General features: G+C 36.5%; 2 protein-coding genes and 2 pseudogenes across 3 annotated transcripts; 2 read left to right on the top strand and 2 right to left on the bottom strand.

Annotated features, from left to right (window-relative positions):
* Positions 1–9881: 9881 nt before the first annotated feature.
* Positions 9882–13459, top strand: LOC103926539 (probable serine/threonine-protein kinase PBL7). Of its 2 annotated transcripts, XM_009335342.3 has the most exons (6): positions 9882–10095; positions 10201–10351; positions 10840–11036; positions 11328–11517; positions 11626–12008; positions 12927–13459. In XM_009335342.3, exons 2-6 carry the CDS (start codon positions 10231–10233, stop codon positions 13212–13214), a joined length of 1179 nt encoding a protein of 392 aa, XP_009333617.2. In that variant the 5' UTR covers positions 9882–10095; positions 10201–10230; the 3' UTR covers positions 13215–13459. The 2 variants fall into 2 exon arrangements, with proteins under 2 accessions (XP_009333617.2, XP_018497872.2); XM_018642356.2 differs by lacking the exon at positions 9882–10095 and having other exon boundaries at positions 10102–10351; positions 11638–12008.
* An 828-nt stretch (positions 13460–14287) lies between these two features.
* Positions 14288–16264, top strand: LOC103930905. The gene has a single exon (XM_009340309.2). The coding sequence runs from the start codon at positions 14288–14290 to the stop codon at positions 16262–16264; it is 1977 nt and encodes a 658-aa protein (XP_009338584.2).
* Positions 16265–16386: 122 nt separating this feature from the next.
* On the bottom strand, positions 16387–52925 carry LOC103930885 (annotated as a pseudogene).
* On the bottom strand, positions 41825–44325 carry LOC103930906 (annotated as a pseudogene).
* Positions 52926–59774: the final 6849 nt, after the last annotated feature.

Genomic DNA, 59774 nt, shown 5'->3' with positions numbered 1-59774 from the left:
TGCAAGGATGCAGATTTTCAAGGAAGTTTAACAACCTCCAGGAGCAAACCAATCGTGAAACCCTAAAAACCAAAAACCCACAAATCTGCCCTCCCTGATTTCTAGACTTTGAGTAGAAACTGATAATAGCATGGGCTAATATTCAAGTACCACAAAAAAAAAAAAAAAAAAAAATGGTAAAGTACAAAAAACTACCTCAACTATTGGTGTCACGACACTTTCATACCTTATCTTTTAAAATTGAAAATGTCATACCTCATCTTTAGAATTCGTGTCAATGTTATACCTTCCGTTAGCTTGGCCATTTATTTCTCAGTTAAATGCTGAGATGGCTTGATTCGGAACCTATTTTTTATTAAAAAATTAATAAAATATTATTAAAAACAAAAAAAATCATTAATATTATTTTAATATTAAAATAATAAAAAAAAGTATATATAAAAAAATAAAAAATAAACCTCTCCTTTCGTCCCTCCCTCCTCTCTCTCTTCCCCATCTTCCTGCAACCTAGAAAGAAGGAGGAAGAAGAAGAGGAAGAAGAAGAAGAAGAGGAAAAAAACAAAAAAAAAAAAAAACCCAAACCAAACCCAGTTTGTCCCCCTCCCCCCACCACAAACCCAACCCCCTGCAACCCAGAAAGAAAGAGGAGGAAGAAGGAAAAAAAAAAAAAAAAAAAAAAAAAACCAACCCAAACCTAACCTGAAGAAGAAGAAGAAGAAGAAGAAGAAGAAGAAGAAGAAAAAAGAAGAAGAGGAAGAAGAAGAAGAAGAAGAAAAAAGAAGAAGAGGAAGAAGAAGAAGAAGGAAGAAAAAAAAATAATGGGAAACTCAGTTCGTCCCACCCACCATGCAAAAGAAAAACAAGAAGAAGAAGAGAGAAAGAAGAAAAAAAAAAAAAAAAAAAAAAAACCCCAGTTCGTCCGCCCCCCTCGCCCCGGACCCACCATCTTCCCTCCACACCCATTCCCCCCCATTTTCTTCCCGCCCAGGTTCTCAACCTTCGGAATTGGCCTGGCGAAGGTTTCCCGATTCCATCTCAACGGGATCTGGGTTTTTTTTTTTTGTTTTTTTAAATAACTTTTCTTTATTATTTTAATATTTAAAAAATATTAATGATTTTTTTTAGTTTTTAATAATTTTTTAATAGAAAATAGGTCCCGGATCAAGACACATCAACATTTAACTGAGAAATAAACGGCCAAGCTAATGGAAGGTATAACATTGACACAAATTCGTAAGATGAGGTACGACATTGTCAATTTTAAAAGATGAGATATGAAAGTGTCGTAACACCAATAGTTGAGGTAGTTTTTTGTACTTTACCCAAAAAAAAATTATCATAGGAAGCTTTTCGCTTCCCGCCAAACGAAGATATTATATGTTCACATATATATTCACAACCAAAAAAAATTATTCACCCACAGTAAAAACCGAAACTAAATTAAACCCAAAAATTAATCATGATCATACATATGTATTCCTGACAAATGTTTAGCCCTTTAATTAAAACACCAAAAAAGAAAAATTGCTCACCCATAGTAAAAAACACAAACATGCAAAGCAAAGCCCAAAAATTAATCATCACTATTCCTCTCTTTTTTTAAGTTTCAGGGAAAAATCAAAGCACAAACAATCAAAAAACCCAAACAAAAAAAAAAAAAAAAAACACCAAAGAGATAAATTATATACCTGACCTAGAAAAAGCTTGGAAGCTCACAGAATGAAACCCTAAAACTCGAAGAAGAATGCTTCCTGCAAACAAAATACAAAATCAGACTCTCTCTCTCTCTCTCTCTCTCTCTCTCTCTCTCTCAAAAAGAGAGAAGTTATCAAGTCATGTACTTGGTTATATTTGTTCAAGTTGGGAAAATTCGAGTACAGGGTTGGTACCTGGAGCTTGAGAAATCAAAGAGCTTGCCAGTTTGAGAAAAGATGATAACAGCAGCTTCAGATTCACACATAATCGATAGCTCTCCAGCTTTCTTGAAATCCCTCTTCTCATCTTTGAGAAGATCACCTGCCTTGCCGGCAAGTAATCGATCTTCCTGATCTTGATCTTCTCCCTCATCATTTTCTCCAATTCTTCCTAACCCCTTCAGAAACAATAATTCAAGTAAAATAAATTGGCCTAATCAACAATAATTTACTATAGGTATCAGGAATAATTTTATGTATATTTGAGACAAAGTTGAACATGTTTTTGAAAATTGGCTGAAACACATGTCGCTTAGCATTTTAACCTTTGCTCTTATAAATTGGCCTGATCACTGCATTTGAACCATTTATTCCCCTCATAAAGAAGTTAGGATTTTGCATTATTACCACCGCTGGCCTACGAATATGTTCAAAAGGTAAAAAATTAAAAATTAAAAAAAAAATCTTAGCGAAAAAAAATATTAAATAAAGCTCTGTTGCAATAAAAGTGGAAATTGATTTACTATATATATTACATTTTATTGTTAGAGGATTTAGAAGTTAAACACGGTCATGAATCACTATTAATGTAATGACTCCTTGTTAATATGAAACCGTACCTAGGCATCCAATATTTATTCCACTATGTTATAAATTGGGTTACACTTATATAATGGATATGTTGTCTTGGCTTGGTGCTCCCCAAGGAATAGCAAGTACATCACTATTAATAAAAAAACAAAACAACATTCTAAATAGATATCATAGCACCTCAACCAGAATATAAGTTGAAAAAGAAGTGGGAGCAAAATTAAAAATAGGTGATTGTTTTTCCACAACTACTAACATGCATAATGTTTTCTACAATAGTATGGTAGTTGAAAATTTGCTCATCATGAACTGTTCAGTGTGCCTGCACTGTGAAGCTAAGAATTGGGACCTCATTGATGCTACATAACCATATTTACTGTAAAACATGTACCATGTCCAAAATGTAAATAAAATATTCTAATCCTATGTGGACAAAAACATGAAATTTATATGTAACTCTTAAATAAAACATGCATTATTATACAATAATATACAACACAATTTATCAGTGATATAGTAACTCTTAGAAGATTGCATATTTGGGGCACAATTGAACCTGATTTAAAGTTTGTCCAAACTTACAGTGATGCCAATGGAACCAAGTCCAGAAAGAACAACTGAAGATCTTTTTTTCAGTTTTGTTGCATTTAAAGTGCCACTCAAACCTGATTTTGGAAAGAAAGTATTCAGCATCAATTGTATGCAAATGAAAGTATTATAACTGAATATAGACAGTATAATGAAAGGATTTCCTCACCATTTTAGTAAATACTAGAAAAAGCGTCTGCACTCCGCTGCAGATTTTGAACTCGTAACCCACAATTTAACTACCCATTTCTAAATTATTCAAAAATTAATCAGAGAAAGCTAAACTGATAAGAAAAATGAACTAAAATCCGTTCTCAATTTCAACAAAGATTGGCAAAACCATATTCTAATCCTATGTGGACAAAAACTGGAAATTTATAGGTAACTCTTAAATAAAACATGCATTATTATATAATAATATACAACACAATTTATCAGTGATATAGTAACTCTTAGAAGATTGCATATTTGGGGCACAATTGAACCTGATTTAAAGTTTGTCCAAACTTACAGTGATGCCAATGGAACCAAGTCCAGAAAGAACAACTGAAGATCTTTTTTTCAGTTTTGTTGCATTTAAAGTGCCACTCAAACCTGATTTTGGAAAGAAAGTATTCAGCATCAATTGTATGCAAATGAAAGTATTATAACTGAATATAGACAGTATAATGAAAGGATTTCCTCACCATTTTAGTAAATACTAGAAAAAGCGTCTGCACTCCGCTGCAGATTTTGAACTCGTAACCCACAATTTAACTACCCATTTCTAAATTATTCAAAAATTAATCAGAGAAAGCTAAACTGATAAGAAAAATGAACTAAAATCCGTTCTCAATTTCAACAAAGATTGGCAAAACCATATTCTAATCCTATGTGGACAAAAACTGGAAATTTATAGGTAACTCTTAAATAAAACATGCATTATTATATAATAATATACAACACAATTTATCAGTGATATAGTAACTCTTAGAAGATTGTGTATTTGAGGCACAACTGAACCTGATTTAGAGGATTGCATGTACACAACTTTGGGATTTGCTATCCTCTTGTCAACTTTGTCATTGGTCATCTCAGCAATAACCTGTTGATTTTACAAACCAAATTAATAAATTATAAGGTTGTATAAAAGTTGACTATCTATGTTAATATAAACGGCAACTTTCACTCCAAATTTCTGTTAAATCTAGAGAAATAATGTTGTAAGCATAAATCTATTTCTAATTTTTCCCATTAAATTACTTACATCTTTAGCAGCCTAGGCAAAGCATGTACAAGTATAAATAATAAATGATTCCGGATCAACAAAGTCTGTCCACACTTACAGCGATGTCAATGGAACCAAGTCCAAAAAGAACAATTGAAGATCCCTTTTTTTTTTCTTTTTTTTTTTTTTTTCCATTTTTGTTGCATTTAAAGTGCCACTCAACCCTGAACTTGGAAAGAAAGTATTCAGCATCACATGACTTCTGATACATAAATGAAGACTGTAATGTTTTGAGTGTTGAATTTACCCGATTGTTCACAATGAAGAAGAAATATCGCCAACCTTGGTACTGTATATTTCTGCCTAAAAAAAGTTTTACAAAAAATATAACAGGTAGGATAATTAGGTATTTGTGTGTTGAATCATTAGAATCATTTCTATGTCAACTAAAATTCTATGTGGGTTAGAATCAATTGTATGCAAATGAAAGTATTATAATTGAATATAGGCAGTATAATGGAAGGATTTCCTCACCATTTTAGTAAATACTAGAAAAAATGCCTGCGCTTCGCCATAGGTTTTGAAATCTTAAACCAAAATTTAAAATACCCATTTTTAAATTATTCAAAAATTAATCAGAGAAAACTTCAATTTCATGCAAGTTTTTTTGTTCTAATTTCAGGGCTTAATAATGCAAGATTGGAATTTGCATTTGGTTCAAAGAAGTAAGATAAACTGATAAGCAAAATGAACTAAAAAATAGAATCTATTCCAATTTGATTATCCATTCAGGTACAAAAAGACACAATATTTATGAAGTTCATCTACAATCAGTGTGACTAGAGTACGTCGTCGGGGCAATAGTAATGCTTTCTTTTGTAATCTGGAATAATAAGATTATAAAAATAACTCTCTATTATCTCATCTCTTCTTCCTCTATTTTCTCTATTCCTTCTGTTTCTCCTCTGCTGAGTCTTGTGTTGTGTGGGGGTGTGCTCTCCTCAATTTATAACAGAAACCAACTTATTTTGTTAATTAAAATAATTGGAGAAACTTGATGGCCAAGGTTGGAAGGCACTGAAACCAACTTGATTGATAGCTATCTTTATTCTTTTGGTTAAGTGGACATCCACTGATACAACACTCCCTTTGGATGGTCACAAGTCTTCGATTGACTCGTTAAATTTTTTGATCGGTTTTGGATGCTCCCCCTGATGAGTATCTCCCCCTAATCTCAGAAATTCTTTAGGCTGATGTGTATTGATGCCATATTTGAACTTTTGTGGGCTCATCGTTGATCATTCTGCTTCAATCTGTTACATAGTGGAAGTGATGCGCAACCTTTGCTTTTGCATGATCATTCAAAACATCACTTCTCAGTAACTCATCCATGCTTGGTAGTTTCAGTGTAAAGAGCCAACATCATATCAATTATTCTGAAGTATTTGCTGAGGAAATGAGTTGAGCATTTTGAATGACTTGGTTGAAGTGGTATTCTCGAAAAGGAAGAAAACTGAGTATTTCGAGATGCTTCGTTGAAAATGCACTCTCAGAAATGAGGAAGAGTTAGGCATTCTGACAGGTCTACCTTGCCATGGAAGACGGAGGTCAACATACATAGGGATAGCAAATAGGTGTTGTTAGGATAATTTCCTTTACGCTTATCAGCAACAGTGGTGCAATTAGAACTATAAAATTCATGCGTTTCAACTTTGTCAGAGATCTTTGACAAAGTTGCCCGTGGTATCCGAAAAGTTGACATTGCATCTGAAAAGTGTCAAGGAACTTTATTCAGGAAAATCTAGCTTTTGAAATTCGAAGAGCGGTGCCTCTTCAATTTTTGAACAAGTAACCATATTGCCTATTCTTTTATAAATGCATCAATTGTGTTCAAAATGCATGCTCCGAAAGCTGCTGCTGGTAGAAATTTCTCCTTTTTGCACTTCTGAGATTTCAATTTATCTAATCTCATTTTCCTTCATAATTTCTGAAAATGGCTTGCCCATCTAACCATGGTTTCAATTTGAATGTTGTGGAAAATGCAATCATGTCTCCTTAAGACAATATATGGCACCCATCTTTGTTATCCTCTAATGGACCTCACACAGTTGGGAACTCTGTGATGAAGAATGACATAATCCCTGAGTAAGAAATTGGTTGTTCAAGTCTCTCTGCCTTTTCGTGTTCAGTGTGTGAACTCTGTATCCAATATGGGCCAACATCTATTTGCTCAAACTCGCCAAGTTGAATCATTAATGGCTGAGGTGACAAGTCTTAAACAAGAAATCATAGGACTCAAGCACGAGAATAGAGAGTTAAACATGCTTGCAAATAATTACTCAACAAGCATGAAAAGAAAGCTTGACCAGTAGTAGGAATCCGATAATCGGATTCAAAGTGACCATCAAATGTTTATGGCCCTATTACAAAGGCACCCATTGCCTCCATTGTCTGGAGTTATACCAATATAGAGGCTTTAAATAATCAACCTCTAGTGCTTTTCCTTTCTGGAATTCCGCCAGGTACTGAGGCGTCACATGATCAATCTCCAGTGCCTCCCTCTTTTGGGATTCTGCCAAGTACTTGAGGCTTCACATAATTTGTCTCTAGTGCCTTTTCTTTCTGTGGTTCTGCCAAGTAATGTATATATAAAGATTTCCTCTCTTATGCCTGAAATTTTTTATTCTAGCTACCCATGAAAACTTTTGATTCCACAATCAATAAATAAATGAGGAAATGATGAAATATTCTAGTTCCAAGAATATGAATCTATGAAATATTCTAGTTCCAAGAATCTAAATCAATGAACCTATTAACGGATAAGAATAATGTTGTGCTAAATACAATAAAGCATATATTCTACTAAGATGTGGTACTTCTATACCAAATATCAATTTATTTTCATCCTCACGAAGATAAATGATCATTCTTAGTGACTAAATATTGGTTAATCATTTGAGTATTCAACTTATAATCTTCAATCCATATAGTTCTAATAGATGTACATAGATATATCTTATAATAAGTATAAGGGTTCATTCAGGAATGAAATTTTTTTTTTATTGTATGAACTCGTTTACAAGAGTATAATTTCATATTTCAATTAGTAACCTTGTGTCATATCATGTGAGTGTATTTAACTGTATTACAAATGCCTATATGTAACCTCCATGGTTCAACATCTTTTGGCTATTTGTATTATATCCATCTATATATAGGTCTATTTTTCACGTTCTTACAAAATTGTAATGGAATGACCTTTCTCCATTTTTGGCCAATAATTTTTCCTTTCATCGATGAAAAAAAGAATGAGACTCAATATTAACACATCTCATTGATGAATTTAGTAGCTACTTGTAAAAACCAAAATTACCATTAGTCATCATCAATCTGTGATTCCATATTCTCATGTGCATGCGCATGTATAAAAAACTTTTCATTTCTTTGGATATGCATTGTCTCTTCAAGAGCATTACACTATCTCTTCCAAGAAGTCATAGTTTAGATAATGCGAATCATAACCTCCTCTTGAGCGTTACAGAGCTTGGAAATCCAACATAAATTCCTAATCCGCGATAATGCCTCATTTTAGTACATTGTGGCAGTGCAATAGGTACATAGATAACATAACCCAAAACTTGTAAATGTGTAATGTTTAGTTGGTGCCCAAACACGAGTTGTACTAAGAAGTATTAATGGTTAACAACACGTCTCAACTGAACTAATATTGCATCATGTAAAATGACATGTCCCTATGTAGAAAACTTGGGAATTTCGTTTTCATGAGCAGAGCGTGGGTAATCTATTGCATCCGCTTAATAAATGCTTCTACTAAGCCATTTTGAGTATGGACATAAGGACCATGATGTTCAACATCAATGCTCAGTGACATGCAATAATCATAAAAAATCTGAGATGTAAACTCTTCAGCAAATATGCATGGATTATATCATCATTTACATGATTTAAGGAACTTCTAGTCCTTATTTAATAGTCTGTGAACTGAGACTCTTATGGCCTTACAATTAAGTTGTGGCACTTCAACATTTCAAGCTTAAGGTACTCATCAAGGAACTTCATGTTCGATCTTGAGGCTCAAAGGACTTCATGCCCGATCTTTTTGCAAGATGATGATCAAGGAAATTTATGTACAATCTTTTTTCATGATGGAACTTCGGGTCCAATCATTTTATATGATGAGGATCCATAAACTGCAGGTTCTGATCTGATTAAGGAACTTTGAGTCCTATATATACTCATCGTAACAAAAGAAATACAATAAATAAATTAAAACAATAGGCGGTAATTCCAACCATAATAAATAAATTGCTTATAAGTAAATAAAACTTGTGACAATGGCTTTAATTCAACATCATTCACATAAATAAATCAAAACTTAAAGCAAAGAGTGATAATTTCACCCATTGTAAATAAATTGCATTTAAGTAAATGAACTTGTGAAACGCTTTAAACCAGCACCATTCACATAAATAAAACAATAATAGAAAAGGGTGATGATTAAGTTTCCATCATTTTTTTTTTCTTCTTTTCTTTTTCTTTGTATGCAACTTTCTTTTGTTTCATCTCTTTTATTTTATTTTTACAACTCTTAAGTCTTTTTAGTTACCCAGGTAGTAATAGTAACAATAAGTCTCAATTGGTGTTCCTCATCTGGTGAGTTTTGAAAGAGTATAAATGGTTCCTATAAGTTTTGGAATCAAGAATAGTGCTTGCAACTTATGAGAAGATCAAACTGTTAGATTTAGCACAAATTTAATTATGATACGGATAAGAGGATATCAAACAACTTTCATGAAGAAACAATTTCGATTTGAGCTACCGAAAATGGAGTTTTGGTACTCATAAGATGACTGTCTAGTTTTCTGCAGAAATTAGAAACTGGTTTGGTATTTCAGTCATCTGCAACAATCACATCGTTGGAATTTTCTGAAAATTTGATATGTTGTAGATACTGGGCGGACGAACAACTTTCAGGAAGAAAGTATTTCAATCCGAGGTTAGCAAGTTGGATTTCCGAGATTGTTTACATGACTGTCAGATTCTCTACGGATTTTGAGTATGTACTCTTTTGCTTCTACAAATGATGATATATAGTCATACAACAACATATATATATAGTTGCTTCAAGAAAATCAGTAGTACATAGATTTGAGAATGAAATGAAAAAATTTTCTTATCTGTAAGATTCCAACTGACAGAGGTGAACCAAATGTGTGGCGTTGTGCTTTCCACTGATATAAGAGCTTTTCGTGCTGATAACATGTTGTGAATTCGGCGGTATGTGTGCAGTGGAATAAATGAAATAAGACACAAGGATCCTATATAGTCAGTGCAGTTGGAATACATCATCAAGGCAGCAATAGTGCTTTATTTTATAATCTGAAATAATAAGATTACAAAGATAACTATCTCTATTCTCTGTTCTCTTTTTTCTCTCTTTTCTTTTCTCTTCTCTGCCCTGTCTTGTGCTCCCCTTATTTTATAACAGAAACCAACTTGTTTTGTTAATCAAAATAATTGGAGAAACTTGATGGCCAAGGTTGGAAGGCACTGAAACCAACTTGGTTGACAGCTATCTTTATTCTTTTGGATGAGCGGACATCCACTGATTTACAACAGGTCGAATCTTTTACCGAAATTTGGTGTCCGATTCTCAAATATATCTCATGACACCCAAAAAAAAGAAAGAAAAATCAGAGTTGGTGGAATAAAAAATGTGCTTACTTCTAAGTTCCAGCTTTTCGATATACAAATTTATAAGCTCGCGTTATCTGAGTGAGTAGCTCGTGTGGGGTTTTTGCTTTTGGGGAAGTTGGGGAAGGTTTGAAGGGTCTCTGTGGAGACTGCTTGTTCTAACTGCTGCTTTTTTCTCTTTTTGAGTCTTTGGCTTCTCAAACAGTAACATAAATCATGGGTTGGATGATGATTCCCTGTTTCGGTAATTCCAACGGTAAAGCAAAAACAAAGAAGAAAAGGAAGAACAAGATTGAGTTGCAGGTTAAGCCACTTGATCAGATCAAACCCACTTCAGGTACTTACTGGTTTATCTAAATTTACCTCAAACTGTGCTGCTGGTGATTAACAGATGAATTTACTGGCTTGGTAATTGTTTTTATCCATCTGGGTTTCTTTTAAATTTTGCAGAAGATTAGATATTTCATGTGAAGTTTATTTTGTTCGGATTTTAGTATGCAGATTAGTGCCCTTGAGTAGAATTTTTCAAATTTTGAGATAACTTTGGGATTGACTTTGATAGGGTATGAACTGTTGTTGTAGTTAAATATGAATTATGATGGCACATCATACAATGCACTGGTAAAGAAGGAATCTTTGTAGCATTGTTACTCCTGGTATTGCATATAGCCACGTAGGATTGTTTTCGGTTAGCTTGGCATCATCCGTAAAATCCCGCTTAGTCTTTATTACAATTTAGGTTGGTTATTTTCTCCATTGTGAATGAAATCACTCATACTTTTTATCTAATAAAAGTTCTCACTTCTTTTCCATGTTTGATTTTAGGTTTTTCAAAGACTAGTTCCATTTTGAGTGTCAAGGAGGATCCAAAAGATGGAGGGTCTGATCACATTGCAGCACAGACTTTTGTATTCCGTGAATTGGCAGCTGCAACTAGAAATTTCAGGCCACAATGTCTTTTGGGTGGAGGTGGAGGTGGATTTGGATTAGTATTCAAAGGACATTTGAAAAGTACAAATCAGGTTAGTCATGGTTGTCTTTTTATTTCATTGATCATGAAACAAAAATGCAGCCCGAAGATGTTTTACGAGTGCTTTACACATATACGTGTGTAGATTGTTTGAATTTTTTTTTTTTTTTTCCCTTTTTTGGGTTGGGGTGGATTGGGGAATGATCATTTTGAAATTTTCTTCATAGACTACAGATTGCAAAGCATGGGATGAAGATTCTAGCTCACTAGGAGATTTACCTTCTAATATGCGTTCGATGTAGTTGGTCAAGGAATTTGAAACTTATCGTTGTGTTTGATGTAGGTAGTAGCTATCAAACAACTTGATCGTGATGGATTACAAGGGAACAGGGAATTCCTTGTTGAAGTGTTGATGTTGAGTCTTCTTCACCACTCCAATCTTGTTAATCTTATTGGTTATTGTGCGGATGGAGATCAAAGGCTTCTTGTTTATGAATATATGCCCCTAGGGTCATTGGACGACCATTTACATGGTGTCTATAGCCTTTTGCATTAACTTTCAAATTTCAGATGCTTCTTAACCTTTAATGATTCATTAGTTAGCTTTTCGGTGGAACTGGTTTCATAAGCTTCTTTTGCAGATGTGTTACCAGGTAAGAGAGGACTTGATTGGAATACACGAATGAACATAGCCGCTGGGGCAGCGAAGGGATTGGAGTATCTACATGACAAGGCAAGTCCTCCTGTTATGCACAGAAATTTGAAAAGCTCCAACATATTGCTCGGTGAAGGGTATCATCCAAAGCTGTCTGATTTTGGTTTAGCCAAACTTGGACCTGTTGGGGATAACACTATAACGGTTACGATAAATATTGGATATTGTGCTCCAGAGTATGCAATGACAGGGCAATTGACTCTTAAATCAGACGTTTATAGCTTTGGCGTAGTTCTTTTGGAAATTATAACAGGCAGGACAGCGATTGACAATACCAGAGGTGCAGGAGAACAGATTTTGGTTGCGTGGGTAAGAAACTCCGTTCGGTTTACATGTTTCATATTCTTTTAAGTAATGAAGCCTTTTGAGCTCGTTCATATTCCCTTTTTTTTTAGCTCTTTCATATTGTTAATAATATAACTGTTGGAGAACAATTTCGAAACAACAAATAACAAAAATACAAAATTAAAATACTTATGTTTTATTATTCAAAACAACTTGCAATATAGAATACAATTACACAATAAATACAAAGATTATAATAATACTAACTTGAATGAATCGAAGGTAGAGGCTAGCGCAAAAGTTATGTCCTTCGAACAGTATTTCCGTCCCACTCTTATGCTTGTGGTTCTACAACGTCTGCTCGACCAGGATACAACAACCTAATTCTACAACCCGCACTGAATTATAGAATTCCAGCGAATTGCTGTGTATGTTTACTCTCTAAGAATTTTGTACGGAAGAAAAAGAGGAAGAAAGGATATCTTTGAAGCAACTGAGGACTCCAGTTATATAGGCTCCTTTCATACATCTTCAAACACCTTTCGGATGTATCTAAAGCCATACAACTCTTTCCAAAGAGTTGTGTCTATTAATCAAAATGTTTTTTTATTAATTTAATTAAAACTAATTCGAAATTAAAACTCTTCCCAAGGCCCTTGTCTTGATTAATTAATATTAATTTATATTAATATTATAGTATAATCATCAAGTCTAATCCACACAATTAGTAGCCCAAACCTCAATTCTCATTCCAAATGGTCCAACACCTAATCACTAATAAAAAGGACTTGAGCTATATAGGCCTTTGACAAATTGTTGTTTCCCGATGTGGGACAATGGGAGCTCAAAACTCCATCAATGACTGACCATCAATAAAGAATTCTACATATCAGAAATTATTCTGATATTTAACACTCACTTGTTACTACTTTGTTTTTTCAGGCAAGAGCCTTGTTTAAAGGCCGAAAGAAACTATCGCAAATGGCAGACCCAACGCTCCGGGGTCAGTATCCCCGAAGGGGGTTGTACCAAGCTCTTGCAGTTGCGGCAATGTGTGTTCAGGAGAAGCCTAATATGCGGCCAGTTATAGCTGATGTCGTCACAGCTTTGACTTACCTTGCTTCACAGAAGTATGACCATGAAACAGAGCCAGTCCAAGGCTCCCGTCTTGCCCCTTGTACTCCCCCTAGAACCAAGAGGGATATTGAAAAGGAAGCTCAATTGTGGTAGTGGACATGCCAACCAGCGCAATGTTATGATAATACCTGATAGATGCTCTTACGGTTTGGAGTCTGAACTGATATTTATCGTGGATGATAACATGCCATCAGATCCTAATTCTGAAGGTTTCTTCCCATCTCCATTTCGTGTCTCATCAGTCATCATCAGAAAATAGTCTCTTCTTTGTTTTTTCTTCTTGAATATATACAGAGCCGGAATTCCGTATTATATATTTGTGTGCCTTCGTGCAGTGATTTTTCATTTGTATTTTTACATCTTTATTCTTCAAATATCTGTAGATCCCGAGGTTTCGTTTCATACTACCTTCTCTTTTCAAGTTTTTTGGGGTATAGTTCTGCTGTGTTGTGTAAAGTGTAATTTCCAAACCCTGTCAAGATTGCTTTGTATTACTTTTTCTTTCGTTTGTATGAAAAGCCTGTGAATGCTTGGAATGAGAAGTGTTTGTATATGTGAATGGATGGATGAACTTGGCTTAGAGTGCCAGGCAAGTTTTATAAATAATACACAAGATTTATGCTTCGTTAGACTGTAAATTTATCTGTATTGCGTATGATTATGCTTATCATTTGGAAAAATACTTGACCATGAGAAATAAACTATTTATTTTACTTCCTAATTTTACTGTCTCTAGCACTAGCTGTTTTCTGGAGTATGGGATTTTTCCTGCAGTTTGGTGGTTCTGAGGCTCCTGAAAATGTGCAACTAATTTGACGAAAATTATATGGTGCTTTAGGGTACCCTATACTTTTGGATTTTTAGCATTTGGATCATGGTCTTTGACCAATAATCTGACGGTAAAAACTCCGAAATATACTAGAAAATCTCCAAATCTTGTTAGAAAAACGTAAAAAGATAAAACTAATTATTAAGAATTTTTTTTTTTTTAAGGATAATGCCTAAGAATTCCGATAAAGAAAAAATATAAATGCCAAACAAAAACAATTTTCCAAGTGAATATTGATTTTTGTTTCTTTTTTTGGTAGCAAGAAATAATGTTTTCATGGTAAAACATGTAATCCATTTGCTAATCCTCCCAAACCAAAAACTGAGAGCTAACTAAAATGAGTGAGGCACCACCAAGACCATTAACTGGGTGCACCGGAAATCTACCGAGTTTCGTAATTTTCGCGGCAAAAAGCCGATGGTTTTCCGTTTTCGCTTCGTTGATGGTGATGTCTGGTTCAGGTACAATTTATCTGTTTGGAACCTATTCCAAAGAGCTCAAAACCACCTTTGGCTATGACCAAGAAACCCTCAACCTGCTGGGGTTCTTCAAAGACCTTGGGGCCAACATCGGCATTTTCGCAGGCTTAATAGCCGAGGTAACACCAACGTGGCTTGTGCTCCTCATTGGGGCTGCCATGAACTTCTTCGGCTACTTCATGATGTGGTTAGGCGTCAGAGGAAAGATCGCGAAGCCAGAAATCTGGCACATGTGTGTCTACATGTACATTGCAGCAAATTCTCTGAGCTTTGTGAACACAGGAGTTATGGTTACTTGCGTCAAAAACTTCCCACAAAGCCGCGGCATCATGATTGGCCTCCTCAAAGGGTACATCGGCCTCAGTGGGGCTATCATCACCCAAATATATCTAGCATTGTATGGATTTCAGGACAGGAGAGCTCTAATTCTTCTCATCGGTTGGCTCCCTGCTGCAATCTCAGTTGTGTTTCTGTGCACGATTCGTCCGATAAAAATCACAGCAGCTGTTGAAAATCAACAACAAAAACGACAACACAAAGTGTTTTTTCGCTTTCTGTACGTTTCGATTGTTCTTGCCTTGTTTCTCATGGCAATGACTCTGACTCAGAAATCGGTTGTCTTCCCTCGGGTAGCCCAAGCTACGACTGCCGCGGTGGTTTGCTTCCTGCTTTTGATTCCTCTCGTGATTATCATCAGAGAGGAGTTAGTCAGCTGGACACTGACGAAACAAGAACCCCGTCGAATAGCCTTAGAGGAAACACAAGAACTAGAGTTGGATCAAGAGATCAAGCCGAAAGGTACGTCATTCTTCTCAAACATTTTCAAGAAACCACCAAGAGGAGAAGACTACACCATTTTACAAGCAATCTTGAGCATTGACATGCTACTCATATTCATTGCAACATTATTTGGACTTGGATCGAGCTTCACTGCTACCGACAACCTTGGCCAAATCGGCGAAGCTTTGGGTTACAAACCTCAGACCATAAACACATTTGTGTCACTCATCAGCATATGGAACTTCTTCGGCCGAATCTTTTCTGGTTTCGTCTCCGAAATTTTACTGACAAGGTATAAAATCCCAAGACCCCTTATGCTCACTGTTGTTCTTACACTAGAAGGCATTGCCTACCTTCTCGTTGCTTTTGCATTCCCTGGTTCGCTGTACATTGCTTCAGTCATCATCGGGTTTACTCTCGGCGCTCAGTTACCACTGGCTTTGGCAATCATTTCTGAAGTTTTCGGGTTGAAGTACTACTCCACCCTCTTCAATTGTGGACATTTGGCGAGTCCCCTCGGGAGTTATTTACTCAATGTGAGGGTCACCGGAATGCTCTATGACAAAGAGGCAGAGAAGGAGCTTGCTAGGCTGGGTCTGCACAGGATCAAGGGCCAGGATCTAACATGTATTGGCACTCGATGTTATAAGCTGTCGTTTACAGTTTTGACTGCAACGACACTTGTTTCAGCTCTCGCTTCACTTATTTTGCTGATGAGAACGTTTAAATTCTACAGAAGTGACATATACAAAAAGTTTAGAGAGAATACAGAGAATGTAGTCGAGGCAGTGCATACGGATAATGTGGTCGAGGCAGTGCATACGGATAATGTATACAAAAAGTTTAGAGAGAATACAGAGAATGTAGTCGAGGCAGTGCGTACAGAGAATGTGGTCGAGGCAGTGCATACGGATAATGTAGTCGAGGCAGTGCATACGGATAATGTAGTCGAGGCAGTGCATACGGAGAATGTGGTCGAGGCAGTGCATACAGATAATGTAGTCGAGGCAGTGCATACAGAAATGGCTTCATCGTCTCCAGCTCCGATCCATTAATGGAGGAGAGCCGGGAATTACAGTTATTCTTATCCGGTTTTCTGAATCCAATAAACAAAAGAAAGAATGTTCCTACTTGCTGGTAATGAAGATGATATCATTAACAGAGGCCACAACTGATTTTGAACGTCATTATTGTAAACAAATGACTATTAAACAAAGAACTAATATGCTTTACATTCTGACCGTCTAGGGGTGAACCGAACCCGCTGCTGAAAATTGACAAGTCTACAGATTGATGGCTGGCTTCCCTCAGCCACCAGTATATAAATACAAAAGAGGAAAGCAAACAAAGACGTGCATAGGCAGCAGCTGCTTCAATCTCTGTTTCATGGCAATGAAAGGGGTATCCATCACTTTTCTGCTACCTGGTCTTTCCCTTCCTCGCCAGTTTTCTCCTTTGGACTGCTCGGTTCTCTCTGTTGATTCGGTGATTTCAGGTCAGTGGATCCCTGTAAAAAAAGAGGGGGAGGGGTTACAAACAGAAATCAAAATGGGTTTAGAAGCATGCACCAGGTTAAGATTAAAAGAACCTCAGCTCAACTATGTCTTGGTATGAACATAACGGGCACCAGCGATCAATACAGAAAATGTAAAACTATATACCTTATTTCTGTCACGCCAACCAAGTCCAAATGATAGAATGCCCATCTTTTTTGTGGTGTTTCCCTGTCTGTTCCCAGCCCCACGAACCACTTTGGCTTGACCAGATTCATATTGCAATGTAGCCTCCAACATCGACTCCGCTACTTTTACTCTCTTTTCCATCTCAGTACGTGAAGACATAGCTTTGTCATATTTTTCCTGCATATACGCTACTCTGTTGAGAAATAGATATATTCATGTTCTAAAAGATGGAAAACAAATGACATTCAGATTATGAGATCTGGAGTTTCCGAAGAAAAGAAAATGAAACAACCCGCCAAGAAATTAACATTCAACTTTCTCATTCAGCCATTTTCTTTACTGTGATGCATTATACAAGAATATATGGGTTTCTTAGAAAGCTAAGAGGATAATGAGATGGTGCATGATCCGAGAATTAATTAAAAAACTGGGCACAATTTCCTTTAATGAATAGCTGCAAGGAATGCTAGAAAACGACCAACATTGTCTTCTCGGTAATATTTTTCCCAACTAAGAGCAAGAAAGCTTCCAAAATGTTAGGAGATGGCTTCAAATAGGCATCCCAATCTAAAATACATTGATATAAGATGCATCCCATAAGCACACTAATATATCAGGACGTCAAGGAAAATAAAGGTACCTGAAGCACATTAACTCACTTTTCTGAGCGGCTGCTTCTTGCTCGGCTCCTAGTCGGGCATCTTCAGTAACCTTTTGCTCTTCCTCCATCCACATCAAGACCTGGACAGGAAAAAAAACAAGTGATCATCTTCCCTCTGCTCTCCCCCCATCAAATGACAAAACGAGTTAATTTAAACCTTAAGCATTGCAGTCCCTTGCTCTGTCTTATCCGCAAGGGCTTGCTGTAGCTCAGCCACCTCTTGCTCCTGTTAGGTTTTGAACTTCCGTATCATGATAAGGATACCTAAAAACGTGGATTGAATCAATCAGAAGTCATGACCATGTCAACAACTTGTCTCCTGGAATTAAGGGAATGTGGGAGACAAGTCTCCTGGAATTAAGGGAATGTGGGAGACTAATCTCCTAGAATTAAGGGATTGTGGGAGACTAATCTCCTGGAATTAAGGGATTGTGGAAGTGTTAAATCTTATCCCATTTTGATGTAAAAGATAATAGGTATTAACTGATCCCATGATAGCTGGGATCATGTTAGGAATATAGCCTATAAATATGAACCTCCCTGCTCACCAGAATCAGTTCACTTGATCACTAGACTATCGCTAGTATTGGACATAAGGGCTGTGTGAGTAGAAGACTTTCTGTTAACTTCTTTTCAGTGTGATCGCATTACTTCACATGGCTTCTGCAGGTGTGTATATATATATATATATATATATATGTATGTACACTGATTCATTCACTCAAATCATCTTATTGTTTATTGTAATCTTAGCTTGGGACTAAATGCTTATTCTAACAATTGGTATCAGAGCTTTTTTAGTCTCACTGAGATTCAAGTTTTTGTATATATGTATCTATACTTCTTATTGCTTCTGCAGTGACTGCAGAATAAAGGAGGATCGTGTGTGGATTTGTTTTCTTAGTATAATTGATCGTATGAACTACATCAAAATGGGTTCATATTGAAATGTTAAACTAAGAAATCAGAAGTATGGGAATTCGTAGTTCATTTAATCATAACATGCATATAAGATCTTCTAAAGAAGGCAACGTATGAATGGTTCGATTAATGGAAGAGGGCATAGTTTTGGTGAATGGTTAACTGTGTTTCGGATTCTTGTCTAAAGACTTGAGTTTTGAAATATTTTTAACAAATAACTAAATGGCTATGCATGGATTAAGTTCTTGCAGTAAATGTTCCTCACCCAAAGGTGTTGTATCTTACTGTGTTTTCCCTACTTCATTGTTTTCATAATGTCTAACCACATGGCTTCTGCAGTGAATCCCACTTCAATGAATTTTTCCTCTATTGAACCTTTAAGTGGAGGAAATTACAAAAAAATGGAGACAGGATGTGGAGATTATTCTTGGACTAATGGACTACGATCTGGCACTGAGGGAAGATGAACCACAAGCACTGGATAACAATAGCACCGTTGAACAAAGGTTGAAACTTGAAAAATGGGAGAAAGCGAATTGCATGGCACTATTGGTGATCAAACGATCCATTAGTGAAGCTGTTAGAGGAGGCATTCCTGCAACTGACAAAGCGAAGGATTTCCTGGAGGCAATTGAGGCAAAATTTAAGGTTTCAGAGAAGGGAGAGATGGGAAACCTCATGACTACCTTGACAACTCTGAAATATCATGGGAAAGGCACTGTCAGAGAACACATTCTGAAGCTAGTGGAGGCTGCTGCGAAGCTCACAGACCTGGAGGTTCCCATTGATGATGCTTTTGTTGTTCATATGGCCCTTAATTCCCTCCCAGATGCATATGAACAACTGAAGACGTCATACAACACACAAAAGGAGAAGTGGAGTCTGAATGATCTCATTTCCATATGTGTTCAAGAAGAAAGCAGGATCAAAAGGGTGTCAAATGAAACAGTGAATTTCATAAAGGCAGAGACTACGAGGAAAACTATCTCGACATCTGGTAAGCCATATAAACCTTTTTCCTATTCTCATGCTGCTGGAAATGATACTCCATCATCCTCCAAGGGATCTCAAGGTTTTAAAGGCAACATTGAAAATATTAAATGTTATTTCTGCAAAGAATTTGGTCACTTGAAGAGGGACTGTGAAAAACGAAAGAAATGGGCACCTAAGAAAGGTAATAAAATTGAAAATGTTTTTGTCTGTGTTAATGTTAATCTTGTTGAAATCCCTAAAAATTCTTGGTGGTTTGACACTGGTTGTTCGGTGCATATTACCAATTCTTTGCAGGGGTTCACAAGAAGGGAAATTTCAAGAAATGAGGTCTATGATGTCCACGTTGGGGATGGGAATAAAGTAGCTGTGGAGGCAATAGGCACCCTAAAGCTCAAGTTGTCAAGTGGTTTCGTTTTACAGTTGCTAGATGTTCTTTATGTTCCTAGGTTAACTAGAAGTTTAATTTCTGCTTCAAAGCTTGTAAAAGACGGTTATGTTTTTGTTGGGGATGATGAAAGTGTACGGATTTATAAGAAAAGTAATATGAATCTTTTGCTTGGTAATTGTTTTTTAAACAATGATCTTTGGAGGATGAATTGTCAAGTAATGTTAAATTCAAAATGTTTGACAGTGGAATCAAATTTATCTTTGAAAAGGTCTCTGACAAATGAAGGGTCTTCAATGCTTTGGCATAGAAGGCTTGGACATATTAACAAGCAAAGATTAGAAATTCTAGTTAAAGAACAAATGCTTCCAACGTTGGATTTTAATGATATGCAAAATTGTATTGACTGTTGGAAAGGGAAATTAACAAACACAAGGAAAATTGGTTCCACAAGAAGTCTTAACCTCTTAGAAGTCGTCCATTCAGATGTTTGTGGACCTTTCTCCACGCAAACAATCTGCAAAAATGCCTATTTTGTGTCTTTCATTGATGATTTTTCTCGATATGCATATGTATATCTGATATCCGAGAAAAATCAAGTGTTTGATTGTTTTAAAAATTTCAAAAATGAAGTGGAAAGACAACTAGAAAAGAAAATTAAAATCTTGAGATCGGACCGTGGAGGGGAGTATTATGGCAGGTACACAGAGAAAGGTCAACAAAAGGGTCCAATGGCCATGTTCTTGGAAGAAAACGGGATTCAAGCTCAGTATACTACTCCCGGAACACCACAGCAAAATGGTGTAGCCGAGAGAAAGAATAGGACCTTGATCGAAATGGTGAGATGCATGATGAGTAGGACTGATCTTCCTATGTTTCTATGGGGTGAGGCTCTTAAAATGGCAAATTATATATCGAATAGAGTCCCAAGTAAATCCGTGCACAAGACTCCATTTCAACTTTGGACTTCAAGAAAACCTAGTTTGAATCACCTTCATGTATGGGGATGTAAGGCAGAAGCAAAAATGTACAATCCAGAGGCAAAGAAACTTGACTCTAAGACTGTAAGCTGCATTTTTATTGGTTTTCCCGAGAGATCAAAGGGGTACAGGTTTTATGCTCCAACCTTACATACGAGAATATTTGAAACAAATAGTGCAAGGTTTATTGAAGCGGAAGAATCAAATGGAGATAAGGCTCGTGATTTTATTTTTGAAGAAGAAGAAGAGGCTGTGACAACAATTTCCCCAATGTCATCAACCAAAATTGATTTTGCAACTCTTGACACGCAAAACCAAGTCCATGAAGATTTTTATCAAAGTGATTTTGGTGGGGCTACTGGTTTCCAGCATGCATCAAGCAGCAGCAATACGCAAGTCTGCAACATGCAATATAATGGAGTTGAAAATCATGGTACAACTACCATGCAATCAGTAATGGTTCCTGCAACAAGCAGGCAGCCTCAACGTACAAGAAAGTCTCCAATTTCAGGAGATTTTCTTGTTTATGTGGGAGAAGCTGAGAAACTAGAGAAGACTGTCAATGACTCACTTGATTTTCAGCAAGCAAATGGAGATAGAACTGAACATGAGGAAGGCATAGAGATTGATCCAGTCACCTTCAAGCAAGCGATGACAAGTGAAAAGGCTGAGCAGTGGAAGATAGCCATGCAAGAAGAAATGGACTCCATGTATTCGAATGGAGTGTGGGTCTTGACAGAAGCAAATGAGTCCATAAAACCCATTGGATGCAAATGGGTATACAAAACAAAGAAAGACTTAAAAGGAAAGGTTCAGAAGCATAAAGCAAGACTAGTTGCAAAGGGGTATACTCAAAGGGAAGGATTGGATTACTCTGAGACATTCTCACCTGTTTCTTCAAAGGATTCTCTCAGAATCATCCTTGCTATAGTTGCTCACTACAATCTAGAACTCCACCAAATGGACGTGAAAACTGCGTTCCTAAATGGAGTGTTACATGAGGAGATTTACATGGTCCAGCCACCTGGTTTTGTTGAAATGGGGCAAGAACAAATGGTGTGCAAACTGAGAAAGTCGATTTATGGGCTGAAACAAGCTTCCAGGCAGTGGTTCTTAAAGTTTGATGAGAAAATAACCAGTTTTGGTTTTGTTGAAAACAAAATTGATGATTGTTTGTATCTCAAGGTATGTGGCTCGAGGTTTATCTTTCTAATTCTGTATGTTGACGACATTTTATTAGCAAGTAATGATCTTAATCTCTTCCTGGAAACAAAGAAACTACTGTCACGAACGTTTGAAATGAAAGATATGGGTGAGGCTTCCTTCGTTTTGGGTATAGAAATTATTCGTGATAGAAGCAGATGCCTTTTGGGTCTTTCACAGAAGACCTATATTGAGAAAATGCTCAAGAGGTACAACATGCAAGATTGTTCAAAGGGTGAAGCACCAGTGAGCAAAGGAGATAAATTAAACAAATCTCAATGCCCCAGTAATGAGATTGAAATGCGAGGGATGGCTAACAGGCCATATGCGTTTATCGTTGGCAGTCTATTGTATGCTCAAGTGTGCACTAGACCGGATTTAGCCTTTGCCATAAGTATGCTTGGAAGATTTCAAGCAAATCCAGGAGAAAAGCATTGGACAGCAGCTAAAAAGGTTATGAGATACCTAAAAAGGACAAAAGATTACATGTTGGTGTATGGGAAATCTGAGAAATTAGAATTGGTTGGCTACTGTGATTCTGATTTCGCAGGTTGTGAGGATGACAGGAGGTCCACGAGTGGGTTTATTTTCCTGTTGGCTGGTGGTGCAATATCTTGGAGAAGTGCAAAACAAAAAACCTTGGCCACTTCAACAATGCAAGCTGAGTATATTTCATGTTTTGAAGCCTCACAACAAGCTAGCTTCTTGAGGAATCTCATCACTGGAATGCAGGTTGTTGAATGCCTAAGAAGACCAATTGTCATTTTCTGTGACAATAAGGCAGCCGTGTTCTTCTCCAAAAACAATAAAAAATCTTATGCAGCTAGGTTGATGGACGTGAAATATCAGTCAGTGAAAGAAAAGGTGAAGGCTGGGATAGTTTCCATTGAGCACATTAATACATCGGAAATGCTGGCAGATTCTCTCACAAAACCTCTTGGAGTTGGAGTGTTTAAAGATCATGTTACGTGCATGGGTGTTGTGGAATCTTTTGATGCTTATGTGATGCGTGAACAAAGGTTAACTTCTCTCATCATTTTCTGTTTTTCATGAAAGCTTAATAAGCATGAGTTATTGTATTCATATGTTGGTTTATTTTATGACAATGAATTCAATATGATTGTTTCAACTACTGTGTATATGTACAAATATATATGTGCAGTTTTATGAAATGATGAATTACTGATCAAACCAAGATTTAATGAGCTGGTCGTTATAAAAGGCTTATCGTTGGAGCTAAATAAAAGCTTGACAATGATGTTTGGCTTGATCAGTGGGAGTGTGAATGAATGACATGATGAATATGTCTGCTTGCTCTGTGAATATCATGCATGAGCAGTTTTGGGGGATGTGATCTCAGAGTGTTAGTACAAATTATAACGTACGAATTTTCTGGGGTTCAACTCTTTTGAAACTCTTCATGGCAGATATGAATTGTTGTATGGTTGAAATGATTCAAGTGATCACTGAAGGGATTGGTTTAATGTGTTGGACAAGGAACATGATAAGCGGAAATTCAAAAGTGGGAGAATGTTAGGTTTTGAACTTCCGTATCATGATAAGGATACCTAAAAACGTGGATTGAATCAATCAGAAGTCATGACCATGTCAACAACTTGTCTCCTGGAATTAAGGGAATGTGGGAGACAAGTCTCCTGGAATTAAGGGAATGTGGGAGACTAATCTCCTGGAATTAAGGGATTGTGGGAGACTAATCTCCTGGAATTAAGGGATTGTGGAAGTGTTATATCTTATCCCATTTTGATGTAAAAGATAATAGGTATTAACTGATCCCATGATAGCTGGGATCATGTTAGGAATATAGCCTATAAATATGAACCTCCCTGCTCACCAGAATCAGTTCACTTGATCACTAGACTATCGCTAGTATTGGACATAAGGGCTGTGTGAGTAGAAGACTTTCTGTTAACTTCTTTTCAGTGTGATCGCATTACTTCACATGGCTTCTGCAGGTATATATATATATATATATATATACACTGATTCATTCACTCAAATCATCTTATTGTTTATTGTAATCTTAGCTTGGGACTAAATGCTTATTCTAACAGCTCCAACTGCTCAACCTGCAGGACTAAGAGCAGGTGCTAAATACCATCTCAAGGAGAATATGAAAGCACTTTTTTTGTAGTAAGACAAACTTTAAAAGCATTTTCACTAGGTTTAGAATCCAGATCTCCCCCTATTTCTTTTCTGACACAATCTTGAGGGTCTGGATGCGAACGCTTCTACGGTTAGGATTGACACAAAGTCGTTTGATGTGGAAAAAATAAAGTACAACTCCTTATCACTTCTATTCTATGTTTAGGGATGAGTACACACAAGGTTGTTTAAGGTGAGGTAATAAAAAAACAAGATGCAACCTCCCTCACATTGGTACAGAAAGTCTAAACACCACAATTCATCATTACTGTTGAACCTAACCCTTTCGAATAATATAAATTCGGAAGATTGAAGATAACCCAACAATTCATCCGTCGCTCCAGAACATAATCAGTAGAAACTAGCATAGACTTCACACCAATATATTATAGAGTACATGATTGAAGATAGCGAAACAACTTCCAAGTATATTGTGTTGACTGATCCTAAATGCCTATTCATCAAGAAGTTTTTGAACTCCTGGAGGAAGGGGTTTAACTAAAGATACTGTAAAACAGCACCATCTTTAGATCAATAATTGGACAGATTTCGTCATAGGCAAACATAACAGATTTCTAAGACAAGGAACATCAGGAAAACATAATTCTAAAAGAACAGTAAGCTAAATCAACAGCGGAATTACCCTTGCACTTAATTCTCGTCGATTATTGAGCTCGACTATCTCCATAAGTGCTGTCTCTAACTCCTCAGCCCTGGAAAGAACAGGAGCCACGATGAGCACCTCAATCATTATTTCAGAAGGTATAAAAATAAGATCACAATATTCCAGGCAAAAGGCAAATTGAAAATTTCACTAATTGCCAGTTGTCTATTATAAAACTGGTAATTTAGAGAACTATGCATGAGACTAATCCCTTGAAGTTTCACAATGACGATGGCAAAAGGAAAGAAATGCAATTAGTGAAAGAAACCAACGGCAACAAAAAAGTCAAACATGATGTGAGATTCTTAAAAATGACGGGAACATACCCCCCAAAACTGCAGAATTTTAAACTCCTAAAGTAGCGGGTCACCGAAGTAAAGCAGATCTTTTCTCCTCCAGCACCCTGCATACCTCAACCTTCAACCAATCGACCTGCACAAAAGCTGTTTAATCATTGAAACTTAAAAAAGGAGTAGCACAGTGGTAGCCTATATATATCTTTCAACAAATTACAAGTGGAAAACCAATACGATAACCTATAAACAAAAAGTGCAGTCTGGCCAATTAAATTATAAAATGGAAAGGATGAGACGCCTCCAACGAGAGAAACTATAAGCATGTCTGGAAAGTAGTTAACTAAAGCAAACATCACACCCACATCTCAAAATAGCGCTCACAAAGCAAAGCCCCCACCATACACAACAAAAATAAAAAATAAAAATGCTTGGTTTCAATAAGACACTTGACAGACTACGTTAAAATCTAATGCACATCAAAGAATAGTTTTAGGTAAAGAAGCAAAGAGAAAGCAACCTGATCCTGAATATCTGGTAAAGAATCTACTTCTGATACAGATAGGCCACTAAGGAATTGATCCAGATTACAAGAGCCATATTTCGAGCGAGATACATCTCCATCTGTACTTCCTTCTTCAGTAGGACCTCTCTTCTATTATGCTAGGATCTCGCTTATAACTATACAGCTTGGATGAGAGTCCTTTGGAATCCTTCCAAGCCTGACCCTGTTTAAATCTTTCCTCAACTATTGCTAATACAGCTGGCCGGTGCTTATCTCTCAACTCTTTCAATCTACTTTCAGTTATAACCAAAAAACCGATTCAAGCAGTCAAAACAAGTTGGCTGCTATCAAATGTTGAGCCAGCAAGAGACTGCAATAAAGTAATAGCATCTCCTGCATCCTTAGTGGTAACTGACGCTGGCCCTGCAGGAACATATAAATAGTAAAATGGCATTCCTAGGGATAGATTGAAAATGCAACAAAATCATATCTTCTGAATTTAGCGTTAGTAGAATTGCGGCAGAGTACCATATAACTTCATCAATGCTAGTGCTGTTCGAAACAGCATAACACGATTTCCTTCAAACAGAAGCACATCCCAAACTCAAATAACTGAAAATCAAAGCAAGCAACAAGAAGGTAGATATTTTAGAACAACATGATTTCAGCATGATTTCAACTCGTTCTTGAAACTGAGAACTAAAGAGAACAGTTCTTCGAAGTTTTTAAACACCACAAGGTACATGCCACATAAATCTTACCACTTTCCCAAGGAATCATATTCACAAATATGGAAAGGAACCAAGGTCCAATGATCCATCCCACCTAGACTCCTAAGAAATCCAGATGATTCACTGCCACAAGCATAGAGGGAATGAGAAAAATGCTGCTTCATATAAGGTAAACGCCCCAAAATTAAGATTACTAAGATGATTATTAGAAGTACACATACCCAATTTTTGAAATTTTTCTCCCACCAATTCCTCAAACACTAGTTGGTCCACCTGATAAAACAGAATAATTACTTTTCATGAAGATTAGTCATAACTGAATCCTCCATAAGTACTACAACTGTTGGAAGTGTGATAAAATAAATTGGTGAATCGGAATGGAATCATATATATTTTTGCTCAAAAACTCTAAACTGTGACAACACACCTGAGATTCTGTCATTTCCTCAGTATAGTAGCCATCAAAGTAGTCATCAATTATACCAACCAAAGTCCTATAAGAAACAAACGAAACAATTTAAAAAGTGAGACAGATTATCATAGAACACCTGTATACAAATTGGTAAAGAATTGAGATGATGTAGTGTTCACATAGATTATTTCCTTTAGCCAATATCTACAACTCTTTCAACACAAATTTGCGTAATCAAAACAGAAATAAAAACAGGATTTATACAGCCGACCCCACTTAGTGGGATAAGGCTTTGTTGTTGTTGTTGTTGTAAAACAGAAATAAAAACATGCTATGTTCCATAGATAGCCAATCCACAATGAAGAAGTTACTAGAGAGCATCCATTTTATTAGGAAAAAAAAATTAAAAAAAAAAAAACAGTTGGTAGAGATCGGGGATATAAGCTCTGAAAGCCTACCAAAAGGCATTTTCCTCAGGCAGAAGTAGCAATAACCCTGCAAAGAAATTCATTGCCAGCATATATTTTAGTACCGAAGTAATAATAATATTGACAAAAACAGTAATAGCTACGATACTTATCATGTCTGACAAAAAGTGAATGCAGGTCATTGTATTAGTTGCTCGAGTTGTACTTAACGGAAGGCCAGCATAAAACCAATTTAACTACGAAATAAGAATATATGTAAGCCCTTGAAAACAAATTGTTTTATCAACAAAAATAAAGGAAATGAGAATTGAACTGATGTGTTCCTCTATAGAGTTTACAGGTAAGTCTAATAAAAAAGGAACCTAAGGCCAACCACTAAATGGGAATGATCTCTTGCAAAGATTCTTTACAGTTTAATTAGTGTTTCCATTGGGATTTAGAAGTTAATTTATCCTTTGGGAGTGGGGGCACTGGGCCAAAAAGGACTTTCCATCCATTCAAACAAATGCAAAATAGAAAGTCTGATGAATTGCCCCAATTACCTGGCAATACCCAACAGAAGGGTTATGACGAACATAAGCTAAAAGTAAACGCCTTAGCAAGTTCCAACCATTCTCGTTCAATGCAGGACGCCCTGGAAATGTACGTGGTATGTCCTGCAATAAAATGATAACATTTAGTTCAGGGAGAAACCCAGATTGCAATGCAAAGCAAAAGAAGTAGCACCTACGAATTGAAACATAAAGTCCAAGGCACATGCATCTAATGACCTTCTCAATCTGCCTTCTCCATTTTCTGGGAACACCAGATGAGTTGTCATTATCCATGCTTGCACTAGTATTTATTTCTTGAGCCAGCAAGTCTTAGTAATATTTCTCCACCTGGCGGGCCTTCACACCTACAAAAGCTTGCCATACCTACAATGAAAGATTTAGAAAGCACTGCACTTCCTCTCAAACAAGTTATTTAGGTAAATCAATCAAGTTGAAAGCATCGGTTTTACCTCTCCCCTCAGATCCCTTGGCAATCCGCCATGAACAAGGGACTCGAGTTCTAGTTTCCAAGGAAAGAAGGGCTCTGGAGGGGCCCCATTAACACTAGCTTCCTCTGTCCCAACATCAACAGCCTCTCCTGTCCCAGCAACTTTCTCACCATCAGAGTGCCCATCACTTACAGAATTTTCTGCACTGAAGGCATTCTTACTTTCATTAAAAGCATGGTCAAGGCAAATTTTATCCTCACAGTCATCCTTGGAAGCCATTCCTGAAGAAGCTGCTTCTTCTATGAATGGAAGATGGTCTTTATCCACGATTATCTGCTCATCTTTCATATTTCTTCCCTTCCTGACACGAACGCTCATCATATTTTCAATGGAACTAAAAGATGATCTAATAAGAGTCCACGTTTGGACCTCAGATGTCTCTGTTTGTTCTAAAAGTTGAAGCTCCTTTTCTGGATCTCTTTCTGATGAAAGATCAGAAGCAGTTTTTTTACTAATTGTATCATTCCCTTCCTCACCACTCTCACAAACTGTCTTTGCTTTCTGCTCAGTAGCTTCAGCCTGCAATTCCTCTTTATCTGAATTATCAGGAGAGCACGACTGAGAAGATTTCTCTACACTTTCAAGGAAGTACTTCCACTGATTTGATATTTCCTCTTCCTCCTCCGGATACCATAAATATATCACTAAACTGAACAGTCAATATTTCCTTAATTTAGTCCCTTGACTCTGTTTATTTCGACGGGAATACTATTTCAACAGAAAGAAGTCCTAGCAATAGAATGTGCAAGCTTCCATGTCTTTAAACTATTACAAAACTGGAACCTTAGGATCATACATCATGTCACTCTACTTCTCTATAAAGCGTAAAGTTAATTAAAAATCACATCCTCCTCCTTGCAAAAATTTTAGTGAATAATAAATCCCATTACAAACACACAGATAACGTCAGTTTAAAGTCAAAACGATGTCTTTTCCACATCTCTACGTATTGAATTCAGAGTTAGTTGATCACATGAGACTTGAATGAATGTTAAAACAGTTACAAAGGCATTTCAATGCCACAAGATGCCCACAAAGAGAGAAATTACCTTGTAGATATTGAAGTACTCTCTACATCTTTGTACATGTTGAGGTCTCAAAGCAAATCCGTAGGTGTCCCTGTCGAGATCATATTGTCTATTAATCTCTTCAACTCAAAATATAACAATTCAAAGGGTGTGTGTGTATATATGCCATGAGTATAACATTTACGAGCATTAAACCGTAGGGGGAAAGAAAGATCAAACATAAAGGCTGCACTTTTCCAGCATTGTGAATTCAGAAACTTAATAGAAAATAACCAATAAACTCTACAGACCTGGAATCAGCCTCCAACGAGCGCTTACTCATCAAGGACAACAACATACTTCACTAAGATTTTCAATTCTACTGCCCATAGCTCTCATTTTCTTTACAACCAAACTCAGAAATTTAAACCTTCCGCTACATTACACACTCAAAGCAAAAACAAAAATCAAACATCTGCACTGCGAATTCACACAAACCCTAACCCTAATTTTCCTCAAACACCATAGATTACCACACAACTTCATCAAAAGTCAAGCGAATCCTGAACCTCACCAAATTCAAGACCAACCAATCCAAGCAGAATCGAAAAATCTTCAATTAAAAAAAATTAATTTAAATTCTACAGGTGAAATTCCAGAAACAAAAATAATAATAATAATAATAATAATAATAATTGATCCACAAGTGCAATGAAACAGAAGAATTTGGGTGTGAAATGACTCGGTCACCTGTGTTTTGAATTATCAGGGTGACCGAGTCATTAGTAATTAGTAATTAACGTAGGAGGATGTATGATGAAGGTTCCCATGTATCTATAGACTTATTAATTAATCAGATATTACAATCTTAATCCTAACTTGATTCTTGAACAACCTTACAACCTTAATTGGAAAAGTTCCAACAAAAACCACACTTACAAAATTCAAATGAAAAACAAACTTTGAACTTACTGTGGTCATCCAAGAGCACTATATTTCGTTGTTAAATTTTGAACTTTGAACTTACTGTGGCAAATACATATGCTTTGTTGTTAAATTTTTCAAAAACTTGAAAGAGAAGGATATATAAAAGCTTTAGGGTAGAAAAACATATATGATTAATATATGCGTGTCAGTATGTGTGTGTTTCCATACAAAATAACAATTTTCATGCCCAATTACAAAGATGAAAAACCTGTAAATCAGCACAAATAAATTGTTAGAAGTTTAATATGGGAAAAGGAGATGTCGAAGCAATGGATCCATCTCAAAATTACATTTGTGGGTGATTAATTAATTAGAAGCAATTTGCCTTGGAGGGGAGTAATTAAGGAAGGAAAAAGAACTTATAATCTACATATAGAGTGGTTCATTTACAACTTAAGCCAATGTGGTTGGACTAATCTTTTCATTTTAATTAGTCCTCAGGGTTTATGAACCTATTTGGAATGCTTTTAAAATAACCAAAAACACTTTTAAAGTGCTTGAATTAAAAAGTAAAAGTAAAAAGAAAAATACTTGAAATGCTTTCTGAAAGAAGCACATGCTTTCAAGAAGCGCTTAAAGTACTTTCTCAAGAAAGCTTGCTTTTCTATTTAAATTTCGATGTAGTTCTAGATAGAAGCATTTTAGTAAAAGTGCTTTTAACTAAAAATGATTTCTAAAGAAGTAATATATTTTGTTAATACATGTTCTTGAATTTTACAAAAAAAATTGCAAGTCACACCTTGAGAAATATGGATATATATGTGGCACAAAAGGCAACAAACATAATTTTTTTTTTCTTTTTGAACAAAGGCAACAAACATAATTTTGTATTATGAATAAAATGAAATTGTACATGCAGAATAATCTAATGCGATTTATGTTTTGCTTTAATGCAATTAGTCTTAGTCGTCGTCTTCGTCTTCATTGTCTTTGGGGACGATCAGCTTAACGGAAACCTGCAAAGCAGGCAGGAAGCAAAGCATTTTTGGGCAGCCAGTCCTTGAGACAAAGCGAGTGAAAACCACCGTGCGTAAAGTCACAAGGCATCACGGTGGCTTTGGCACCTCTAATGAGTTGATATTATACTATATATTTTGTCATAATCTTAGTTTTGATACTTTGCATTATATTTCCAAATATAGGACATTTGACTTTCTCTGGAGCAAAACATGATCAAACGGACGAACTTTGAAGTGTTTCAAATTGAAGGACGCTCGTGAGTCCCTTGGCTTCTTCATGTCCGAATATCGGCTTTTTCTTATTTTCTGGGAATGAAATAAAGAAGCAATGCGTGATGCTGGAAAGTGACATTTTTGGGCTTAATTGAGATTTTTGGAGCCCAAGATGACCATTGTTGGGTTTGTGGCCTTCTAGAGAAGTGTTCTTCTGAAAATAAGAAGGCCATGAACCCAACATAAGTCATCTTGGGCTCCAAAAAGCGCAATTAAGAGCAAAAACGTCACTTTCCAACATTGTGCACTACTTCTTTATTTCATCGCCAGAAAATAAGAAAAAGCCAAAATTTGGACACGAAGAAGCTAGGGACTCACGAGCGTCCTCCAATTTGAAACACTTCAAAGTTTGTCCGTTTGATCACGTTTTGCTCCAAAGGAAGTCAAATGTCCTATATTGGAAATATAGTGCAAAGTATCAAAATTCTCACAAAATAACCAATAAATTAATACTAAAATTAGGACAAAATATAAAGTACAACATCGACTCATCAACCTCCAACTCTTCCAAGCATATAGAACACTTTTGGTGATCGTCAGGATTGATAGTCACTTTCGTCATGGTGTCTGCCTCGGCCTTAGATGCTGCTAGGAGATCTTCATTAACATTGTCACTAGTCCCCGGATCAGTAGACTAACATACGTACTGACGCTGGGGACTCTACTAGACGTCATCGTAAAGATAGCAGATGCCTCTGCCTTTTCATTTGCATGATTAAGCCCTACTTCAGAAGAAGACATGGTTTTGCTAGCTTTTGTAGTTTTCTTTTGAGAGAGACGAAAGAATATGAAAGGGTTAAGTGGATATACATAGGAAGGGAGGGAAAGGATTGATTTGTTGTTACTTGGAGAGCAGGTCACATATGTGTTAAACCTATTTTAATTAGGAAAATCGATTTAGGGTTCGTTTGGTAAGTCTTTTTATATGATTGAAAGCACTTTTAGAGAAAATGTTTTTGTTTTTAAAGCATTTGACGTGCTTCATGCTAAAAGCACACATTACGTGTTGTGGATGCAAATTTCCGCCGTTTTCTCCTTTGACGAAAATGCACCTGCAAAATAATAAAACCTAAGATTAAGGCCAAAAGCCTCACGCGCCCATGATGAATGGGGGTGGGGGGCTTTGGCCGAAGAATTTCCAATGCCAAAGTTAGAATTTAAGAGAGAAAATGTTTAGGATTTTTAGGGAGAGAATGAACTAGCATTTTAGTGGGAAAGCATGGCTATTTATAGGGGAGTGGCTGGCCCTATTTGCAGAATAGGGGCTGGCCACATATAGTCAAATTGGGAGTTACCTTTTTAGTGAGGATTTGATGAGGAGTGATGAGTGGGTTGTGAATAAATACCATTTTGATCACCTTTGACTCTTCCTTGATTGAGCCATTATTGTGTGTTACATGCGTGTGGGAATCTTGGTGTGCCTCGAGGGTAATTTTTTCTTTTTAACCCAAAAGTACACGTGTCGCCTCCATAATTTTCTTGATTATTTTTTGCTCCACAAATGCCCCTACACCTGCTGGGATGCTCGCATGAAAAGGCAGCAGGTGTAGAGATCTCCAACTTTGATGCAAATTCCCACTTGGACTTAGAATTAGATTCTTCTACGAAAGGGAAATAAATCGCCTTCAAAGCCTATTTAAGCCTACCTTAAGTAAAGGATTAAATCAACTTCGGTGGGCAATTATTTATTCCTGCAAGACAGAGAGAAAGCTAGAGGATATTTGTTCCCCCTCCCCTAGCATTCTTCTTTGCTTGCATGTGCAAAGAACCATCTTTCGTTAATTTCTTTGTCTTCTTCGCACCGTACCAATGTAATAAAAAAATTTCTTTGTCTTCTTCTTGGTGGTGCTGCCACAGGGCAGCTGTCTAGGTGGTGCGGCACAGGGCCAGGAGTCGGCTTGGCATCAAGGAGATAGTGTGGCAAGGGCCACAACTTATGCTGCTCAGCTAGATTGAAGCCAAGGGCTGGCTAGGCATGGGCCGAGGAAATGGCGTGGCATAGACTACGGTTTGGTCTGCCACGTCTGGGTTGCTTGCCAAGAATGAGGAAATTTCTTGAGTTTGATTTCTCAACTGCCGTAGATAAAGCAATCAAGGATGAAGCTGCCAAGATCAGAGCTGCTGAAGATGAAGTGTCGGATGAGCGAACTGTTTAGTGCAAAGTGGCTGTTACCCCTTGAACATTTGCTGCTTAGCTGGTCTTCAAGTATTTGATTTTTTGAGCTATGTGGTCTTCTCGCACTAGAGAGCAATTAGTTTATCCTCTTGCACTAGAAAGCAGACCCAGATAGGTGTCTAGGAATTAGTTTACCCTCTCGCATTAGAGAGCAATTAGTTTATCATCTCATACTGGAGAGCAAACCCAGATGGATGTCGGGGAATTAGTTTACCCTCTCGTACTGGAGAGCAATTAGTTTATCCTCCCGCACTAAAAAGCAGACCCATATAGGGGTTTGAGCAGTTGTTGTAGACAACAGCTAAGCCAGGCTTATGCATAACTTCTTGAATCTTCATTGAGAATAAAGAAATGGATCAACTGTGCTGAAAGGTAGAAACTACATAGCAAACTGGATAATCCTCGGTTTACAAGGTCTTGTTCATTGAGCTGCTTGAGACTTCAAACTTATTTGGATAAGCCTGAACGGGTTCAGGGGTGATGGAGATTTTCCCCAGCATTCCATCATGTTGCTACTTGATGAAAGTCAAATGTTTCTTTCTTTCAAAGTTGCCCGTAGCTTGAAAGTGCTCAGACCTGGCAAAAATGATATTAATTCACATTGCCTTTGATGAGGGTTTAGTGTTGGCTTCCGCTATTTCTATAGGCCGTATCGTTGACCTATTAAGATACTCATCACACCGACCCTCATTTGTTAGCTTCTCAAGGTGTTGCTTCCACTTCAGGCAATCGTTGGTAATGTGGCCTGGTCCTTGATGGAATACGCAATACTTTGTATGATCTTGCCTGGTAAGATTGCCATTCATGGGTGGCAGCAGTTCGAACCAAGGTTCGTTCTTGAGCTTACGGAGAATCTGGGCGATTGAAATTGTGAACTTGGTGAATGTTTCGGGCGCAGAGTTTTCTTTAGTCAGGGAATGTTCCATGTGCTTATTTTTCGACTCGTTTTTGGTAGATTGCTTAACCTTGTCCCATAGTACATGCTTCTCCACCAAAGCATATGAAGCTGCCAGGGTCAGTTATTCTCCCATGATTAATTCTTTGAATAAAGGGTGTTTAGTGAGAAACCCATTTCTAAATGTTGTTGTTGCTATGTCTTCGTTGCAGTCAACAATCTTGGCCTTCTCCGCTTTGAACCTCTTGACATAGTTGTGAATTGTCTCCCGAGGGTCTTTTATGATGCTGAAGAGATGGTCAAACATCCTTTTGATTGAGCAGTTAGATGAATACTCCTTAATGAAAACCAAGGAAAATTTGTTGAAACTCTGGATCGACCGCAACATCAGGGTATGGAACCAGTCTTGCGCCTCGCTTTTTAGAGTTATGGCAAAAATTTTGCACATAAACATATCGGTGTTGTGATATCCCGTCCCCAAAATTATTATTTTATTTTATTCTTGACGTATTTCGAAGATTTGATTAGAACTAGTTCTTTATTTCTCCAAATTTAAGAAAAATGAAGTAAGGGGTACTTTAGTCATTTCTAATTTTCTCGACCTTTTCGGTCAACTCTTGAATTGGTTAGGTAGAGTTCGATTCCATGAGTGCGTAGGCATAAACAGATCTTATTTCCGAGTCAGAATGGAGAAGTTAAAGCCGTTTGAAGTTGATGGCATTTTGGTAATTTTACCAAAATACTATAAATGGGAGTGAAACCTCCAGAAAAAAGGGAGGTTTCTGAAAATGGGAAAAAAACACTGTTACTAACCCGTTTTAGGGAGATTTGGACCCATAAACCCACCAAACTTGACCCGTTTGTATCTTTTTCATCCGAGCTCCATTTTGGGTGATCTTGGTGTCCATGGAAAGCTCTTGACGATCCCTACATCTCTATGATGTTAGATTTCTCCATTTCTTTTCCATCTTTGCAGTTCGAGGTCGCAAAGCCCACGACTTTTCCGGCGGGTTTATCATTTTTCCGGCGATTCCGGCAACCATTTTCTTCGAGTGAGGTATGAAACTTCATCTACTCTTCATAATCTTCAATGGGTATGCTTAATTTGTGCTTTCGTATTCATTTTAGAGTTGGGTGTTTAGAACCCTAGAAATCTGGTTTTCTCCGGTGAAATTGGACGATTTCCGGTTAGAATTTATCGTCGGCCTAGTTGTGAAAGGTGTTTCCCTTGTTGAGCTCTAGCTACCACGTAAATTTGAGCTCATCTAGATAATATTGAAAATTCGGGGTTTCTAAACCCTCCATCTTGACTTCCACCGCGTGTGGCAGTGCGTGGGATTGTTCACGAGTGTTGTCTAGGTTTCAAATACCTTCTAGTGACCCTGTGAACCTATGTCTAGCTCGGTTTCCAAAGATTCAATTGTTTGGTGTGGTGATCAATTTGGACCGCCACTTGTTTGTGTGATTGACGACAATCCAACCATTGGATCATAATGAAACTTTAGTATGTTATTCTTGAAGCATAATGTGGACTTTGGGAAGTTATGGATCATAAATCTAATTTGCAGATCATTGTGGACCCCATCGTTGAACGGGAGTTGAATTATAGTCAACATGTCTCGGAACGTTCTAAATAATAAAATTAGTACTATGGGAGACTAAAGTGAAGTCTAGTGGGCCTACATTGGTTAGTGAGTGACTTGAACACATGTGATATGTTTATTACCTTGATTTCTTATATTGGTATATCTGTGAAATTGACTTGGTCTTATAATGTGATTCTATTGAAATGTGATTATATATATATATATAGATATATTTAGCCATAGACCTATGTTTATTAAACATGATTTGGCTTGTGTACTGATGATGATCGTGATATGTGATTTGACGTGCATATTCGAAAGGTGGTTGATTTACATAGATGGTATGATATGATGAAATGTGAGTGACTTAATATATGTGAATATGAAATGGTTTTATAATCCTTTTTCCTATAAATTGTTAATTTTCATATTTAGCGAATGATATAGTTATATGAAGTGGGATTTGACGTGCATATTGGACATATGGTTTGTTTTGTGGCTTGATTTGATGAAGGTGAGGGCTAGTGGTGAACCGTTAACCCATTGTCATAGGGTTTGTTGCTTTGAAACATGTGTCAATGCTCGTTTCATTATTTCATTTCTTGTTTCGTTGAGCCTTTATAACTTGAGTAACTTGATTCATGTGTTGTTTCATTGATTGGTGGTTATGCAATGTACTCCGCGATTCCGTTGAGTGATAGTCCGGAATCGTATCCTGGTTTGGATTCCGTTGAGTGATGGTCCAGAATCCTTCCTACTCCACTCCACGATTCCATTGAGTGATGGTCAGGAATCGTATCTTGGGTTGGGTTCCGTTGAGTGATGGTCCAGAATCCCTCTTACTCCGCAATCCCGTTGAGTGATGGTCCGGGATTGTATCCACCTTAGTTCATTGAGTTTAGTTTGAGATGGTTGCAAAGGTGTAGGCTTGGGATGAACTGTGTCGCTCTAATTCCACTTTCATTGTGTGTATGTAAATATGGGTGTGCGATGTTATGGTTGTTTGAAATGAACTTTTGGATGTCTGGGTGACACCCTCGGAGTTTTCAAAAGTTTGGTATTGATTTCTTATGAAAGATTTATATTTGAGGTTTATAAATTATGATTGATGGCTAGTTTTATTATTGTATCACATGCTTATTTTATTGTCCCTCACCGGAGCCTCTCAGCTTATCTGAGTGTCTGATTTGCCAGTGCACCAATTCCATAATATTGGTATTGACTTTACATATGACAGGTCTGGGTAGATTATGAGAAACCGCTTGATATTTTGGTTCCGTTGAGTGGTCCGGAACCCAATGTAGTTGGATTCCGTTGAGTGGTCCGGAATCTTTGCTCTTGTTCATTCCGTAAGGTGATCTTAGAATCCTAAATTCGAGTAGATGGGAATTACCCACAATAGATATTGTGAAAATAAATTAGAATTACCACGTTATTATTCATAACCCAAGTTGGGAATTATGTAGAGTTCTTTAATTAAATTCGTGAAATGATATGTTATCTCACTGATTGATTAACATAATTAAATATTAATATTGTGCTTCGTGATTCCTTGATATGTTACAAGCTATGTATTGAGATATAATGTTGGAAGTATAGTGATTGGTATGATGAAGTGAAATGTGATTTGACTTATGTATTGGAAATGGTTGTAACATGTGATTGAAATGCATATTGAATTGCGTGGGAGATGTGAGGTCTAGTAATTGACCAATAACCCATTGTGATGTGGATTTGTGCTCGATATTGCTTCGTTTCGTTGAGTTTTCGTGAATTGAGTAACTTGAATCATGTCTTGTTCCTTCGAGCCATTGTTATGCTTCTTGGACTTCCATTCAATTCTGTTGGGTGCTTTGGAACTGAGTTCTGCTTGGATTCCGTTGAGTGATGGTCCGGAATCCCCTTTTGCTGCATTGGTCCGTTGGGTGGTCCAAAATCCCATTTTCCAAAGATGTAGTCTTCAACCGAATTGTGTTGCTCTAGCCTTGCATTTTGACATGTTGTATGTGTTATTAATGATGTGATGGTTGACATTATTGATTGATGTGATTATGGAATGACGTTGAATATGAGTGTGGTTATCATGAGTATTTTAGTTGATTAATATTTCTAGAGAATAATGTGTACTTTGTTATTCTTAACTATGTTATACACTATGAAATGCGATTTTTATGTGGGAAACATGATGAATCATGTGATGGATGAAGTGGAAATGTTAATCGTCATGTGGGATTGTTATGTTGGATATCATTGTTATTGTTATGATTAGACTTGTTGATAAATGTGGCTAGAGAATGGTATTGTACTTCGTTGGTTCTTTGAAATGATATATGTTGTGAATTGCAGTATCATGTTGCGACATAATGACCTATATATTGATGGAGGGGAAATTATGATTTTCAGGTGGGTTAGTTATGTAACCCTGAGTCTAGTAATTTCATGCTTGTCAAGTTCTATTGATTGATTGAGAAATGTTATACCTTTCGACTTAATCGGACTGTGTTATATATCAATTATTATGCATGACAACTACGAGTGGCTTGATCCCTATTTAGGGTACGTAGGCAGTCTAACGGGGAAGTTAGATGCAGCCATAATGCTTACGAAATATAACTATGCAATTCGATTAATGAGTTGTGCTTGCCCATATCTCGGAGGTGGGGTATGATAGATACGAATTTTTGGTGACGTCACGTGTCAATTTTGGACGTATGTCAGAATTGGGGCGTGACAGGTGTTCCTATAGAGGATCATGGCACTGCATTAATGCTTGAGATGTCGATCCAGATCTTCGTCTCCCTTGTACAAAGTGAAGTGAGGCATAGTGAACCTGCGAGGTGGATCTGTCCGCTTGATCTCATCCGTGAATGGTGACCTGCTTATGTTGGTCATGTTTCGTCGAAGCGCATCGTCAGTAGCCTCGTTATGCTGGAAATTGCACAATCGTTCGGTCATGAGCCTCTCAACTTCTTCTTGAATTTGCCTCTGCTAGGCAGTGGAAATTTCGGCTGCCCCCCGGTCGTGACATGTTAGTCTAGGCCAATTTCCCCTATGTTTGCCCCGTCTATATTGTGGCTACGGTGCAGGTGGCACGTTCTTGGCAAGCAAGCAGGCTGTTCATAGGTTGCCGGTTAAACTTGAACCAAATTGAGTGACTGCTTTTCTCTGTTCGTCGTGCTGCCTACTCCGATGTGAGGTCGAGAATGCTCCTTGGGGGCCTAACTATGAATGAACATTTCGTCTGGAAGGTTGTCCATGTTGATAATCGGAGTGTGGCCTCAACTGTGAACGTATCCTAATCTGTGGGCTTGATTAGGAGTGCACGCTCCTCTGCCTGCTAAGGCGAGAGTATACGTTATCCCGAAGACCCAAGTGGGAGTGTAAACTGCCAGAACGCTCGATTCGTGGCTGGCTGAGGGGCTACTTGCCGGGACGCTGCTGGAGAGGTTCATTGTTTACCCTGTCCTGCTTCTGGACACCTCGTTTAGGGCACGCTGCACCTCGATACCCTACAAAAGCTGATTCACCAAGGTCATCTGCTGCACAAGGGCGCTTGTCAACTCTATAACTTGTCGAGATAAATGTTGTTCGCCATGCAGGATAGAAAGGCTTGGATGGTAGGTTTCACCATAAGTGGTAGAAATGTAGTGGACTCCGAGTGCAAAATTTAAGTCAGGATAGGTCAAATCTGTAGAAACTCAGGGTGAAAATGCCCCCGGTTCAATTGTTGGTCCAAAAATCTAAAACCGTGACAGTCGAACCGATCGGGATCACCAAATGGGTCATGGGAGTGGGTTGGATCTACGCTGCTGGGGTGGCGGCTTGGGTTGAGAGGATTGTTGGCACAGATTGGGCCTACGATGCGTCTTGGGCTTGCATTACTAGGGTAGCGACTTGGGTCAGCCGTGACAGGCCTGGCTCGGCTGCCTTGCAACGTGGGCTGCTTGGGCTACTAGCATAACTGCTCCCTACTCTCCGTGGGCTTGCTTCCATAGAGCTAACCTACTCGCCACTGCCACGGTCGTCTTCGTGGCTGCCATAGTGGTGGTGCTCCATGGTGGCAAAGTTGTTCCTCTTGCCATCGTGTTGAGCCTTGTGGATCATCATGGTGGGGCTATGTCTCATCCTTCATCATTCAATCCAGATCTTTGAAAGTAGGAAGTTCCGTTCATTGTCGTTTTCGAATTTCCCGTTATTGTATTTTTTTTTCCCTTACCTCTATTCAAAGAACTAAAAAATTCTAGGAATAAGAAAGTACGAAAAATTTACGAACGAATGAGAAATGAGAAACTTTGAATGCGAGAGTCTTCTTCGAGCGTGTGAATCAAACTCTCAATGAAAGCACCAATTTGTGGATGCAAATTTTCGCCGCATTCTCCTTTGACGAAAATGCACCTGCGAAATATAAACCTAAGATTAAGGTCAAAAGCTTCACACGTCCACAATGATTTTGGGAGGGGGGCGAGGCGATGCTTTGGCCAAAGAATTTCCGATACCAAAGTTAGAATTTTAGTGAGAAAGTGTTTAGGAATTTTTTGGGAGAGAAAGAACTAGCATTTTAGTGAGAAAGCATGGCTATTCATAGGGGAGTGACCGGCCTTATTTGGAGAATAAGGGTCGGCCACATATAGTCAAATTGTGAGTGTAATTGCAAGATATTATGTGAAATAATATCTTGCAATTAACTGGACAATTAATCCCAAATTGAATAGGAAAATTCGGAGTTACCTTTTGAGTAAGGATTTGATGAAGAGTGATGAGAAGGTTTTGAATAAATACCATTTCGACCACCTTTGACTCTTCCTTGATTGAGTCGTTATTGTCCGTTGCATGCGCATGGGATTCCTTGTGTGCTTCGAGGGTAATTTTGTTCTTTTTACCCAAAAGTACACATGTCACTTCCATAATTTTCTTGATTATTTTTTGCTTCACACGTGCTTCTTGTTACTTCAAGTGTTTTTTCATAATTAACTTGCATTTTTATTAATGTTTGGTTCCAAAAATATTTTATCTAAAAGTACTTTCAATTGTTTAAAAGCACTTGCCAAACGAACTCTTAGTAATTTCCATAAAAAATAAGGAGTTAGTTTTACCGAACAATAAGGAAAACCATTTAACCCACACTAGTAAGTTCGGTTTAGCAATTTCCATAAAAGATAACGAGTTAGATTTCCTAACCAATAAGGGAAGCCATTTAGTCCAAACTAGTAAATTACTTGGATAAATTTTTGTGTAGCGGGAACACTTGCACATGTTGTACTATTTCACAGGTTAATATAGTGAGTGTCAAGTTTTTCAACTTTGAGAGTACATTAATAAAATAAACAAATAAATATACCCATTATAATTTGTATGGAATAATGACACAACATAACATTGTTCTGATCATAATTTTTTTTGGTTGGAACATGCAATTTGTTGATCTCTTCCATCTCAGATTAGCATATGTATTTTTTATTACGACGTGATACGATATTAGAAGCATTTTGCCTTGTTTTATTTGGAGAGTAGTGTACAAAAAGATAGTGAACTTCGACTTATAAAATATATATAAAACATTTGGCCAACGTGGTTTGGACTATATTGTTTGGTAATTGTCGTTCTTTGCTTTGCAAAAGAACTTCCCTCTTCTGAAGAAATTGTTGATAGATTACGGGAGGCCAGACCCGAACACCGAACACCGAACAGAATCCGATGACCCGAATTTTATTCATGTAACAAAGACACTTATACATATCCAAATACACACAGGTCCGTATCTATAACAAGACTACATAATGTGCATGCATAATTAGGCTGACGAACAATCTGTTGATGGGCTCAGCCACTTATTTATACCGAGTCCGCAGCAGAATATTTCACAGGTTTACTGTTGCTCCTGTAACGAAAAGTATTCCGCAGAGGTTAGCAAACCAGCATAATGAATATAGAAAGAACGACTGAGCACAAATTTCGTAATTTAGGTCAGCAAAAGAGAATGTACCACGAAGTGCTTCTTGAACATTGCAACAATCTCCTTTGGATCAGCTTTGGTTACCTTGTATGCCTCAATCTTGTTGATTTCCTGCACAAGGATATATAACAACCATACTAATCACCATCTTTATGAGATATATTACTGAGAAGCGCGTCCTCTATCAAATCGGATTTTAAGATAGTGGTTAACGGAGTGCTTTTGCTTAGAGTTCTTGCTCAGAAACCACTTAAACAGCTAGCTTAGTCTCATGAAACGTTTAAGTTTGTTTTTAAATATACAGTTCTATGACTTGTTAATGTACCTCCAAGAATGCTGCTAGTTTAGGCCTCCCAGCTGTGATGTCGTACTTGAATACGTCTGATAAGAAGGCTTGGAACCGCTCAACGAACGGGATATAGGCTATGTCCACCTGAATATCACGAATTCTTATCCATTACTTAAGCACTTTATGTGCTACTACTAGCTCATTTTATTAGAAATACAAAAACATTAATTGGCATGTAGATAAATTGTACATTCAACTTACCAAACTAAACTGGCCCAGAAGATACGGCCCATCGTCAAATTTCTTAAGAGCATTTTCCAAGTAATCAAACTGCTCATCTGATGTAGATAACCAAATTCAGTCAGTGTCAATTCATCAACTAAAACAGTCACTAACGGGAGAATCTTCCAAGTCTTACCAGCTGCTTTTACCGTGTCTCCTTCAATGAGCGAAACAAGGACCCCACGAAGGTATCGACATAAGTTAATAATTCTTTGCCAAACTTTTTTCTCTCAGGGTTGTCCTAAAAACAATTTCGCAGCATCACTCTGGTCAAATTTGTGAGAGACAAAGGCGCATGTTACTTGAGGCACAATCAAATTCTGGATATCTTACAATGGGGACAAGTGAAGGCCCTTCGAAGTTGTTTTCGAGGTATTTGATCAGGTCAAGACTCTCTCCAATGACTTTTCCGTTGTGCTCCAGAGATGGCACCTATAAAAATAATCAATCAAGAGATTTATCCAGCTTCACCAAATTTTCCACAGATAATCAATGGCAGCAAAGAAGAAAGAACACTAATTTTTGTTCAAAATTATACCTTGTTTTCAGGGTAGACCTTTTCCTTGTACCAATCAGGCCTGTTTTGAAGATCTATACCGACTAATTTAATCTTGTCTTGCAAACCCTGCAACTCAAAAATTTCAACAAAAACAAACAATAAGACATGGGTTCTGATTAATTCTCAATTTACCAATTCATGAAATGATTAAAATCAAATAACGATGACATATCCATCAAATATAGCCAACAAAAAACAAAATCTCGAAAAAATCATTTCCGCAATTGGGATTTGTATTTCATCATATTAGCCAATTTCTCAAACAACAAATTGAATTATCTTATAACAGGATCATTGCCAGAAGCTCCAAAGGCAGAAAAATGGTGAAAAAAAAAAAGAGAACAAACCTTGTAGTTCCTAGTGATCCAAACCCGTTGTGCAAATGGACATGTGTAATTTACGTACAACCTTCAAAACACAAAGCAACCAGTACACATCAAAACATGGTAATCAATGAACAAAACAAAACTCAGTGACCAAAACAACAGTACCAACTGAGAAAAATGAAAAACAAGGTGACCAAAATTGAAATTCGGACGAGAAACAAGGCGAAAACAGCCAGAAAAATGTGTTTTATCTTCGGGAAATTGGCTGAAATGATCACATTACAAATTTTAATTGCCAAAACAATCAGTTTTCAGTATTTTATGTCGTCAATGTATGATCAATATATGGTTAGTATTTGAATTTATCAGTTCAGCAAATGGGATTTGTAATCAATCATTTCAGACCAAAAAAGTGGAGGAAAGAGGGAAACCTTGTAGTGCCGTCAAAGAGAGGAGGTGGGGAGGAAGTGGAATCCAACTGTGGAGGAAGTTCCTCATGCCTGCAACACCCAGAAACAACAAAAATCTTGGATTACTTATAGAAACAGTAAAAAAAAAAAAAATATTCAGATGAACCCAGAAAAAAGAAAGGCCTAGAAAGATGAGAAATCGTACTTGTACGCCATTTTTGGTCCTCTGCAGTGATTTTTGTTTTGTTTTTGGCAATCAGAATTTGGCGCAGAATGTTGTCTGTGTACAAAGTGGGTGGTAGTTTTATAGGGGACTCGAAGGTGGCGGTGGAGTCGCCGCTCGCCAGCAATGACGAAATGGTTGTGTTTTATTTTATTTATTTTATTTTTGTCAAAGAAAATGGCCTGCGTTGCTGTTTACTATTCGTGCGCGACTTTGGTGGTGCATGATACGTATCGGGGACTTGATTTCTCATCCGTTGGATTTTGAGTATCTCGTACGATCTGGGTTTTCGTGTTGGTCGGACGGTTTGAGAGGACAATTGGGGATGACGACTTTATCGTTTTAATATTGTGAACTAATAATCCCGCTATTCAGCAGTCAGTCGGTGTGGCCACGAAGTCGGGAAGAGTCTAGAATCTTGGGTGGAGTAATGAGTGTCTATTAAAAAATCGCATGAAGTCGACTTGCATGGAATCAAAATATAATAGAGTATCATGCTTTGGTGAAGGATGTCCAATAAGATTACCTAAGTCGAGCAACTCTCTTTAGAATTTGAATTTCAAACAAAGTGAAGAAAATTAGGAGCAGATGCATGAAGGGGCAAGGGGAGTAGGAATTCCCGTAGATCTTTATAGATGATTTGGATGTTGTTTTTTTGAAGGTTGGAGTTTCCTTATGCATGCTCTCCAACTACTGAATAAAATGTCTCGAAAAGGAGTTGTCCTTATTATCTTTTATGAAAATATTATCTCAAGAAAAGGACGTAGTTTTATAATAGTTACTTCATAAGAAAAAAAATATAGAAGCAAAAACTTAAAATAAAATATAAATTAAAAAAAAAAAGAAAAAAAAAAGGCATACCCACATGTTACAGCAAACCTGAATGCTTCATTCTCAACTTTTGATGATCAAAAGCTAATTCGTTTTGCTCAAAATTTTCTACTTGTCAACACTTGGCACTTCAAGCTCAACTTAGGCATTATATTCTTGATATGCATTGAAGTAGTGAATTTTATCAATTGAAATAAATTGGTAGTTACCAAAAAAAAAAAATGGTGGAGACGAGGAGGAATATGGTATATAATCATGTCTAGTTGCTAATTACATTGTCTTTGGTTATACTGGTTGCGACTGCTTTAGTGGAGAGAGCATTTTCTGCTATGAATTGTGAAAAGTTCATTGCGTAATTGAATGAAAGATCAATAGTTGAGTGAAAGCATGGTTGTTTATATTGAGAGCAGTGTTTTTCTTCCATTGATAATGAAGTAATAATGTTTCCAAAATATGAAAACGCGTCATGAACAATTGTTACTTGTTCTATAAATTATGAATGATGAAACTACAGTTTAATTTTTAAGGTTATTATACATTTAAGAAATGTTTGTGAACTTTTACATATGACCCTGCTAAATAATTTTTCCTGGATTTGCCACTGAAGAAAATACTTAAATGTGATCATCCTATCACCACATTCTGTTACTAATCCACATATATTATAGTATAAGTGGATGACATGTTTAAACTACAATATTAATAACGAAACAACGTGTTATAATATGATTAGGTTGTAACACAATGTGTTTAAAGGTCACGTGGTAAGAAAATCGAAATTGTCTAGTTGGTCTATTCCTCAACCAAACAAACATCGCGTTAGTCTTGTTTGGTGCGTAAAAGTTGAATTGGATTGTACAAATGAAACAAGAATACACCATTTAGCCAAAATTAAAATAAATAAATCATTTGGCTAAAAGAATACGGGTAACTTGCTATATATAAACATTTCACAGATTTTCTATCCATCCATCCATCCATCCATCTGGCTTCTCATTACAACCAAAAGAAAGCTATTTCTTACATGATTTACCCGTACACCCATCTCATCATCACGGAAATCGCCTTTGCCGGTCCATCATTATTGGACTAGGAGATGTTGGAAAACTAAGAGTATACACTACTAACAAGTTTTCTAGATTACTAACAGAGGTTAACATGATACCTGAGGCAACCATGTTTTTGGTTGAAAAATGCAATTCTTCTACTTGTTTAAGACCTTATGTTCCAAAGGTGATAGAACCCTCAGAATCTCAGATCAACTCTTCACAAGTAGGAATCGGATTATATATACACAGGCTTCATCTAATTTCCATCTATCGTGGAAATCAGTTACCTGCAGTTGCCGGCAATTTTCACCGAGTAATGGATAAGCGGTTATCAATTGCTGCATGTTATCCACATATACTTGCTTATAGGAAGCAGTTTTTCCACGTGTGCAACTTACATCAGATTGTATTGTTACCAAATACATTTCATCCTTCACTAAATAGTTTAGTCCAATTAAGTTTCTAACATTCTCCCACTTGGACATAAACTAATCATTTAATCGAAGTGTTATCACAATTACAATATTGACTCCTTAGTGATCACATCCAGTTACACGTAACTTGCTTCCCCACATCTACCAGTATTAGTTCAAATGTCAAACTCTAGAAAACCATGTGCAGCTCATTGGCACATGGACTCTAAAATCACTGTCATTTGAATCTAATATGTATGATGTCAAACTTTCAATGAACTTAACATTCATTTTTCTATGATTCAATTCAATCAACTTTATGGATCATCTTTGGATAATCACAGTTCCCTTTACTGAATTAAAATCATATACCACTTTGTGTTATATAAGCTATATAACTCAGAATAATCATAAAGATTCAGCACATGCATATTTATTACTGCAACTCAGTCTTAAACCATCACTTCTTAATTGTAATAGCATACTGATAATCATGCAAATACAAATAAATAAGCATTCATACATGCAATTCATATAAGAGTTTCTTACTCCCACATTTCAGCAGATTCCAGAGATTCGTGCACACCCATCTTCATGACATGTCCTTTGAATACTCCCACTGCTAAGGGTTTTGTCAATGGATCAGCTATCATAGAATTTGTGTCAATATGCTTGATCACAACCTCACCCTTTCTCACATGTTCTTTGATTGACAAATATTTGATGTCCATCAGTCTTGTAGCTTCTGACTTCTTATTATTTTTAGAGAAGAAAACAGCTGCCTTATTGTCACAATACAACACCAGTGGCCTTGAAATTGAATCCACAATTCCCATGAACTTGATCAAATTCTTCAGCCACAATCCCCTCTTTGTGGCTTCAAAACAAGCTATAAATTCAGCTTCCATAGTTGATGTAGCCAAGGCCTTTTGTTTTGCACTTCTCCACGATACTGCAACTTCAGCTAGGAAATACAAATATCCACTGGTTGATCTTTTATCATCTGTACAACCCGCAAAATCCGCATCAGTGTAGCCAAACAGTTCCAAGTTCTCCACTTTCTTATATACCAGTATGAATGACTTAGTCCTTTATAAGTATCATAATACTTTCTTCGCTATAACCTAGTGTTGTTCACCTGGATTAGATTGATACCTTCCCAACACACTTATGGCAAAAGCCAAATCCAGTCTCGTACAAACCTGTGCATACATTAAACTCCCAACTAATGATGCATAAAGTTTGTTAATCATGCTTTGTATTTCTAAGTCATTTCTCGGGCACTGAGACTTATTCAATCTATCTCCCTTCCCCATTGGCACTTCTCCATTTGAATAGGTTTGCATATTGAACCGATGCAATACCTTCTCTATATATGATCTTTGTGAGAGTCCTAGCAAACCCTTTGATCTGTCTCTAATTATCTCAATCCCAAACACATATGACGCATTTCCCATATCTGTCATCTCAAAGGTATTGGATAACAATTTCTTAGTTTCATGTAAGAGGTTGATATCATTGCTAGCTAATAAGATATCATCCACATACAAAACAAGAAATATGAATTTCGAACCACATACCTTGAGATATATGCAATCATCTATTTTATTCTCATTGAAGCCAAGAGACGTGATTTTCTCATCAAATTTCATAAACCATTGCCTGGAAGCTTGTTTCAAACCATATATTGACTTTCTCAACTTGCATACCATATTTTCTTCTCCTTGCTTAATGAAACCAGCTCGTTGTTCCATGAAGATTTCTTCCTCCAAATCACCATTCAAGAAAGTTGTCTTTACATCCATCTGATGAAGCTCCAAGTCATAATGAGCCACTAGTGCAAGAATTACCCGAAGTGAGTCCTTTGTTGAAACTGGTGAAAAGGTTTCTGTATAATCCACCCCTTCAGTTTGTGTGTAACCTTTGCCACCAACCTCGCCTTATGTCTTTCAACCTTTCCATGTGAGTCTTTCTTTGTTTTAAAAACCCACTTATTTCCTATTGGTTTAATATTGGCTGGTGTAGGAACTAAAATCCATACGTGATTTGTTTGCATGGATCTCAATTCTTCATGCATTGCTTCCAACCATTTATCAGATTGCGAGCTGTCCATCGCTTCTTGGTAAGTGGCCGGATCATCAGACACACCCTCATTCATTTCAACCTCATGATAATACACCACATAGTCATCAGGGATGGCTGACCTTCTGGCTCTTGGTGGCAATACCCTTCTATCATTTATCACCCCTTGCATTGAAGAACTCATTGGTACCTGAGATGAAAAAGCTACATTTATTGGACCAACATAAGAATTTAGTGGCACATCATTTTTATTTGTTTCAATTATTTCATCTTGATCACTAAAATCTTCAAGTTGAAAATCCACTGTGGGAGGTTACTGCAACTCCATTGAACCTTCAAAATTTTGATCTTCACGAACATTTCTTTGCTCTTCAAAGTCAAAGGATGGCAATGCCTATGAACTGCTCGATGCTTCCCCATTCTCAATAAACTTGGCACTATTGGATTCAAAAATTCTATTCGAAAGGTTTGGTGCATAAAATCTGTAACCTTTAGAATTATAAGGAAACCCAACAAAATGATAAGAAATGGTTCTAGGATCCAATTTCTTCTCATTAGGATTATACATCCTTGCCTCTGCACTGCAGCCCCATATATGTAGATGATTCAAACTCGGCTTCCTACCAGTCCACATCTCAAAAGGAGCCTTGCAAACTGATTTACTAGGAACACGGTTTAAAATATAGTTTGCCATTTTTAAAGCTTTTCCCCACAAGTGTTGTGGAAGTGTTGAACAACTCATCATACTTCTCACCATATCCATCAGTGTCCTATTCCTTCTCTTAGCCACACCATTTTGTTGTGGTGTGCCAGGAGTAGTGTACTGAGCCTGAATCCCACACTCTTCCAAATATTGCGCCAAAGGTCCTTTGGATTGACCCTTCTCTATGCACCTGCCATAGTATTCCCCTCCTCTATCTGACCTTAGGATCTTTATGGACATTTCTTGTTGTTTTTCAACTTCAGTTTTGAACACTTTAAAGCAATTTAATACAGAAGACTTATCCAAGATTAAATAGAGATATGAAAATCTAGAAAAATGATCCGTAAAAGTCACAAAATACACATTTCCACAAAGTGTTTTGGTTGGAAAAGATCCACAAATGTCTGAATGAATAATTTCCAACAACTTTAGACTTTTAGTTGAAGTTTTCTTCTTAGAAATTATTAATTTTCCCTTAAAACACTCAATACAATTTGATAAGTCAAAGAAGTCTAAAGTCGGTAGGATATTATCCTTGACCAAGCGATCCATTCTAGTTTTCAAAATGTGTCCCAATCTTCTATGCCAAAGCATAGAAGATTTTTCATTTAAAAACATTCTTTTACTCGAACCCATTGAATCAACATTAAGGCAAACAAAATCATTCACCGCTGAACACAACAATTACCACAGATCATTGACTAGAAAACAAACTCCAAGAACATCTTTTGGATTATTTTTCAAGTACATTCTGATACTCTCATTGTCTCCATTGAAAGCCAAACCATATTTTACAAGTTTTGAAAGAAACTAAATTCCTTCTAAGTGAAGGTACATAGAGTACATCAACTAATTCTAAAATAAAACCACTAGATAATTCCAGCTTGAGATTGCCTACTATTTCCACAACCACTTTATTGCCATTGCCAACGAAAACTTGAAAAACTTCACTTCTTGTAGTTGTGACTCGTCTTATGAAACCCTGCAAAGAATTGGTGATATGAACCGAACACCCAGTGTCAAACCACCAAGTATTTGGAGGGACTTCAACAAGATTAGTTTCAAAACAAACAAAAATTTTAACAAAAATACCTTTCTTAATTTTCCAGTTCTTGAGTTTCTCACAATTCTTCCTTATGTGTCCAGTGTTTTTGCAAAAATAGCACCTTATGTTGTCCATAATTTCCTTATGATCCTTCGGTCCCTTAGAGGAAGAAGCAGCTATAGCAGTTCCTAGAGAAGAGTCTAGTTTAGAAGCCTTACCAGAATGAAACATTGGCCTCTTCCCTTTGTTGGTGTGCACCAAGTTCACAGCACCAAAGTTGGTGTTTCATTTGAGCCTGCCTTCCTCCTGAGCACATATGGACATTAGTTCATCCAGTGACCATTTTTCCTTCTGTGTGTTGTAAGTGATCTTCAGTTGATCAAAGGATTGAGATAGGGAAGTCAATGCCATATGAACAACAAAAACATCATCAACCGGGACCTCTAAGTCCTTCAATTTTGCTGCAGTGTCAACAAGCTTTAGTATGTGCTCCCTTACACTTTTGCCATCATTAAACTTCAAACTGGTCAGCGTCGTCATCAATTCACCCATCTCGGCTTTCTCGGACTCTTTGAACTTTGCTCCAATTGAATCCAGAAAATCCTTAACTTTGTCACTTGCATGTATCCCACCTCTCACAGTCTCACTCATAGTTCTTCTCATCACCATGAGCGACATCCTGTTGGCTTTCTACCACTTTTCATGCTTCAAACGTTGCTCAGCAGTCGAAGAGTCAGTCAGCGGTGTACGTTCATCCTCTCTCAGTGCTAAATCGAGATCTATCGGGCCCAGCAAAATCTCAATGTCTTGTTTCCACCTTTTGAAGTTTCCTCCATTGAGAGGCTTGATCGATGAAAGGCTAAGTGCAGATGATGTTGCTGAGGTAGCCAAATAAAACATTAAATACAATTTTAATTTCATGCATCACTTACACATGTTTATATATCCCTTTTTGGTCAGAAATATAAACACCCCTTAAAAGTCATCATGTACATTCTGACCACTTCAATCATCTTTTATCACAGATATATCAAGTCTTTGGACAAGATAATTACAAGATTACACAAGGAATGATTCATTGAAACCTTATGCATTTTATATATTCTTTCCTTTGGAAAAGAGTATGAACATGCAATGAATCTTTATATCCTTCTTTGCCAGAATATACATCCAAATCATTCACTTTGGTGAATTCAAAAGACACCCTCATGCATTTTATTGAAAGTATCGGTGCTATCATATGTTGTCGGATGAACTAATGGAAAGCATGGATGCATTGAAAGTATCGATTCGGTGCTATCATGTGCTTTGGTTCAACACGTCATAATTAAAAATAAAAATAAAAATTCACATGCTTGAAAACATATGCAGTTCGACACTTACATTCGAATCTAGGATTTGTTAATTTGGCTCTGATACCAAATGTTGGAAAACTAAGATTATATAATACTAACAAGTTTCCTAGATTACTAACAGAGGTTAACTTAATACCTGAGGCAACCATGTTTTTGGTTGAAAAATGCAATTCTTCTACTTGTTTAAGACCTTATGTTCCAAAGGTGATAGAACCCTCGAATCTCAGAACAACTCTTCACAAGTAGGGAATCGGATTATATATACACATGCTTCATCTAATTTCCATCTATTGTGGAAATCAGTTACCTGCAGTTGTCGGCAGTTTTCACCGAGTAATGGATAAGCGGTTATCAATTGCTGCATGTTATCCACATATCCTTGCTTATAGGAAGCAGTTTTTCCACGTGTGCAACTTACATCAGATTGTATTGTTACCAAATACATTTCATCCTTCACTAAATCATAGTTTAGTCCAATTAAGTTTCTAACAAGAGAAACTTAAATCTTCACATAACTCATGCTCAAAACGCTCTGCAAGACATGACCACGACATGAAAGGAACATTTTCTTTACAACCAAACTCAAATTTTAAACCTTCCGCTACATTACACACTCAAAGCAAAAACAAAAATCAAACATCCGCATTACGAATTCGCACAAACCCTAACCCTAATTTTCCTCAAACACCACAGATTACCACACAACTTCATCAAAAGTCAAGCGAATCCTGAACCTCACCAAATTCAAGACCAACCAATCCAAGCAGAATCGAAAAATCTTCAGTTAAAAAAATTAATTTAAATTCTACAGGTGAAATTCCAGAAACAAAATAAAAAAATAGATAATTGATCCACAAGTGCAATGAAACGGAAAAATTTGGGTGTGAAATGACCTCGGTCACCCTGTGTTCCGAATTATCAGGCTATCAGCAAGAAGAAGGATTTAGAGAATAAACCTAATACGTACAATTAGTTACGGAAATGCAGAAAATTAGGGTTAGATGACACGTTGAGAAACGAGAAAACTAAAGAGAGCGCGGGAGGCCGTTGAAGCTCGGGTCCGCCATTGTAGCTCGGAGAGAGAGAGAGAGAGAGAGAGAGAGAGAGAGATTATGGTTTCAGGCGTTTAATTCGGAGAGATAAAGAGAGCCAGTTCGTTGATTACATTGAAACCGAAATTTGGGCGAAACGTTTCTCTCTCTCTCTCTCTCGTCTGAGTGAGTGAGTGTGGAAGCTGAGCGCTCCTCCATGGACCATGTGTAAGTTTCATTCAGAGCTTTCTAGTTACTTGGAGACGTTGAGACTGCCAGTTTTTGTTGGTCACGTGAGCTTTTTAGCGGGACTTGGAGGGAAATTTTTGTAAACTACTGTCTACTCGACGGATGAAACTCCTCTTTGCCTTATTTTATAAACAAAAATTATTTAATACGATGAAATATTTTACGCTAACAGGTGGAGACAGTAAGTTTTCTTGAAACCACTGACAGCTATCCAATTTTTTTAAGGGATTTCTGAATTTTAATCTTTGAAGAAGAGTAAAATTTAAAAAAAAAATCTAGTGTTAGATTGATTATTGATTTTAGATCCCTTTCAAATTTATATTATGTTTTTGTTTTTATATTTAATAGAATATTTTTTTTTGTCAAAGTTTTTATATTTAATAGATAACTTATTTAATGTTATTACATTAAATTTTAAATTTATTATTATACAATTTTATTTACTTTCTCCAATTAGTGTACCTAAACACTCATATCATAATATATTTTACTAAATTAGTGTACCGAAATGCCCGTACCTAAATATATTATAGTGAATTAGTAACAGATAAGAAAATATGTAAAAACATAAGTGTACCAAAATTCCGTACCTAACTATATGATACTAAACTAGTGTACTGAAATGTCGGTACCTAAATATATTATAGTAAACTAGTGTACCAAAATGTTCGTATCTAAACATATTATACTAACCCATTGTACCCAAATGTTCGTACCTAAATATATTTTTATGAATTAGTGGCAAATAAGAAAATATGCAAAAACATAAGTGTACCGAAAAATCTCTACGAAAATATTTTCTTATATAAGATGCCTACCATAATGAGAATTAAAATTTATAATATTTTCATAAAATTAATAAATATAAATAAATAAAAGAAATATTGAATACACATATGCTGGCATTAAATAGAGTCTAGAGACTAAAATTAATTTTTAATCTTGTATAAGACATTTTTCTAAACTTCATCTTATTTAGGATTAAAATCAAGTTTTCTATTTTTTTAACTATGTCTTTTTAAACTTTGATGGGTGATTAAACCTTTGTTAATCAATATTATGTTTTGGTGTTTGCTCTTACATTGTTATTAAATTTTGATATAAATATACTTCCGTTTCCTTATTTATCTAGATTACTTAGGTAAGATAATATTCTCATATAACTGATATATTAGAAATTATTACTTATTTAAATATTTATTTTAACATCTGTAACATAACAATTCTTCAATTTATAAAATTTATATCTGGTTTGGGCAGACTAAATGGAAGAGGTAGAGATAACTTCCATCTCTGAATTACATCCGTATACAAACACTGCGAAAATAAAAGGTCGCGTGGGTAGAATATGGAAATCAATAATTCCCGGAACTATTCAAAAATACGCATCTCTGCACTGCATTCTGCTTGAGGAAACGGTGAGAAAACAATCTTTTATTATTTTAATCAACAATTATAACCAAAATGATTATTTAATAGATTAACATTTTTGTTTCTCATACTCTTTTATGTATTCAATAATCAATCTTAAATATATAGAGATGATACTCCATTATTAGTTTTACATCATTCTTTCATTCCATAAAATGAACAAGACATTTTTTTTCCAGCAACATCCTATAAGGTATTCAGATTGGTAATCAACATAGAAATCAAATATTTTGAAACGAACTTGACTCTGTTTATACTTATATATTATTTCAGTTTCTTAATTTTTTTTAAATATTGCTTCAAATAACTTAACTATTTTCGTTCATTCTATCTCTTCATGTTATTGCATCTCTCCATGTTAACAATTTAATGTATCCATATCAATAGATAATATTTATTTCAATTTGTATATTAATCTCCTTTTTAACTTTGTTCCCTTTTCTTTTTTTACCGTTCCCTTTATTTACATAACCAACTATAAAGGTTCCACATCAGACATTGACTACGAGACTATAGCGTCAAAAATTGAACTCGGTGGTTGCTATGAAATCACAAATTTTAGGACTACTAGGATAAGAGGCCAGGACAATGTAGTACCGCATGATGCTCAGCTTTTATTTAGTGGTAAAACAGTCTTCAAAAAGCTGTCAAATGTGTTTCCACCCATTCCCCGGCACCGGTTCTTTCTACAAGATTACAACACGCTTTATCCCCGCTTGAACAAAGTTGACATTCTTACAGGTGATATTATTATACATGGTGAGTGTGTGTGTGTGTGTGTGTGTGTGTATTTCACAACGTCCTTATATTTACCTTTTCAATTACAAGATTTCATTGGTAATCTCACTGCATTGCAATGTTTGAAACAAAAAGAAATTAATCAGAGGCTAGCATACAAGTGTGACATACATATTCAAAATGTCAAATTATTCCTTTTTTCTTATCACTCTCATTATAAATTGTTTTCAAAATTTGTCTTATGTTCAAAAACATGTATATATGTATTTGTTTCTAATTTGTTTTCTCTGCAGAAGGGAACAACTCAGTGTTACACTATGGGCAGATATTGCAGAGGATTTTTGTTCTTCATCTGTGGAAACACTACCTCTTCCGATTTTTGTCATTTTTACAAGGTTAAGAGTCAAGCTTTATCTAGGTACTTGACTTAATTAAAACCAAACTTTTGTATCTTTATTTTCTTTCTTTTTTTGATATAGCTTTATCTAAATTGTTTAAATCTTTTCTCCTCACATGATTTTATTATATTTACATCCTGCAATTATCATATCTCTTTGTTCTATAGTTAATCAATTAATTTTCAAATACCTGAATAAATTAGTTGTCAATCACTATTATTAATTATTTTCATGTTTTATTTTCAGCTTTTTAAAACTTTGTGCCCTCCAATTACAATCGTAGTGCCACAACTAATTGTTCCATGCCATTCCGAAACTTGGCTTATGTGAGTAAAAGTATTTACTGGTGTTTTCTTTACACTTTCTTATTATTATTTTTCAATGCATAGATAAAATTGTGATGAACAATACTGGCTGCTCACTCTTCTTTGTTGATCCGGATATTCCAGAAGTAAATGCATACAAATCAGTGTAAGTATTCATATAAGTCTAAAAACAAAATTATACTGTGTTTGCTGTTATAAGAGCAAAACAAATACTAAATTTTATCAAGTTATTCAAATATTATTGCATTTTCAATTCTCTAGGTTTGCAAATTGTAAAGAGCCTATAAAAATATTGGCACCCTCCTCAAGACAAGTGAATGAGGCTGAAGTTTTACACATAGCCAAGAAATTAACAATTGATGAGGTGGCTTTTCTAGATCCTGATTTGTACAAGGTATAAAATCTAATTTATTACATCTCTTCACTACAAAAAAAATGAGCACTGCACATAATAAATTATATGTGCCTTTTGAGGCCAAAAAGCACTGACATTTGTGCTCATAGACCAATAGCAACAGTGCAGCAACTAAGTTTGTATATGTGCCCTCTATGGGTGTCACCATTACTTATAGCACACAATATGATGTTTTGTGCCCAAAGCTAAGCACAGATACAACCCTTATTGTGTCTCACCTCTAATAAGGGCTACTGAATGTATGGTGTAAGATGGGCACAATTGCTATTTTAAAGGCTTAGATTGCTGTATAAATGTTAAAGCAAGGGCACAACTTTAAAATTGTGCCACTATTATATTTTAATAAATACAATAAAACTCCAGCACAATTGAAAATTTGTGGCATAATTGGATATTTTTATTTAAACATGGAAATCATCAGGTTGCTCACAAAACCTAATTTCCACCTAATTTTAGAAACTTACAAATCATCCATTACAAACTAAACATAAATCAACATTAGCACTAAAATAGTGAAGTTAATATTATTACATAACCCATGTTCTCGGCTAAGACTGATTCATGCAACCTAACAATACAACCCATCCAAATGTTAAACCAAAATACATGTTATTCTATGCTGGACATACCCGGGATTCTCTATATACAACAAAATATAACATATCCAAGCTTGTATCCCCAATTCAAACATACTAATGGTTAAACCAACAATATATAAACAAAATACACATCTACAAGGGCTGCTTGATGACAACTAACCAGTATTCTCACTTTGCCAGTCCTTATGCATCATAGCACTAGAAATTGGAGGTCCACACTACACATTCTTGTCATTTCCACCTTCGAAACGCGTTGAAATCTGAGCGTGTGAGCTTCCACACCCTTGCTGCTGAGTTGAAGTACTTTGTAAAGCACCCACTCCAAATGAACCAATGTTGATGCCTACATGTGCCAACATGGCTTTCAATTGCTCAGCCATTTGCACCTTTGCTAACCTCATATTCTCCTCTTGTTCAGCCCTAAGCCTTTGTATGCTTTCTTCTTGCTCTCTTTTCATCTTTTCCGCTTTCTCATTTGCCTCATGCATCATACGAGTCATTTTTTCTTCCGCAGCAGCAGTGGCTTGTTTCTGAGCTTCATAAGCTTCCCAAAGATACTTCACTTCCCTAGAAATACCTCGATATTCAGTAACAATTCCTAGTACATCTGCCCAACCAACTCCAAGGCCAAAGCCTCGCACTTGATTTCGCTTCTCCAGGCCCAACACTTCTGCATAAATCCTATTACGAACCTCTGTTGTTACCTCATCACCACGCTTACGAACCTCCACTTCCAGATTTTCAAACGCCAACTGTTTGAAAAAGCCTTACTAATTCGTAAATGCATAAAATTTCATTAAAGGTTGCTGGAAATAAATTTGGTCAAGTGAAAATGTACAAATTACCATCATTCTAGCAGATTCATCATCAACTGGGAGTTGCTTAGGTCCTCTTGTGTGTGTCATTTTGAAAAAAGTCACACAATCAGGTTCATTTCCATCATGTTCTTCAGCCTAAGACACAAAAAAAATCCCAAAAACAACCACAATCATTAAACAATCACAGTTACAATGACTAAAACTATAGTGCAGTATATATAACACACAAACATCAATGAGGGTAATAACCGCTGTTCTTGAAAAATTGGAAGAAAAAAATACTTTAGTTTATGTCAAATGTATACTCATTTGAACTAAAATTAAATGTGAGATATAGTTTTTGAGACATTTGGATATTTGTATTGATCTCGTACATTAAATACACATGCATGTCAATCCAGTTATCATTGACAGGATTGGGACATGATGACTACTTAATGCTTTCATTTTGTTCATGCATTAACCTGAATAACTGCAGTCTTCTTTTTAACAACGTCTTCTTTTTGCTGAACGTCTTCTTTTTCACAAGACTACTCCATTACTCGGACATTATTACTTTTTGGATAATGTATTATCAATTTGAGGCAGGTCCATGCACAATTAAGAAATATCCTATTACGATCCCTAAACTAACCTATGATACAAAATGAGGAACAAATCACAAAAACTAAGTCAAGTTTTAACCATGTACTTATAACAGGAATGAAAACAAGACTAAGATTATGAGTTAATCATGAGATATGTTCACTATCTGTAGCATTATTCTTGTAACTTTATGTTCATCTTTATAAATTATAAGATATAGTGACTATCTTCAGTACTATGTAAAACAAGTATTCATAGCAACATCAAATTATAATAGTACAAGATCCACTCACATAATCATTCCGTATTTGAGCAAAAGTTGTTGTCCCAGTTGTGTGACTCATCTTTAACATCTTTCGATTCTTGGCATTCGTTGCACATCTCCACTGGATCACAACAAATAAAGAACACCACAAAGGAAAATACTCATTTTATCAAACCTTATATTTCGTTTCAACTACGGTTTAATAAAGTATAGTAACTATAGTGTTGAAAAGTTTTACAAACCTTATTTTCAATTTTATCCCAATAAGCTACCAAGGTTTACCATTGTGTCTGGATTACCCTAGAATCATTGCAATGCTTCCTCTGCTTGGAGTTCTCAAAGGGAACATAATACAACTTACGGAGTTTTGCCCTCCATGTCCTGAAACGATCATGCAATTTTGTTTCCACAATAACCCTGACTTTCTCCTCCTTGCCAACAGCTCTTGGATTTCTCCAGTCTATAGTGGCCTACATAAACAATAATGAAGTTGTGACACAAGATTGTAAGCATCCAACAAGTCAAATTTTACAAATCAGCATCAATACCTGGACCAATGACCACACTCGATCAAGTTTCGAAGATTCTATTTGGCGCTAATCAGGTGAATCAATTGGGGTCATTCCACCATCACGAGCCAACATGGCTATGTAGCGCCCAAATCTGGCCACATTGTCACGAGGAGAAATAGCTTGACCGAATCTATTAAAGTTCAATTTTTTGCACCTCCCCCTACCCTACCGTATTTTGTTAACTCCCCTATTCCTCTTTCGAGTTGTGGGTGACAAAGAAGTAGAGCCACTCGATTGCGTATGTCGACTACATGTCTCATGGGGTTGGTTGGTTGCAAATGTTCATTTTCGGTGACTATACCAAATTGGAAGTGTGGTTGAGTTCCCATAGATGCCAAAAATGCATCATCATCAAGCATCATATTAGCCATCTACATTGCAAATTGCAAATGAAGTGTAATCAACAAGAACTATTCATTTACACCAACAAGAACTATTTCTTTACACCAATGAATATACAGGTAACATCAACAAGTTCTGTAACGATTCAAATTATCTACATTTTATCATCATGCATAAATTATCCTTAAATAAAAGTGACAAAATCTTTTCATTAAGACATACAATTATTGATAGAAGAAAAAAGATGAACACACTATATGATGCCACCATGTACTGTAACCATCATGTGACTTTTGAGTTGAGTGATCTTTGTCGAGGTGATCATCAAAG

Source organism: the organism of the source record quoted next, unplaced genomic scaffold, assembly GCF_019419815.1.
Source record: "Pyrus x bretschneideri cultivar Hongxiangsu unplaced genomic scaffold, Pyrus_bretschneideri_v1 Contig94, whole genome shotgun sequence".
NCBI classification, from domain to species: domain Eukaryota; kingdom Viridiplantae; phylum Streptophyta; class Magnoliopsida; order Rosales; family Rosaceae; genus Pyrus; species Pyrus x bretschneideri.
Note: the sequence above shows the minus strand (reverse complement) of the source record. Positions and strands in the feature narration are given on the sequence as shown.

Coding starts and splice junctions, on each gene's coding strand:
- LOC103926539 (XM_009335342.3), top strand. CDS start 10,231: ATGGGTTGGATGATGATTCCCTGTTTCGGTAATTCCAACGGTAAAGCA. Junction 11,037..11,327: donor ATTTGAAAAGTACAAATCAG/GTTAGTCATGGT, acceptor TGTTTGATGTAG/GTAGTAGCTATCAAACAACT. Junction 11,518..11,625: donor ATTGGACGACCATTTACATG/GTGTCTATAGCC, acceptor CTTCTTTTGCAG/ATGTGTTACCAGGTAAGAGA.
- LOC103930905 (XM_009340309.2), top strand. CDS start 14,288: ATGAGTGAGGCACCACCAAGACCATTAACTGGGTGCACCGGAAATCTA.